General features: G+C 43.1%; 1 protein-coding gene across 1 annotated transcript; it reads left to right on the top strand.

Annotated features, from left to right (window-relative positions):
• The first annotated feature begins 19,375 nt into the window (after positions 1 to 19,375).
• LOC126194152 (chitinase-like protein Idgf4) lies at positions 19,376 to 70,860 on the top strand. The gene is made up of 7 exons (XM_049932743.1): positions 19,376 to 19,536; positions 47,655 to 47,893; positions 52,827 to 52,959; positions 55,953 to 56,125; positions 62,349 to 62,538; positions 70,114 to 70,564; positions 70,697 to 70,860. Coding segments are annotated over exons 1-7 (1,299 nt in total). The 5' UTR covers positions 19,376 to 19,424; the 3' UTR covers positions 70,698 to 70,860.
• The last annotated feature ends 1,229 nt before the right edge of the window (positions 70,861 to 72,089 follow it).

Raw genomic sequence — 72,089 nt, 5'->3', positions numbered from 1 at the left:
TATTTCTGTACTATCATCTGCCTTTTTTGCCTAATTTATCCTTCGTCTTAAAAAATTTTCATAGATGTTAGTGCGATAAAAATAAATGGTCTTTTAGAGGTTCTCGGCATATATTCTTTTTTCGCTGTCCAATTCGTGCAGAAGTTTCAACATCGTAAAGACTTTGCAAGTGTGCATTACTCACTGTGAAGGTTAACACATTTTACAAGCAGAGGCCTGTGTGCCACAGTTTCATGTGGCTCACGTGAACGTTGAGAATTCTACGTGCGAGTAACCGCGCCGTACATCTTTCGGTTGCTTCACCACGGAGGTTTGTAGGTCGCCATCCCGGCCTTGCGGAGTAAGGAGATCTTACGATCATCTCCCACCCATCACCCTTCCTCCTTCCGCCCATACACTAATGAAATTAATGGCGTCAGTATCGGTGTTGTAGGAAGACACAACCTTATCTTAACAACTGTAATTGCCAAGATTGATTGGAGGACATGGAGCATCACTAGCTCGAGTAAAACGAGACAGAAACGTAAAATATTCGAAAAGAAGGTATTTGATGGAGTGTAGCCTTCTATGGAAGTGAAACCTGGGAAATAAGGAGTCCAGATAATGTGAGAATAGAAGTTTTTGAAATATGGTGCTACAGAAGAATGCTAAAAATTAGACGTACAGTCGCGGAACGAATGAGGAGGTTGTTGTTGTTGTTGTTGTTGTTGTGGTCTTCAAAAAATGGTTAAAATGGCTCTGAGCACTATGGGACTTAACTTCTGAGGTCCCCTAGAACTTAGAACTACTTAAACCTAACTAACCTAAGGACATCACACACATCCATTCCCGAGGCAGGATTCGGACCTGTGACCATAGTGGTCGCGCGGTTCCAGACTGTAGTGCCTAGAACCGCTCGGCCACTCCGGCCGGCTGTGGTCTTCAGTCCAGAGACTGGTTTGATGCAGCTCTCCATGCTACTGTATCCTGTGCAAGCTTCTTCATCTCCCAGTACCTACTGCAACCTACATCCTTTTGAATCTGCTTAGTGTATTCGTCTCTTGGTCGCCCTCTACCATTTTCACCCTCCACGCTGCTCTCCAATACCAAATTGGTGATTCCTTGATGCCTCAGAACATGTCCTACCAACCGATCCCTTCTTCTAGTCAAGTTGTGCCAGAAACTCCTCTTCTCCCCAATTCTATTCAATACCTCCTCATTAGTTATGTGATCTACCCATCTAATCTTCAGCATTCTTCTGTAGCACCACATTTCGAAAGCTTCTATTCTCTTCTTGTCCAAACTATTTATCGTCCATGTTTCACTTCCATACATGGCCACACCCCATACAAATACTTTCAGAAACGACTTCCTTACACTTAAATCTATACTCGATGTTGACAAATTTCTCTTCTTCAGAAACGTTCTCCTTGCCATTGCCAGTCTACATTTTATATCCTCTCTACTTCGATCATCACCAGTTATTTTGCTCCCCAAATAGCAAAACTCATTTACTACTTTAACTGTCCAATTTCCTAATCTAATTCCCTCAGCATCACCCGAATTAATTCGACTACATTCCATTATCCTCGTTTTGCTTTTGTTGATGTTCATCTTATACCCTCCTTTCAAGAGATTGCCCATTCCGTTCAACTGCTCTTCCAAGTCCCTTGCTGTCTCTGACAGAATTACAATGTCATCAGCAAACCTTCAAGTTTTTATTTCTTTTCCGTGGATTTTAATAGCTAATCCGAATTTTTCTTTTACTTTCTTTACTGCTTGCTCAATATAAAGATTGAATAACATCGGGGAGAGGCAACAACCCTGTCTCACTCCCTTCCCAGCCACTGCTTCCCTTTCATGTCCCTCGACTCTTATAACTGCCATCTGGTTTCTGTAAAAATTGTAAATAGCCTTTTCCTCCCTGTATTTTACCCCTGCCACCTTCAGAATTTGAAAGAGAGTATTCCAGTCAACATTGTCAAAAGCTTTCTCTAAGTCTACAATACTAGAAACGTAGGTTTGCCTTTCCTTAATCTATCTTCTAAGATAAGTCGTAGGATCAGTATTGCCTCACGTGTTCCAATATTTTTACGGAATCCAAACTGATCTTCCCCGAGGTCGGCTTCTACCAGTTTTTTCATTCGCCTGTAAAGAATTCACGTTAGTATTTTGCAGCCTTGGCTTATTAAACGCCGGCCGGGGTAGCCGAGCGGTTCTAGGTGCTACAGTCTGGAACCGCGCGACCGCTACGGTTGCACGTTCGAATCCTGCGTCGGGCATGGATGTTTGTGATCTCCTTAGGTTAGTTAGGTTTAAGTAGTTCTAAGTTCTAGGGGACTGATGACCTCAGATGTTAAGTCCCATTGTGCTCAGTGCCATTTGAACCATTTTGAACTTATTAAACTGATAATTCCGTAATTTTCACATCTGTCAACACGTGCTATTTTTGGGATTGGTATTGTTATATTCTTCTTGAAGTCTGACGGTATTTCGCCTGTCCCATACATCTTGCTCACCGGTACTGAACAGAATTGAAGAGAAAAGAAATTTTTGCTACAACTTGACACGTCCTGAGACATCAAGAAATAATCAATCTAGCGTTGGAGGGATGTGTGGGGATGTAAAAATTGCGGAGGAGTACCAAAAGACTAATGCAGTAAGCAGGTTAAAATGGATGTAGATTGCAGCATTTATCCGCAGATGAAGAGGCTTGCACGGGATAGAGTAGCTGATAGGCACGAACGTGAGGAAGTTAAGTTGTACAAAGAGTGGTACCTTCAATAGAACTGGTGTGCAATATCACTAAGTTGCTGCTGTAATAGCAGTAAACTCACTGCTTGTCATTTTCTTATGAGTATGATATCAAATCTTACGTTAGTGACGAGATACCTGTGAAAGAAGTTAATCTGTTGACATTCCGCTTCGTGAAGAAAATCCGAAGACTTCATGTGACAGTGACGGTGTGATAAGTGACGCTGTGGAATTTTGTACGAATAATATTTGTACCCTGATGCTGATAAGGATGAATTAAAGAATTTTTTTTTACAGGAACTAATAAATAGAGGGCTGAGCGATCGCTAGAATATTTACTTAAATTTTATTGAAGCTGCCAAAGGTAGGAAACCTTGGTACTGTTTAGAGGAGGGCCACTCACAACGGTGGACCCGAATGTCTCAGTGATGTAAGAGGACGAGGTATGCGGAGCACTTTGACCCAATCATTGTTGATTGTAAGTGAGTCAGCGTGGCCAGATTGCTTGAGGATGTAAAGGCCTGCGTCAGGCCTTACTTGTCGCCAATGGCCCGAAATGTAATGGGACGTAAAAGCAACTTGTATGACTTGATAAGCATTTATTCTCAGCACGTGACGTACGCACTTCAAGTGGTTAAACGTATTCTTCCGCTGTCGTGTGTGCATGGTGCTGGTTATGTATGTACGCAATCTTTTGTAACCCGGGTTACTCTGTGTACTCGATATTCGTAACCCAGAAACGAATCCTCTGACGTAGGTTCGACACATTTACGATGGAGGAAAATATTACTTTCTCTCCATATATACATGACTTCGAATAAACTGTTGTAACGTTCTGCGAACAAAGGGTAAACGGCTTGTTTTGTTCGAGGATAGAAGGACTACCGGTAAATATTTCCAACGGTAAAACTTAGAGATGCGCGCTAACAGCAGATCTCGCTACAGTAGTCGGAAAGAACCAGCCCCTGCCTTGTTCCTACTGGTAGCCTGTTCTAATACCGGTAATGGATTCCCAAAGTCTGGCCAGCAAGTCGCCTTGCTGTCGACCTCTCCGCTCATAAAATGATGGTATGTGACACGGCTAATGATTCGTCCAACAGATGGTGATGTTAAACTAGGCTGACCCTTTTCGAGCTATTCGACTGGAATATCACGTGCTACAGCTATTCGACTGGAACAGTATGCGTTAGCTCTCCCGTTCTTTCATCACATATTCTTCACCAACGACACAAACACAACACTCGCTGTACAGTCAGTTATTATATTCACTCAAACGAGACACACTTGACAAACATCAGACGGCAACAGCTACAGTATTCCAGTAGGCCCCACTATCATCCATGAAAGTGGTTCACGGCATTCGTTTTGGAACTAATGATTTGACTGCTATATAAGTGTTTCGAGATTCACATAAAGAGCTTCTTGATACTAAGTCTGAAATATTTTAGTACGTAGTGGTCAGGTGAGATATCTAAGAACGTGTAAGCCCCGTGGGATTAGCCGAGTGGTCTGGGGCGCTGCAGTCGTGGACTGTTCGGCTGGTCCCGGCGGAGGTACGAGTCCTCCCTCGGGCATGGGTGTGTGTGTTTGTCCTTAGGATAATTTAGGTTAAGTAGTGTGTAAGCTTAGGGACTGATGACCTCAGCAGTCAAGTCCCATAAGGTTTCACACACATTTGAACATTTTTGAACAAGAACGTGTAAGAATAGAAGAGATGAGAGGGATAGCTCAATCCTTACAACACTAAACCCTTAGTGAGGTTGAGCAGTGTTCAGTTTTTCGACTGGTTCGCTTCTTTGGGGTCTGGGTTCGAAACAGACGGAGAGAGTGACTTTAAAAACTTATCTCCTACCCTTTCGCAATAAGGGAATTTCTCAGTTCCAAGTTAAAAAAACAAACAAATTTACTAAATTCATATAAAAAACTTGAAGTGCCTGTGTAACATGAACATGGAGAATTGCTAATCATGGCGTAGCAAAATCAGACAGTCTTCTTAAAAATTTCAGGTCATCAGAACTAACCAGCAGTTGAACTATATATGTAAATACATATGACGTGTACCCTAGCGCTGGTGTGTTGGTAGAGCCGGTCTCAGTAGCACGAGTTTTTAGCATTATATTGTTACTATTGTTTGGGTTTGGACCCTTAACATCATGGTTATTACTACCCTAAAGCATCATCATGATCGAATTCCCTTTAAAAATGATAAAAAAATGTTTTCATAAAATTCTTATTGGCTATACACTACGTCATATTGAAAATGATGACCGAACTTTCGGAGTTACTACAAAGTGCCTTTCCTCAGAATATGCATTAGGCTTACTAGACGAGCTATGAAACTTCAACTGTAATACACTGTCCACTCTCTTGCACCTATAATCCCTTAAAAGGAATGTAAAGGTATTGTGTCGAAGCGACAGTAACAGTCACACGAAGAAATATTAAAGTACAGCAATAAAACAAAAATATTAGAGACTGTGACTTATTCACCACTGATTTTAAAACTCGCAAACAGTCATCCACTTACCCTTACTCTTTCAGAAATTCACAATACTCAATAGGTAAAATATCAGAAGTGTGAAAGTGAAATAATAATATTTAAAGCATCCACTGATGTTTGCGTCTGGCTGATCAGCAATATTAAAAATTGTATATAACCATTCACTTTCATACTGGCTAAAGCTTATACCCTAACGTAATAACTTAGCGAAGAGTTCTGTTGCCTCACAAAATTTTGCATTATATACAAACAGAATAACGTAATAATATTCGTTACACTGATTTTTTCTTCAAACGGGTGAAAGAATTTCAAAACGTCAAGAATCTTTTCTAAAACAAACATAATTTTGATTTTTTTCACATTTCATCTTTCCTTTATAGTACATATCCGTCCATTCCGAACTGTTGCTGAAAATTCTGGAAGTTGTCTATAGAGTAGGTAGATATTTTTTAGCTCATAAGCGGATAGAAATGATAGTTGTTTTGGCTTTGTCAAGCTATGATAAAAAAATCAGCAAAAGCGATTTTAAGAAGTACATATTTTTGATACATCTCGCGTAATTTTGTGATGTAAAGCAGCAAATACATCACTTATATGTTATAACATCAGACAAGTTTGTTTCTGTTCGACTCACTTACCTAAAGAGCATTAACAATCTGCAACATCAAGGATTTCAGCGTTCCGTGTACTAACTAAACAGATGGTGGTTTCCATAGATACGTCCGTATTATTGCGTGTAGTCGGTGTGGGTGACACTGAAGCGCTGCCATTTTGGTTCATTCTTTTCTTTTAGTTCGAGGAAACGTGCTGCTTTACCGATGAAGAACACGTCTTGTAAGCGAAAGCACTTGTGGAACGAAGTGTCCCGAGGCAGCGATGAAATGTCAGAGGGCACTGATATCGGTTCTCAAAACAGCAGTAATCGCTCAAATATAAAGTGGTTAACGAGTTAACGACCTTCTATAGGCTATTGTCCGAATGGTAAATAGTGGCTGTAAGTATTTGATGAAACGCGAGCGCAGTGGGTGAGTTACATCCGAATTACGTGTGGCTAAGCTAGGTATTAAATACCTGCTAAGCAAACCTGAGGTCGTATATTCCTGTTGCAGAAAGTGGGTCTAGTGCAGCAGGGGATACAACCCGTCGGCTTTGAACAATGACGTCATTCCCTAGTCATAGATCGTAATGTCTTCACTTCGAGGCATAGATAATAAAGCAGTTCTGTGTTCTAATAAGCACTATCATTACAATAATTGAATGTTAATCTAAAAATTAACTTAATTGTTTGTTTTTTATTCGTCCGGTACTTAATATTTTTCGTAATGATATTGAGGTAATGTGGATTGTGTTTTTTGGCTTTTTTTAAAAAAAATCTCACGAGATAGAATAAACTGATCCTATTTTTTTCAGCAATCAATAAAAAAACTAAACTAAAACATAACAGCTTTTGCTGTTATCTTTCCATTTCGTTTTTTTACTGATTGCTTAATAAAGTAGGATCAGTTTATTCTATCTCGTGAGATTTTTTTTTAAGCCAAAAAACACTTATCAGCTACTGAAGGCAGCTACAACACTACGAAGAATCGCTTCTCGGCTTCTGACAAGATATTGCTTAATAAAGTAGGATCAGTTTATTCTATCTCGTGAGATTTTTTTTTAAAAAGCCAAAAAACACTATTGCTTAATAAAGTAGGATCAGTTTATTCTATCTCGTGAGATTTTTTTTTTAAAAAATAGCCAAAAAACGCTTATTACGTACTGAAGGGAGCTAGAACACTAAGAAGAATCGCTTCTCGGCTTTTGACAAGATATTGCTGAACAAAGTAGGATCAGTTTATTCTATCTCGTGAGATTTTTTTTTAAAGGCAAAAAACAGTTATTAGGTACTGAAGGAAGCTGCTTAATAAAGTAGGATCAGTTTATTCTATCTCGTGAGATTTTTTTTTTAAAGTCAAAAAACACTTATTACGTACTGAAGGGAGCTAGAACATTAAGAACAATCGCTTCTCGGCTTTTGACAAGATATTGCTTAATAAAGTAGGATCAGTTTATTCTATCTCGTGAGATTTTTTTTTAAAGTCAAAAAACACTTATGCTTTTGACAAGATCAATGTTTATCTCTCTCGCATTCCTTTGTTTCTCAACATTCTCCTCAGCTCTTTCATCTCTGTAATACATGCTCTCTGGCGACTTGTGACGTCATTGTTCAAAGCCGACGGGTTGTATCCCCTGCTGCACTAGTCCCCAGAAAGTTCGAGGTACCGTGAAATTCGTTTTTGGTTTCTGTGAATCTTAAAAAGTAGTTTAAAATCACATTTAACATATCGAACTAGAAATATTGTGTTCTTTTATGAACATTCAGTGTTTTCTTCTCTTTTTTAGGTGCAAGCGTCGCCATTCCCTGACCACGAAATGCCTTTTCTGGATCTACGACGGCTACTTAAACCTGAAAAATACAAAAATATGTTGCATTGCAGAAAGTAGTGGCGAGACAATATAATGAAGTTGCTAAACAGGTAATTGCTTCTGGCACTATTCCGTCTGGAACGATGTGAAATTATACCTCCCTCTAGACTATTATTTCTTAACTAATAGCAGCGAAAAATTATTGTTCCAAATATGGTTGTATCTGGAACAGTAAAATTTTAGCTGCTAGTTACATAATTAGAAGCCATGGCGGTCTAGGGGGCAGAGCAATAAATTCTTGCCCTGGAGGTCCAGGATTCAATCTCGGACAGGGTCACTGATTTTTCAACCTTCCAGTGCCTCCAGGGCGGCCTCAGTTCAACTCAGCCTGCTATCAGATGATTAGCGGTGACCTTTCTCGAGGGTAAAAGGCAGTCGGAGCGGTGGGCACGAGGTCCGCAGCCTCAGAGTGTCGCGGCAAAGAAAGCCTCTACTATAGTCACATAATTCGCTTCTAATTAACGGGATGCCTTTGGTATTATATACACTGGTGTCCAAAATTAGAGCTACAAACAAAGATTTTGCAGGGTTGCGTATATTTTACAACAAGACAGTACAAACGGGTGATAGTAAAGTAGGAACAATGTAAAGAATACACAAACTAAACAACTTCAAAGATAGACAAAAATGTTCTTAGTTTTTTTTCCAACTCAGCGGATTTGCACGTACATTCCGACAACTGGCTAATGTGCTCAGTATAAGGGGCAGCAATACAGGCATGACAATGACGGGGCGTGCTGTTATTGTCATCAATTCCATGTTGAGGCAATAACGCCCATTATTCCTCCAGACCTGCTCGTAAGTCTTGGAGAGTGGTTATTGGATGCTGACGGGATGCAACCCGTCTCCCTAGTGCATCCGAGAAACGCTCTATGGGATTAAAATCGGGAGAGCGAGTAGGACACGCCATGTGCGCAATATCTTCCGTTTCCTAGAAAACTTCAATCTCGTGTGGTCTCTGAGGTCGAGCATTATCGCCCATGAATACGAAGTCTGGGCCGACAGCACCTCGCAATAACCACACATGAGGTCCCAAGACTCCGTCACGATACCTGACGGCAGTTAAACCTTGCCGATTCACCCGTGTAATTTCATGAAGAGGTGTTCTCTTCTACGTGATTACTCTGCTATTCACAATAAAGTGCCTGGCAGAGGGTTCAATGAACCACCTTCAAGCTATCTCTCTACCGTTCCACTCTCGAACCGCACGTGGGTGAAACGAGCACTTAAATTTTTCTGTGCCATCCCTGATTTCTCTTATTTTATCGTAATGATAATTTCTTCCTATGTAGGTGGGTGCCAATAGAATGTTTTCGCAATCGGAGGAGAAAACTGGCGATTGAAATTTCATGAGAAGATCCCGTTGCAACGAAAAACGCCTTTGTTTTAATGATTGCCACTCCAGTTCACATATCACGTCTATGACACTATCTCCCTTATTTCACGATAATACAAAACGAGCTGCCCTTCTTTGTACTTTTTCGATGTCATCCGTTAGTCCCACCTGATGCGGATCCCACACCGCACAGCAATAATCCAGAATATGGTGGACTAGCGTGGTGTAAGCAGTTTCTTTAGTGGACCTGTTGCACCTGCTAAGTGTTCTACCAATGAATCGCAGTCTTTGGTTTGCTCTACCCACAATATTATCTATGTGATCGTTCCACTTTAGGTTATTTGTAACTGTAATCCATAAGTATTTAGTTGAATATACAGCCTTAAGATTTGTGTGACTTACCGCGTGTTCGAAGTTTAGCTGATTTCTTTTAGTACTCATGTGAATAACTTCACACTTTTCCTTATTCAGGGTCAATTACCACTTTTCGCACCATACAGATATCTTACCTAAATCATTTTGCAAGTCGTTTTGATCATCTGATGACTTTACAAGATGGTAAGTGACAGCATCATCTGCAAAAAATCTAAGACGACTACTCAGATTGTCTCCTATGTCGTTAATATACGTAGATCAGGAATAATAGAGGGCCTATAACACTTCCTTGAGGAACGCCGGATATTACTTCTGTTTTACTCGATGACTTTCCGTCTATTACTACGAACTGTGGCCTTTCTGACAGGAAATCACGAATCCAGTCGCACAACTGAGGCGATACTCCGTAGGCACGCAGTTTGGTTAGAAGACGCTTGTGAGGAACGGTGTCGAAAGCCTTCTGGAAATCTAAAAACATGGAATCAATTTGACATCCATTGTCGATAGCACTTATTACTTCGTGAGTATAAAGAGCTACTTGTGTTTCACAAGAACGATATTTTCTGAATCCGTGCTGACTATGTGTCAATAAATCGTTTTCTTCGAGGTATTTCATAATGTTCGAATACAGTATATGTTCCAAACCCCTAATGCAAATCGACGTTATTGATATAGGCCTGTGATTCAGCGGATTACTCCTACTTCCATTTTTGGGTATTGGTGTGACTTGAGCAATTTTCCAGTGGTGGTGGTGGTAGTTAGTGTTTAACGTCCCGTCGACAACGAGGTCATTAGAGACGGAGCGCAAGCTCGGGTTAGGGAAGGATTGGGAAGGAAATCGGCCGTGCCCTTTCAAAGGAACCATCCCGGCATTTGCCTGACACGATTTAGGGAAATCACGGAAAACCTAAATCAGGATGGCCGGAGACGGGATTGAACCGTCGTCCTCCCGAATGCGAGTCCAGTGTGCTAACCACTGCGCCAAATTTTCCAGTCTTTAGGTACAGATCTTTCTGTGAGCGAGTGGTTGTATATAATTGCTAAATATGGAGCTATTTTATCAGCATACTCTGAGAGGAACCTGACTGGTATACAATCTGGACTGGATGCCTTGCCTTTATTAAGTGATTTAAACTGCTTTATTACACGGAGGATATCTACTTCTATGTTTCTCATTTTGGCAGTTGTTCTTGATTGGAATTCAGGAATATTTACTTTGTCTTCTTTGGTGAAGAAGTTTCGGAAAACGGTGTTTAATAACTTTGCTTTAGTGGTGATGCCATCAGTGACTCCACCGTTGTTATCGCGCAGTGAAGGTATTGATTGCGTCTTGCCACTGGTGTGCTTTATGTATGACCAGAATCTCTTTCGGTTTTCTGCCAGATTTCGAGACAGAATTTCGTTGTGGAAATTATTAGAAGCATCTCGCAATGAAGTACGCGCCATATTTCGAACTTCTGTAAAACTTTGCCAATCTTGGGGATTTTGCGTCCTTTTATATTTGGCATGCTTTTTTAGTTGCCTTTGCAACAACGATCTGACCCGTTTTGTGTACCATGGGAGACCAGTACCATCATATTAATTTATGTGGTATGTATCTCTCAATTGCTGTCGATATTATCTCTCTGAAAACATTCCATAACTTTTCTACACTTACATGATCAGATAGGAAGGACTGAAGACTGTCTCTTAAAAAGGCGTTAAGAGCATTTTTATCAGCTTTTTCAAATAGGTGTTCGAGTGGTCAACGAAATCGCTGCCAACAACATTAGGGATCCTTCTCCATGTTGGTCTCTTTCCACAACGCTTGGGTCCTGAAATCGTTTTCCACATTCCCTCCAGATGCAAATCCGTTGACAATCACTTTCCAGACCAAATCAGAACACATCTGTGAAAAGAACATTGGCCCACTGTTCGACCATCCAGGTGGCATGTTGACGACTCCACTCTAGACATTCCCTTTGGTGAAGACGCGTCAGTGGTACACATACAGCAGGTCTCCGACAATAGAAGCCACTCTGCCGAAGCCTTCTGTACGCCATTTTCCTTGATACATGTCCAGTGGACGCTGCGAGGTCAGATGCCAGTTGCCGTGTAGTATGAAGGCGGCATCGTCATGTCCTAACAGCCAAATAACGGTCTTCTCTGTCTGATGCCAGGCGTGGTCGACCAAGCCCTGGTCTTCGGGATGCAGTTTTGGTCTCTATAACCGGTCGCCACATCCGAGAAACAACAGAATTATTCACATTAAGCCATCGGGCCACATCAGTTTGCGACTGACCTGCTTCCATTCTTTCTACAGCCCTCCACCGCAGAGAGTCTGGTAGGTGTCTTCTCCGTGAAATATTGCACCGTCTGTGACTGTATATACAGCGATTTTGAATGTGGGACTATCCGTCAAAAGCTACACAGTCTGATAGGTGTCCTAACGTCATCGCTGGCGTGGTTGTCCGTTGATCGGAAAGCCTTCATCCGTGCAGAACACGATTGACCGGACATCTGATGACAGTTTGTATGATTATATCTTGAATTAGACACAGTAAGGGAAAACAGCGATTTGGTGTTTTAATTTTGGACACAGGTGTATTATATTATACCTATGGCAACCGTAGAGAAAAACGTAAGAGACCATTTCATTGTGAAAAGTACCTATAGTGAAAGTTTGAGTTCAAATCAGTATAAAATCGATTTATTTTCATAATTAGCAATATCATTTATGTATGTTTCTTATTTGCGTGGAAATTGCGTGTAAAATGGACGTCGCAGGCAGAAAGAGCTTCCATGTTACGTAAAGAGGTTTCTGTCCTCCCCCGCATACTGACAGTGATTTTGGCCAAAGATGATGTAACTCTGTCAGTGCACCAGTGCTATATCTAAACAAGAAAAGATCAAGTAGCGATACTGTGTGATGCTTGTCGAATGGGACGTCTTAAGCGTCCTGCACGCGTTCACTACACATTTATTGACAACACTTGTTTTTCAGACCTTTAATGTATTGAAGTGACCCTCATATCAGCAATAACACTGTCATTTGACAATGCGATTTCACCAGTATAAGACGCCGAATACCGAAAAGAAAGAGTGTGCCGCAATTATATTAACTACAGCCAGAAAGAAACAACAGGAAACAACGAAAAAGAACAAATGGGCCCGAGAATGGACGGAAAAAAGGAGCGACTAGTTGCGTGTTAACTTATTGACTGAAATCACAACCACAGACCCTAAAGACCCCATAAACTATTTTCGGACGACTCCTGCATCATACGGCAAATTATTAATGTTGGTATGACATAAAAGAGAGAAACAAAATATGTTAATGAGAGAAAATGGAAATTTGTGGTAAGGACTATGGGACCAAACTGTTGAGGTCATCGGTTCCTAGGCTTACACACTAATTAAACTAACTTAAACTAACTTACGCTAAGGACAACATACACACGCATTCCCGAGGGAGGACTCGAAGCTCCGACGGAGGCAACCGTTGATGAGAGAGGCAGTCGCAGTCGATGAGAGATTAATAGGAAGTTTGAGGTTTCTGGCCACATTCAGGTCATTATAATGCTTGAAGCTTCGTGCTGTAAAATAAGCAAATACAATCGGCAAAACTGTTATGGAAACCTATGAGGCAATTGAGGGCCTGAGGGTATAATCGGTACATGTGTTCGCTGAAGCAAACTGAGTAAATGACTACCAAAGTTAAACGGCTGTTTAAAAATTATGTACATTACTATAGAAATATAGGTATCAGATAGATTATATAATGGTAAGACAGAGATTTAGGAACCAGGTTTTAAATTGTAAGACATTTCCAGGGGCAGATGTGGACTCTGACCACAATCTTTTGGTTATGAACTGTAGATTAAAACTGAAGAAACTGCAAAAAGGTGGCAATTTAAGGAGATGGGACCTGGATAAACTGAAAGAACCAGAGATTGTACAGAGTTTCAGGGAGAGCATAAGCGAACAACTGACAGGAATGGGGCAAAGAAATACAGTAGAAGAAGAATTGGTAGCTCTGAGGGATGAAATAGTGAAGGCAGCAGAGGATCAAATAGGTAAAAAGACGAGGGCTAGTAGAAACCCTTGGGTAACAGAAGAAATATTGAATTTAATTGATGAAAGGAGAAAATATAAAAATGCAGTAAATGAAGCAGGCAAAAAGGAATACAAACGTCTCAAAAATGATATTGACAGGAAGTGCAAAATGGCTAAGCAGGGATGGCTAGAGGACAAATGTAAGGATGTAGAGGCTTATCTCAGTAGGGGTAAGATAGATACTGCCTACAGGAAAATTAAAGAGACCTTTGGAGAAAGGAGAACCACTTGCATGAATATCAAGAGCTTTGATGGAAACCCAGTTCTAAGCAAAGAAGGGAAAGTAGAAAGGTGGAAGGAGTATATAGAGGGCCTATACAAGGGCGATGTACTTGAGGACAATATTATGGAAATGGAAGAGGATGAAGATGAAATGGGAGATACGATACTGGGTGAAGAGTTTGACAGAGCACTGAAAGACCTGAGTCGAAACAAGGCCCCCGGAGTAGACAACATTCCATTAGAACTACTGACAACCTTGGGAGAGCCAGTCCTGACAAAACTGTACCATCTGGTGAGCAAGATGTATGAGACAGGCGAAATACCCTCAGACTTCAAGAAGAATATAATAATCCCAAACCCAAAGAAAGAAGGTGCTGACAGATGTGAAAACTACCGAACAACCAGTTTAGTAAGTCACGGATGCAAAATACTAACGCGAATTCTCTACAGACGAATGGAAAAACTGGTAGAAGCCGACCTCAGGGAAGATCAGTTTGGATTCCGTAGAAATATTGGAACACGTGAGGCAATACTGACCCCACGACTTATCTTAGAAGAAAGATTAAGGAAAGGCAAACCTACGTTTCTAGCGTTTGTAGACTTAGAAAAAGCTTTTGACAATGTTGATTGGAACACTCTCTTTCAAATTCTGAAAATGGCAGGGATAAAATACAGAGAGCGAAAGGCTATTTACAATTTGTACAGAAAGCAGACGGCAGTTATAAGAGTCGAGGGGTATGAAAGGGAAGCAGTGGTTGGGAAGGGAGTGAGACAGGGTTGTAGGCTATCCCCCACGTTATTCAATCTGTATATTGAGCAAGCAATAAAGGAAACAAAAGAAAAGTTCGGAGTAGATATTAAAATCCATGGAGAAGAAATAAAAACTTTGAGGTTCGCCGATGACATTGTAATTCTGTCAGAGACAGCAAAGGACTTGGAAGAGCAGTTGAACGGAATGGACAGTGTCTTGAAAGGAGGGTATAAGATGAACATCAACAAAAGCAAAACGAGGATAATGGAATATAGTCGAATTAAGTCGGGTGATGCTGAGGGAATTAGATTAGGAAATGAGAAACTTAAAGTAGTAAATGAGTTTTGCTATTTGGGGAGCAAAATGACTGATGATGGTCGAAGTAGAGAGGATATAAAATGTAGACTGGCAATGGCAAGGAAAGCGTTTCTTAAGAAGAGAAATTTGTCAACATCGAGTATAGATTTAAGTGTCAGGAAGTCGTTTCTCAAAGTATTTGTATGGAGTGTAGCCAAGTATGGAAGTGAAACGTGGACGATAAATAGCTTAGACAAGAAGAGAATAGAAGCTTTCGAAATGTGGTGCTACAGAAGAATGCTGAAGATTAGATGGGTTGTTCACGTAACTAACGAGGAGGTATTGAACTGAATTGGGGAGAAGAGGAGCTTGTGGCACAACTTGACTAGAAGAAGGGATCGGTTGGTAGGGCATGTTCTGAGACATCGAGGGATCACCAGTTTAGTATTGGAAGGCAGCGTGGATGGTAAAAATCATAGAGGGAGACCAAGAGATGAATACACTAAACAGATTCAGAAGGATGTAGGTTGCAGTAGGTACTGGGAGATGAAGAAGCTTGCACAGGATAGAGTAGCATGGAGAGCTGCATCAAACCAGTCTCAGGACTAAAGACCACAACAACAACAACATTCTGAAGATTTTTGTTTTGGGTACAACACTCATGATACTTATTGCACATGCTCTTTATAAAACAAGAATATGTGCGTAATTAATGAAAAAGTAATGCAACACCTTGACAAACAATAGGTAACTAGCAAATGAACTAAAAATACCTAAACGAAAATATACTGATGTGGCTCCAATATGTGTGAGAGATTATTCGTTTGATTTTCTTTAATATCCTTAGAGCCAGTGCCTTAATATAGAAACTGAATCATTTACTTCTGTTGTATCTCCTGAAGAACATCGTTCCTGGGACATCACTGGTCATGCTGTCATTGCATTGTACATTTTTTTTTTTTCAGCCTGGCCTATCCACTTCTTTGACAACACCTCTTCTTTTTCCACTCCCTCTTCTTACATCCATGGTAACTGCAATCTGGAAATGGGATACATTGTTACAGAACCCACGATAAATTGAAGGGATGTAGTACTTTATTTCCTAAAGAACTTTATCCCTTGATGCAAAGCCAGCAGGAGAAATATTGATAAGCGGCCAGTATTTTGCGTCCTAAAATTCGCTTCGATAAACTGAATGGCTCTGAGCACATGGGACTTAACTGCTGAGGTCATCAGTCCCCTAGAACTTAGAACTACTTAAACCTAACTAACCTATGGACATCACACACATCCATGCCCGAGGCAGGATTCGAACCTGCGACCGGATAAACTGGTCACGTTCTAGTCTATTCTTGAACTGCGTTGTTAGAAGATGATATTCATTGCTGATTCTGATCCTACTAATATTAGGAACTTCGTTCTTTGCTATGGAATCCATCGCTTTAATTGAAAAAAGTTTTCTGTTTTCATTTCCACTACGAAAAACAATAGGCTGACATTCTTCACTGCGTGCATCCTGTCTTGGGGAACAAATGCAGTCCAGCCACTGGCATGAAGCCTAAACTTTACTATCACAGAGTGCGAAAATGTGCAAGAAATCGCTTGTACTTCTTTTATTTTCAAGAGATACAAACTTTAGCTTGACGAGTGTGGTTGGTTGGTTGATTCGGGGAGGGAACAAAGCAGAGAGATCAACGGTTCCATCGGATTAGGAAAGGATGGGGAAGGAATTCGCCCGAGCCCTTTCAAAGGAATCATCCCGGCATTTGCCTGAACCGACTTAGGGAAATCAAGGAAAACCTAAATCAGTATAGCCGGAAGTAGGTTTGAACCGTCGTCCTCCTGAATGTGAGTCCAGTGTGCTAACCACTGCATCATCTCGCTCGATTTGACAAATGTGCGCTTGTGAAATGTCACTTGTACTCTCTGCTCCTCACCTGCCCTGCGAACACAGAGTGAGGTAATTTACGTAAAACATTTTTTTTCCTGTTTGTTACAAATTAGTGAGAATGACATGCATTTTACAGACCTCTTAGTATTTATTACATATGTATGATGTATTTTTCGAAGTAGAATCGTTTTCCCACACTGATGTGTAGTTAAAAAAACGAATACTATGTTTTCAAATTAATGAAAAATGCAGTGACATAGAGAATCCTCCAGTGACCATCCTAAAGTTGTAAATAAGTTGGTATATAAAACTGTTTTGTATGTATGTTTAATAATTCTTTATAGGCAATTTTTTTTAATCGTCCACGTATTCTTTTGAATATTGGCTGCGCAGGAATTGTTTTCCTGTTGCAGTCGATAAATTCAATCATTATTTCTTTGTTCACCCGCCTCCATAACCGAGTGGTCAACGTGACAGACCGTCATGCAGGAGACCCGAGTTCGAGTCCCCGTACTGCAGCGATTTTTCCTTGGTGGAAGAACTGGACCGCGGCGCACTCAGCCTCGTGATACCAGTCGAGGAACTACTTGCGTGAGAAGTAGCAGTTCCAAGGTTGGGACGTCGACAATGGCCTAGAGTGCGATGTGCTGACTCGATGCCCCTCCATACCGCATCTGACGGTGAATGACTGAGAATGATACAGCGGTCGCTGGGCTGTAGCGTGGTCTTCAAGGCATTTTTTTTCTTTTATTTTTTTGTACGTTTTAGAAAGTAGAGCAGGGAACTGTGAATATCTCAAAATGGTTCAAATGGCTCTGAGCACTATAGGACTTAATATCTGAGTTCATCAGTCTCCTAGGACTTAGAACTACGTAAACCTGACTAACCTAAGGATATCACACACATCCATGCCCAAGGCAGGATTCGAACCTGCGACCGTAGTGGTCGCGCGGTTCCAGACTGCAGCCCCTAGAACCGCTTGGCCACACCGGCCGGCTGTGAATATCTATCGAAAGGAACAAAGACGACCTACAAACACAAACGGTGCACACTAACTCCGTGTGACCGGTTCATGAAGCTCTGACACCATTTAAAAGGAACATCCTGTCAAAACGTCAATTCTGGACTTCACAGGCTTTGTGCACATTGACAGTACTGATAATATCTTGAGAGATATCAGTACTGATGGTCAATATTTATGGTGCGAGTACACTAATTCTATTTGTGCGTCGTTGACTTTTCTACGTTTCGTAAAGTGCACAGTTCTAGATTTGTAATGATTTATAACAAGTTGTCGATCTTTTTACCAAAGTAAGATCTTATCAAGATATGACTGGATATTTCTGCAGCTATTTTCAGATATTTCTTCGTTAGAAATAACTGAACCATTTGCAGAAAGTCTGCAGGTCATTAATATACAATGAAATCGGGTAATGCTGCCGGAATTAGGTTAGGAAATGAGACACTGAAAGTAGTAAAGGAGTTTAGCTATTTGGGGAGCAAAATAACTGATGATGGTCGAAGTAGAGAGGATATAAAATGTAGACTGGCAACGGCAAGGAAAGCGTTTCTGAATAAGAGAAATTTGTTAACATCGAGTTAGATTTAAATGTCAGGATGTCGTTTCTGAAAGTATTTGTATGAAGTGTACTCATGTATGGAAGTGAAACGTGGACGATAAATAGCTTAGACAAGAAGAGAATAGAAGCTTTCGAAATCTGGTGCTTCAGAAGGATGCTGAAGATTAGATGGGTAGATCACATAACTAATGAGGAGGTATTGAGTAGAATTGGAGAGAAGAGAAATCTGTGGCACAACTTGAATAGAAGAAGGGATCGGTTGGTAGGGCATATTCTGAGGCATCAAGGGATCACCAATTTAGTAAAAATGGTTCAAATGGCTCTGAGCACTATGGGACTCAACTGCTGTGGTTATCAGTCCCCTAGAACTTAGAACTACTTAAACCTAACTAACCTAAGGACATCACACACATCCATGCCCGAGGCAGGATTCGAACCTGCGACCGTAGCAGTCCCACGGTTCCGGACTGCGCGCCTAGAACCGCGAGACCACCGCGGCCGGCACCAATTTAGTATTGGAGGGCAGCGTGGAGGGTAAAAATCATAGAGGGAGACCAAGGGATGAGTACACTAAACAGATTTAGAAGGATGTAGGTTGCAGTAAGTACTGGGAGATGAAGAAGCTTGCACAGGATAGAGAAGCATGGAGAGCTGCATCAAACCAGTCTCAGGACTGAAGACCACAACAACAACATGAACAACAAGGGTGATACTCACTTGCCTGAGGCACTCGTGAAGTTACTTGACATAATTACGCAATTTAAACGAAGACATTACACATAATGGTTGGACGCCTCATCTAAAACCACAGAACAAGCAGTCCATTTTCTTCGGACCCTGGTGTCTTTAGATGGCTGCTTGACTACAGGAACAGGTAGTCCACAAACAGGAGTTCATATTTCCTTTCGGAGAAGCAACAGGCTGTAAGCGGAGAGCTGCCAAAGAGAGCTTCGCAGAATCGTAGCCCACCTGCTGTCGGTTGACTCCCCACGTGAGTCCTTGGTCGCGCTGAGCCACTGCTGCGGATGATGTCATGCTCCCCCCCCCCTCCCCCCCCCCCACCCCACCACCTCGCGGCCACTGTGCTCTCCCCTCCGACCGCGACCAGCCCACGGCCGTTCCTCCGCGTAAAAGTCCGCGGGCTGGGCTGCTCTCGTCCAGTGTGACTGTTCCTCGCGATGCAGAGCTTCGCCAGGTTCCTGCTGTTGACGGCCTGCTGCTGGTCAGCGGCGTTGGCCGCGACCACCAAGGTCGTCTGCTACTTCAACACCAGCGCGCTCAAACGACCAGGTAACGACGCATACACTCGCGTGAGGTAGAGGAATTTGATCCCCAACGCAGCACATATTTTAACTGTTGTCTGGGACAATGGGCAACGCTGACTCAGAAATAAGTTAGATTAGTACGAATCCCTGGGTTCCAACCAAGATTGTGGAGGAGTTTCCTTTTGTTATCACATGAATACCAGGACTGAAACTCCCCTCCACAATATCCCCAATTGGGAACCCCTCTGTAGCACTTCCTAGTCTACTGTTACTACAATTCCAGTGCCATCAAGAGGCCAGGTAACGACAAGTACAGTCGTGCGTGATCGTGGAACTTGTACCTCAATGCAGCGTTATTTTGTAACTGTTGTCTGGCTCAATGGACAACGTTGCCCCAGAAATAGTGCAGTTCCAGCTCCTATGTTCCAGTCAATGTTTTCCGGAGGTTTCCTTTTGTTATCAGTACTGAAACTCTCTTCCCAAATATTCCCATTTGGGAACCCCTCTGTGGCACTCCCAGTCTACTGTTACAACAACACCAGTGGAGTGAAACGATCAGGTAACTACGTTTCGACCAGTGCGTGATCACGCAACTGATACCCCAAGGCAGCGGAAATTTTTACCTTTTGTCTGGGAGTATGGACAACGTCGTCCCTGAAAGAAAGCAGTTCCGTCACAGTGGTTGCAAGCAATATTTTTGAGAGGTTCCCTGTGCATTATTAGGTGAATACCAGAACTGAAAATCTCCTCACAAATATTCCCAATTGGGAGCCCCAGTGTGGCACTCCCAGAAATTATAAGAGAGGTATTTTCAAGAGAACAGTCGGACATGCAATTTGTCGCTAGTGATGGGTATAAAATAAGTTTAAAGACCACTTTCGCCATTGACAAACTGAAACAAATTATTTCAAAGGAAGCTATGTCAAATAATATAGAGCGACTTAATTACTCCCGCACCTCCAACAGATAATGAAGCAGGCGTAAGAATGTTATTTGCACAGGTCATTTCTATTTGCAAATTACTTACGTGTTTTTACAGGTATTAATAATATACAGTTATTAATATTAGTTTCATCGGCAGGGCTAAAATACACATTAATGCTTGTATTAATTAGACTGCACGAGTCGTCCTTACTCGAATGTCAGTGCTAAGCTCAGACATCCAGAAGAGAATATGGTGCACAGTTACTTTTGCCTTATGATTGGCTCTTCATCTTCGAAAACCTTTCATACCCGCCCCCAATAATCTAATGGAATCGTTGTCTACCTTTGCAGTTTCTCCCCTACAGTACTCTGTCGGACGACAGAAACGCATTAAACCGAGCGGTGTGTAACAGATTTTTTCGACGACTAAGATCTCGAGACCAGGAATGCTGTCTCCGTAAATGTTACTGCGGGGGAAAATCTTAAGTAAGGGTATATTAAGAATGTTGAAAATAGATATTATTGCTTTTCACAACCAAGCCAGAAAGAAGGTAGGAGCCACACCGCGAACACTGTCAGGTTCTCTTCCATTATTGCATGCGGCCAAGGCTGGACGTCTGGGAAAAGCATTACGCGCAATTGCTGTAATTTCACGGTTGATGTTATGGATCTTGCATAGACACAAGAAAATGCGTCGTTTCCTCTCTTACTTACATATACTGTCTCGTCAAAATAAACTGTTCCTCAGCGGGTGGATTTTTCCGTTGGCTGACTGTCGATAATGCTTCCTACATCACGATGCATAAAACAATGCCTGTGTCGTATGTTGCTACAATTAAAATGTAGTTTTACTTTTCATTGGTGGACATATCTCACAAATATCATGTAAACTCTTTCGGTCTCTGGAGTTGTTCTTGAAACATTTCATACACTTAGTTACTGAGTTTGTCAAATTACTACAGGTTGTTGTGGATGTCCATAAATTTTTAGAATCTCGTTAATGAAATGCTTGTTATTACAATGACTACCATCACGGTTAAGCATCTTTCACGCTATGCACTATAGTTTCTTTTTTAGTAGCTACTAACTTATTAGTGTTTTCCGCACTACTTTTGTTTCATACTAAACAACGAACGGGTTTCATAGCCGAGGGCGATGCGGTGCATGTCGAGCAAAGTATAATCGATAAATAACTACAACATTTAGGAGTTTAGCACTTAGGAACATTACTTCTTTTCAGATTTAAGTGGTTAGGTCTCGATGTGCGCCATTGTCTCCGAATCTTATTGGATCTGCCGACATACTGCTGTGCTGCGGCCCACAACATAAATACAGCGTATTACTTCTGTTTGCAGTCGTGCGTTCATCTGAAGGTATTTTCATGGAATACGGAAGTGAAAGGTGGACAGTAAATAGTTCAAATAAGAAGCGAATAAAAGCGTTTGAAATGTGGGACTACAGACGACGTTGAAAATTAGATGAATAGACACAATAACTAACTAGTAGATAATGAATCGAATTGGGGAGAAAAGAAGTTTATGGCATAACTTAACTAAACGAAAGGACCTATTAATAAGTCACCATCCTGAGGCATCAAAGATTCGTCAGTTTGGTAAGGAAAGAAGTGTGTGTCTTTGGAGGGGGGGGGGGGGAGGGGGGAGGTAAAATTTGTAGAGGAGAGAGACCATGGCTTGATGCAGTAATTAAGTTCAAATGGATATGGGTTGCAATTGTTATTCTTAAATGAAGAGGCTTGCATAGGATAGGCTAACGTTGGTAGCTGCATCAAACCAGCCTTTGGACTGAAGACCACAACAACACAGTAGCGCACTCTGATTCACACTGTGAGCGAGGGTATTGATGTTCTGTGATCCTCACAAGCTTCGTCTACTTTTTAGATTTCTTTGTAGCTCGTTCTCATTACTTGTGACTCACTACCGCACACACGTAAATTCAAAATCGAACTGGAAGGGGTTTAGTTCGCTTCCTGGACACCCTAGTTTAGGATTTTCTTTTTAATTTCGCTATATCATTTTATGCGAATGCAGGACTGTTTCGTTCAACAGGACCGGATTATTTGCACGAAATCATTGTCCAGTCAGAACTTGTACTCTGCCTTTAATGGCCTCCCATTCGACGGAACGTAAGCCCGCTTCTACCTTTATTCGCTGCCATTGAGGAAAGCTATAATGCAACGTGTTACAAAATTCAGTAGAAAGCTTCTTTAGTAGGTTTCTCCATAACGTTGTTTTTACTGTACGAATTACCAACCTCAGAATTCTCATTTTACGATCTCTGCTTGTGCTTGAAGTACCGGAAACAACACAATTTGAACCTTTTCTAGGATGTTAATGCGCAGATAGTTAAGCGTTCTATCACGTGCTCACTTTCTAGTACGTTCTTTGCGACACAATCATGAGAGTAAACAACAAATCTTATTCATTATATTTTCTCCAAGACGAATTACTTTTGATCGAACTCAGTACATGATCGTGAAACCAAATGAAACATATTTATGAAACATTTTTTACTGCTTCAATCACTTTTTACTAATACTTATTAGTAGGACAAGTTTCAGCAGCGTGCTGCCATGATCATGTGGTTTACAGTTACATGTACATTAACGTAAAACGTCATGAGACTGTATTCGATACAACATGATGAATTTAAGCTTAAACTAAATATGTATGAGTATCTCATAATAATTACTATAAATGAATATATTTGACAATGAACTCGCACTAGAAGGATACTTTCTAGGGATAATTATGTGTGAGTTCAGATGGTATTGTTAAGCCAAAATTATAATAAATGCCTTGAAATAAATGATAAAGAATTCTATAGTTTGTTCATGCAATATGTCGCACATGCTTATTCTCTTTTTGTAGTGAGAGGAATCTATGAATCAGATATTGCAAGAAAAATTGATGATACGCTGGTCTATAGCGCTGCCGAGACAATGGCTTCTCGCCCTCCCCCCTTATTGAGAAACTGCTCGTAAGAGCTTCACCTTGTGCGAGTGCGTTGACCTAACACAGACGTGCTAAATTCGCTGGCAACGCGTGCCTTTGCATCTACGTATATGCCTAGTCAGGCACTTCAGAGTGCCTGGCGCAAAAAACTTCGTAACGATATTAAACATTCCCTATCGTATTCCATTCACATATGGAAAAATGGTAAAATGTCTGTCTTTATGTACCGGTACGTACAGTTCGTTGAGCATTGCAGGAATCTGTCAGTTACTGCGGAAGTGGAGCCGAGGTCGATATTGACCTCGTAGAGAACTCTAATTCTGGACAAAGACTTCTTTTCTCCTGTCTGTCATTCTGGGGAAGTGGGTTGGCAAAGACTTAAGTCGAATCAGACGGAGTTGTTGAGAACTGTACATCATTTTCCGTACAATAAAACAAGGAGACTGACTACAGTAGAGTGGCAAACTATGATTTCTAAAAACTGTACCGGTTTCCAGAAAAATCGTTGGTAACTTACGTCAGCTTTCGTCAGATGTTTAATATTACATACCGGTAGATCACTAATATAAGGTTGATACGTATTGTAATTATCTAATGATTTTGTTCTTTACAACAATAAATCGCTGGTATAGCATAGTTCATTCCTTATGTGGTATGTTGTGTTCGTAAAGATACCTTGACTCGCCTTATCCGAAGAGACTTAGGGCCATTTTTGAACTAACTAACGTGGAGTATATAGTGGGAGAAAAGAGATTTATGTTCTTTTCCAATGATTCTATAATACTTGCAACTATTAATTTTTTTTTAAATTTTCGTGCAGTTGTACAATTTCGGCTTACACCACTTTTAAGTAGCTGAATACGTTTTTAGTTATGTGATCAAAAATGGTTCTGATCACTATGGGACTTAACATCTGAGGTCATCAGTCCCCTAGAATTTAGAACTACTTAAACCTAGCTAACCTAAGGACATCACACACACACACCCATGCCCGAGGCAGGATTCGAACCTGATACCGTAGCGGTCGCGCAGTTCCAGACTGTAGCGCCTAGGCCGGCCGCGGTGGTCTCGCGGTTCTAGGCGCGCAGTCCGGAACCGTGCGACTGCTACGGTCGCAGGTTCGAATCCTGCCTCGGGCATGGATGTGTGTGATGTCCTTAGGTTAGTTAGGTTTAAGTAGTTCTAAGTTCTAGGGGACTAATGGCCACAGCAGTTGAGTCCCATAGTGCTCAGAGCCATTTGAACCATTTTTTTGTAGCGCCTAGAACCGCTCGGCCACCTCGGCCGGCAGTTACGTGATCATAAAAATATTTAAGATGGGCCAGTACCGCAGAAATTGTTATGATCAGAGAGCTAACAAATATATTTACGTACTTGAGAATGGTCTAAGGCTGAAATAATACAAAGTTCGAAAACAACATAAAAATTAACACTTCATGGAAACATTTGAATGTTTCATAGCAACTGCGGACCCTTGCTCAGAGAAAATCATATTAGTTTGGACTTGACGGGAAGAGCCAAGCGAGGAGAAGTGTCTTAGGGAGAATAATATTGCAGAAAGACAATGGTTCTGTTATTTCGAAAATAGCAGTGGACAAGAAAAATTCGCCACTTCCAAGAGGACCATCAGTTTCTGAACAGCAGTATCTGAATGTTTTAAAGCTAATTGGATCAAGTCAGTCGGCATCAGTGTTGGTACGTATGGATAATTGTGACCAGACGATAACCCTGCAAAATTTACGCTCAGTGGATCTTACGTGAAAACTACAAAAATCAGAGTGTGAAAGTATGGTTGTCCTTAGTTATCTCGTTAGCGATAATCAACATTCATATCCAACGTACTTGCCATTGCCTTCATGTAAAGATGACAGCAAAAGCAAGTAAGTCCGAGCGCTATTCGAAACCTAATCCGCACGAAAGTTTGCTAACTACCCACAAGAAATAACGCTATGTGCAAGTGGGGCAAAGAAAGCGCCGAATACTACTGATTTCTAAAAAAAAAGATATAAATGCTGGCATTTATTGCGGATGACTCAAGTGCAACGCGATAAAAGAATGTTGAAGCTTGATTGCCGTATAATTCCAGCTTCATCTGTTCTTCAGATAATACACCCTCAGACTTCCACATCTCCCAATCTCTTCTCAGCAATCTTCAAGGAAACTAATTAAAACTGGTTCGATATATTTGAAGTTTTGTCTATGCGCACTTGTAGGTCAATTGTGATAGCAGTGTTGTTTAGACAAATTTATTCATATACAATGGAAGGGATTTCTTCAGACCTTCAACAAAGAAGCGCACCGAATAAAAATGATAAATTACAAGTTGTAAGAATACTAAAATAAGTTAAAGCGAGCATAGCATGTTTGAAATGACGAAGTGATGAGAGGAAATGGTCTACGCAGCCTGCAAAAAATAGTTGCTGAAAGGAGTCTGAAGCTTGGAAGACATGTACGCACGGAAGTATCTCCAAATCAGCACTGCTGTGCAAAACAGGGGTGGACGCAGAACTAGAACATGAGCTCGCAACACCTGAGAACGATCTTTTGCAAAAGGTCTTAACCGCATGGATATGAACTTGGAGGAAGCTGAAAACCTGGCAGCTGACAGAGTTCGCTGGAGGAAACTTGTTGCCCTATATAGTCCCTAGTACTGGAGGAACTAAGTCTAAATACCGTGCACTGCGTCAGCAGATATTATATACACTGTTTCCTGTTTTGTGCTATTCCTCAGTTTATTCCCAGCACTTGAGCGTTAGGTCTGTGACTAGAATCAGCTTAAGTGCAGATCTTAAGATAAGAAACTTTATCGCAAGTAACACGCTAGGCTCCCTTGGCCTACCAGTTGCGAGAGTATCGAGTTCGTTGCCTTCTCAAACCGGTTGCGTTAGAAAGCGCTGTATGATGACGCTCGCTCTTCGCTGCTGGCACAGAACTCTCACATACGCATAATTGCAGAGGTATTTCTGTAAGATCTGACGACTATGTGCCGCAAATACGATCTCAGCAACATACGTCACCCGTAACCAGATGTCGGTCCTAATTTGTAAAGACAGGTGCAGCCACAGTTCTGCCAACCAAACTGCACTGTGCCGCTACTGGAGTTTTCGGGATCTGTGAAAGGAAATGACATGACTGCCTCAAGAGTAATTACTTCATATTTCATTTCCAATTTACTGCCACTCGGACATCTCCTTTGGCGTCATTGCGAAAGAAACGATGCTGTACTTTACAGACAATATTCCCCACATTCTTCAAGGGATAGTCACGTTTTCCGAACTCGGAATCGATTTGTGACGAGTAAAAATCTTACTGCTTTGATCTCGATGCTTCTCGTTTATAAACAATCTATTACTCAGGTTCTTTAGTTTTTAAGTACACGGTAAATATAATAAGGCTATAAACGTGCATGATGTATCTGAAATGAAACTTCCGATACACAGATCACTTCTTGTTTCACCGCACTTGCATTGATAAACATTTATGAAAGTGATAGATTGGTCTACTTCCGCAATTTTTTCACGCAAATGGAATCACAAGAAAATGAGAACTAATATGTGATATTCCATGAGCCACTGAAATCGGCTGTGTGATGGTGTTTTGTTTCCAATATGAGTCTCCGAAGAGTCCAATGATTCTCAAAGGTCGCTTTGCAAAGAGAGGCCTTTTAGAATCGTTGAAATAAAAAAAAAATTACAGCTCCTGAAGACTGATTTCCTGCCTTAATTGGCAGAGGAACAAGACATACGTCACCTGTGAATACCGCCACTTTATTGTGAACACTCTTCATGAACGTATGTGCCTGTTTCTAGAGCATTTCTTCGTTAGTGTGACTTAGCGACCGACCAGCTTGTTTGGATGTAGTGTCAGCGGTTGCCAACGTTTATCTACGGTCGCGAACCACGATAACAGTTGAACTCTGACGCCGATGTTTAAAGGCAACGTGAAAAAATCGACGAATGAAGAACTCAAAAGCAAAATCGTTAGCTGATATGAGAAGAAATATGGAACTGCGAACAAATGAAAGCAACAGCACAAAAAGCATCACAACAGCGATGCAAAAGCAAGTTTGCGAAGATCAGTATATAAATAACGTTGGTAGTACCTCTATGTATCACATAGCAAAATATTTGCTAATTCTCGCTGATGTAGGTAATTTGTTTGAAACTTCGTGGTTTCGATTACGTTCGACAAAGACTAGAGGGTATTTACCTTTGCAGTTTGCAGAGATACATCATAGTTATTTTCTTTCCATTACACTGTACCTTGGATTCCTATAAGGATGGACAAACGTGCCGTTTACCTATTGCAGGGACAGATTGCTTTTTTATCTGAAACATGAGACACTAAATTTTAAATATAACTTATCTTATTAAAAGAACTTCACTGTAATTTACTGATACAACCCTTAACTCCCAGAGGGACAGCGAAGACAAGACAAGACAAGACTAATTACAGCGCACTCAGAGGTGTTAAAGCAGTCTGTCTTTCTGCACTCCATACGCGAATGGAATGAGAAGAAACCCAGAAAGGGAAGTACCCAAAGCCATGTACTTCAGTGATTTGCAGAGACACGAATAAGTGCAAAAGCGCGGCCTCTTGCGAAGTCACTCTCGGTCCCGGCGATTCTTCCTGCAGCAAGGTGTCGACACGTGCAAAAAAGGCCGGTGCTCAGAAGTTCCTGTGAGGTGTAAGGTGGGTTCTTGATGCCCCATAGATACCAAATTTTAACCACAAGCCTGCCAGACGACACCGTGGACGTAACACATGATAGGAAGGTCGTCATACCTCCCCTTACACACAGTCCACCCTTTCTCTTGACCCCTTTGCGACGGGGTCTGGGCAGTGACGTCCAGCACTGAAATAGCGCGGTTTTCTTACCGGTCGCCGAGGAAAAAATTTCGGACACTCCGCTTCACTGTTCTCAATCGACAAGTGAAGGTTTCTGGAGCTGAATAAAGTAACCCCTCCCCTGGGGCGTTCATTTTCACATGTTTCGCGGCGGAAAACGACAGTTTGCAGTGCAATGTGCAAAAGGGCGACATTCTTCACAGCCTTTGACACTGCAAACATCCCCCGGACCATTCATCCTTTCTCTAAGGACATCACGAGGCTGCACCTTACTGAACGTGATCCAACTCCTTTTAGTGTAGCGTGACCGCAATGCAACGAAATCGGAATGTGATCCATCCTTTTTGGCGTCCTTCAGTGCCATGTGCATGGGAGGGGAGGGGACGCGACATTGACACATGCGCGAATAAAACGGCAATGACTACTGCAGTTCGTCAAATTCATCAATTCCACCTGCATACCTTCACTGAGTAATTTAAAAATGTACCTGTATAGAGTCACCATTGACCGATTCCTAGGCACCTGCAAGCAGGCAACCCTCTTGACACCTCTCAGATACCGCGTGGCCCGAAGCAGGCACTAGAGCTGTAGGGTGTCGAAGGAGTTGTCTGCCCACAGGCAATCTAGTAACCAGTCAAGCGTTTTATCTGAACAGGTACATTTTTAAAGCGCTCAAGAAAGATGTGCAGGTGGCTCTGAGGGCCCGGCCAGTGTGGCCAAGCGGTTCTAGGCGCTTCAGTCCGGAACCGCGCTGCTGCTACGGTCGCAGGTTGGAATCCTGCCTCGGGCATTGATGTATGTGATGTCCTTAGGTTAGTTAGGTTTAAGTAGTTCTAAGTTCTGGGGGACTGATGACCTCAGATGTTAAGTTCCATAGTGCTTAGAGCCATTTGAAGCTCTGAGGGTGTTGCTGAACTGGGGGTGAGGGGGGGTGCGGGTCTTTGATGGATCCTTTGCTATTTTATTATGCACATTTCAATAAAGCAACCCTCTGGAATCACGCAATAGGAGGTTGCAAAAATGGAGGGACAAAAACCATAAACACTCTTTTCTGCTTTGGTTCATGTTCAGATTTCCTTGTATGGTTTTGAACGGTTCCTAGCGGTTCCAGCCTTTGTACCAGAGCAAAAATTGTGAGATTATTTTCAATGGAGTTCCAGCCCTGTCATTTCCTTAGAGAATGACCGAATCGTCTGGGGTGTATCACTAGCGTCAAAGGTTGTCTAGAACATCGTCCTGTTGCACAATGCTCTGTAAACTGTCGTTTTCAGCTGTGATATTTGTGATAGTTAACATGTCAAGGGAAGAGGTGATTTCATTCACATCCCTTAAGACACCTCCTGAGGCCTTGTCCTGACGATTCTCAGCAGCGGTGTGTTCGAAATGTTTTCTTCAGCCACCCATAACAAAACCGCATTATCTCAACCCAGGGTGTTGTGGATCTGACCTCTGTTGCAGAGGCATCAAATGAAGGGGTGAGATGTGAGTACGGTGAGATGTGATGGCCTGCCCCTAGGTGTGATACGTCCATTGTGTCGTCGGGAAGATTTCTGGTGAAACCTGATGCGAATGTGACGTCAGTAACCTACCTTACTCCTCACATGAACTTCTGAGACCTGTTTTTTTCTTTCTGTTTCTTCTTTTTTGCACGTCTCGACACCTTACTGTTGAAGCGTCGACGAAGGCTAGGTGGGTGCATTTTAATTGGTACATTGTTTGTCTATGTAACTTGGTGTGTTGTAATTCTATGAAGTCCGTTACCACTTTTGGGTCAATGTCTGGTGCAACGTATGATCATAACCAGTTTGTTCATGAAAGGAAGGAAGAGAGCAAGCAAGAAAGAAAGAAAGAATTGGCCATACCCTTTTTAAAAGAATCATCCTGGTATTTGCCTTCAGCGTTTAAAGGAAACCAGAGATTCTCAAGTCTGGATGTGCACTCCACCACCTCGAACGGTAAGTAAATTTTGGAAAGTGGGTAAACGAAAATTGCCACAAATATGTGTGAAATTGGACGTATTCAGTAGAAGAGACGTGTTTTACAGTACCGAAGCTGAACAAGTCCTCATATCACATAAGGTACACATTTTAAGAGTCCATGTTTACTAGATAATTTTTTCGTGTTTGTGTGCCATACTACGTCATCCCACAATATGCAAAGCAAAGAGGTTGCAGTAGATAGAGATGTGTTTCACAGTATCGAAGATGAAGAAGTACTCCTGTTTATTAAGGTATTCATTTTAGAGTCCATGTTTACTGGACTTTTTTGCTTCGAATGATCATTCCTGTCGTATCCCTGACCATTTCTTCTGGAATACCTTCCATGCATTGTGTATCTTTCTTGTTTGTTGTGCAGAGTAAAGATTACAGAGGTCCTCAATAGCCATTTTAGTAGTTAATACGCTGATGAGCCAAAAAATTAAGACCATCTACTGAAAAGCGTGTTCGTCCACTTCTGGAGCGCAGTTCAGCTGTAATTCTGCATGTCCTGGATTCTATAAGTACTTGGGAGGGTTGCAGAGGATTGTGCCACCAGTTTGCCACGCCCAGGCCATACACTTACCGTAATTTACGGACGAATGATTTGTGGGAGCAGAGCTGGCGCCAGATATCGTCCCAATTGGGTTTCATTGGATTCAGATGATCTGAATTTGACGGCCGATACATCAACGTGGGTTCAATATTATGCTTCAAACCCCTGCAGAACGATTCTGGCCTTGTGACACTGGCAGTTATCCTGCTGGAAGATGACATCGCTGTTGAGGAAGACATCAATCATAAGAGGTCTTTAATAATGTTCACATAGTCCACAGCTATCATGGTGCCTTCGATTACTTCAGCAGGTCCCATAGAACCCAATGTGAATGACCCCCCCCCCATAACATAATACCGCTCCCACTAGTCTGCGTCCATGGTGCGCTGCATTTTCCGAGCTTAAATGACGGCGATTCTAGACATGACCATCGATCTTTTCTAACAATAAACGGGTTTCATCCGACCAGGCGACACGATTCTGCTGACCCGTGGTCCAATCTCGATGAACTCGTGCCCACTGTAAACATAATTGACGACGTCGTTGGGCCAACGTGGGAACACTTCAGGGGTCCCCTGCTGCGGAAGGCCATGTTCAGCACTGTGCGCTGAACGTAGTGCTCCAAAACACTTGTCCCTGCGCCAGCACTGGACTCACCGTCACATCTCCCTCAGAACGCCGCCTATCCTGCATTAGAGAGCGGGCAAGCCTCCGATCCCTATGTTTTGTGAGGAGGTTTGGACGCCCAACTTCTAATCTCCGACTCGTGGTCTGAGCTTTCTTCAACCACTTTCGACAGATGCTCACGATACTGGCACACGAACAGCCGACCAGCTTCGCCGTTTCAGAGATGTTCGCTCCCAGGCACTGGGCCTCAACAATCTGGCTTTTGGTAAAGTCGCTTAAGTCGATGGACTTCGTCATTTGAGCTGCTTATCGTCGCTAGAATGATACCCCATTCGTCTCTGCTCCGCTCATATACTTCTCGTACCGTGCCACGTGCCCTCAGCGCGTTGGGCAGAGGTCACAATGTTTCGGCTCCTTGGCGTAAATTTTCTGGAGTCGAGATGCTCATAGCAGTGTCAACGTCGTTATAAATATTCCAGCCAGGGTAAACCAGAGAGACCGGCAGCATTACCTGAGGTCACTTGGCCGAGCGGTTCTAGGCGCTTCAGTCCGGAAACACGCGGCTGCTACGGTCACAGGTTCGATTCCTGTCTAGGGCATTGATGTGTGTGATGTCCTTAGGTTAGTCAGGTTTACGTAGATCTACGTCTAGGGGACTGATGACTTCAGACGTTAAGTCCAATAGTGCTTAGAGCCATTTGAACCATTTTGAGGTCGCTCAGTTACGGCGATGTTGTTAGGGGGATGTACGTATCGTAGTAGCATCGGAATTCTACACTTGTCATCGTTACATTCTATACTCACTTTTAGCAATACAGAATGCCGCTTGATAGAAAATCATTACAATCAACTACGAGTTTGCTGCGAAGATACTCATCTGATCACCATTCACGGGAGCAAGGAGGAAGAAAAAAACGTTCAAATGTGTGTGGAATCTTACGGGACTTAACTACTAAGGTCATCAGTCCCTAAGCTTACACACTACTTAAATTATCCTAAGGACAAACACTACACACCAATGCTCGATGGAGGACTCGAACCTCCGTGGGAACCAGCCGAAGGAGGAAGACGGTGGAAAACTATGTACACTTCAACGTTCTCTGCATTCAAATGCTCGTTCCAGTGCATAACAAATAAAGACTTTCTAATTATTACTTAAACAGTGTAACTAATATTCAGTACTGTAACAAAACTATGACTTTTCCCTATTGCTGTCAGGAAAACTCATTAAGGTAACCAATGATAGAAACATAATTTTCACAAGCTGCGACACTGTCGCGAAAAAACAGTGACCCGTATATGTAATCTGTTTCCTTTAATTTACGTCTATGGTCACAAACTAAAAAGTTTGTGACCATAGACGAAAATTATAGGAAACCGTAACAGAATTTGTCATTGCTTCTTAGACATCTCGACACAAAATTAAAATAACACCTTTCAGATAATGACACCTGTAAAAGTTTAGAGAGAGAAAAATGCTGCACTATAGTACATGAAAATTTCGACAGAAAGAGTTTTAGATCCACTTCAACAGACGAAAATGTAAGAATGTTTTGAAGAATGATATCTCACTCAAATAATACGACGGGAGCGAAAGAAAGGGTCACTTGTACTGATAGTTATATGACTATCACACAGAATCATTCAGAAATTCGGATGGGATATTATCACTGGTACTAATCAGTTCTATGTCTAGTCATGTTCAAGTATGTGAATGCAACAGATGTTTCAAAATGTCAGTCGCTGTTTTGCGCTCTTCGCAACCCTTCTCCAGCATGCCCATTTGTTTCTGCTTGTCTCTGATCATGTTCGATGTCTGCTGATCTGTTTACATATCGTCCAGGATTCTTCATATCCAAGAACCCATACGTCTGAGAAAGTTTCTGTGCCGTAGTTCGACTGTCAGTTTACTTTCTTTACGTTGAGTTGAGCTGCAGAGTTCGTAAATCGCTGTTGATGCGTTGTTGGATGACTGGTTGCATAGTGATTTCGTGAATTTTGAATCTCTCGTCAGTCGCGGAAATCTTAGGTTGTTTGCTTCAATTTGGGGGAGGGGGCCAGAAGCGAGGTCATCAGTCCGATCAAATTACCGAAGGATGGGGAAGGAAGTCGGCAGTGCCCTTTCAAAGGAACCATCCCGGCATTTGACGGAAGCGATTTAGGGAAATCACGCGAAACCTAAATCAGGATGGCTGGACGTGGCTTTTGAAGTGTCGTCTTCCTGAAAATGAGTCCAGTGCGCTAACCACTGCGCCACCTCGCTCGCTTACAGAAATCTTACTTCGGATATAAACTGGAAATAAGTGCGGAAATCTGTTTCCGATCGTTCGCTTAACAATGGTGCTGCACGAGATACGCTTTTCACCCCAGTAATAAAACAATGTTTCACTATATTGAAACAGGCGTTGCGGCGGCGCGGTTCCTTCCGTCCCTTTACGACGAACCTGCACATACTTGTGAACATTGTCTCAGCAGATCATCAGTAGGGAAGCCGAGCGAAATCTACTGTACTTCCACGAGAACCGGATTGCCATTAAAGTCACTAATCTACGTTTCAGGAGAAAGTTTTCACACGAAATAATGAAAGGTTGGAAATTTTGTCCTTAATTAATATATTCTGAAACTTAGGTGAACAAGTATCACTGCCAAGCCCGTGCTAGTCTTAACAGTCACTCACAATCCCTTTCCCTCACGTTAGCAAGTTTATGGTGTTGCATTTCCCGAAAACGTAATAGCTACAAAAATACGGATTGTTTTTGATTGAGAATGCTCGCCAAATATTAAGTCTGTCGGTACCTAATGCAGTCACAGTTTTTAGCCACCGACCTGCTCAATACGCCATGCGGCATTTATGTCTTTTCTCGTCACAAAATTAACTTAAAAATTCCGAAATTTCTACACACCCATCGGAATAATTATGCCGTCACTTTACAACACTTTTGATATATGAAACACTGCTAGATCCGGCAACTTATCATTTCCATCGGAACTACTACTACACACGTCCGAACTGGTTCATGGCTAGGTCCCGACTCCTCTCTAGAATACTATAAGTCTTCTCTACCAGCAGAGAAAGGCGCGCGAAGAATATTGCTTTACCATCGGTCAGTTCACTCAACAGCCAATAGCAAAACAACATTCTTTCGCGTCAGTCCTTGCTTTTCATCAATAACCAATCGTAAAATAGTAAACCTAACGACTGCACTTTTTCCCGACGCAATTATCTAATATGCTGAAGTTTTGTTCGTGCATAAAGTTATTTACTATTGTTATGTTTACCTGAATTACTTTTCCCTTTACCATAAACTTACTTTACAAATCTATTCTACAAAAATCCCCTTTGTCCACATCCATACTTCTTCAAAATGTTCCCACACTAAATCCCACTACATAACTCGTTAAACAATTATCTTCATATTAACCTTAAACCACACTCACGCATCATTCATATTGCTAAAACACATTTATAACATTTTTCATACTCAAAAAGACGTAATAACACTTTATGAAAATACTAGAACAGTTTATGAAAAAGATTCTATTACGTTAGTGCACTCTAGTGGGCACAATCGAAACTAAATCACAGTCCCCTATCCAATACTGTCCTCTATTGGCTGATACATAAACTACGTTCGCGTCCAGTCTCGTGTCACTATCTGTCACTATCCAGCTCTGAGACACATCTCCCAGTTAACCGCCTCCAAGGTAGGATCGGTATACGGCGCTACGCCTCAGCTTGATTAAAACCAAAGCTAATGATCATATCTGTAGATGCGAGGAAGGGGGGATTACTTCATTTCAAATAAAGAAGTAATAAATCTGCAGAGAAGTTTATTACATTCGTTGGAGCAACAGTTACAAGAACGACATGGGCAAGTCGTGCCACCAGCTGAAACCTCATGTTGTTAGTGTGGTTACCAGACAGCTGACGAGCGTGGAACAAACATTCTTTCCGTGACGCCGCCTTTGCAAGCTGCTGGCGCAGGATGACGTCAGCTGTGCGTCCTTCCTGTAAGTCAGCGGCTGACAGCAGCGGCTGCGTGAGAATGGAGAACAGTGTTGGCTCACTGGCTACTGGCTAGCGTTGCGCAACGCGGCGGCCAACGTCAACGGGGGACTCACCTGCTGTGAAGTGGCTGTCGGCACATCTGCTAACCAGTCCGCTTCAACAGATCGCAATAAAACACAGTTGTGCTAGTAGCTATTATCACAGGGTTGCTGTATACGTGATACTAAAATGAACGAAAGGACCGCTGATCTACACTACTGGCCATTAAAATTGCTACACCACGAAGATGACGTGCTACAGATGCGAAATTTAACCGACAGGAAGAAGATGCTGTGATATGCAAATGATTAGCTTTTCAGAGCATTCACACAGGGTTGGAGCCGCTGGCGACACCTACAACGTGCTCACATGAGGAAAGTTTCCACCCGATTTCTCATACACAAACAGCACTTGACCGGCGTTGCCTGGTGAAACGTTGTTGTGACGCCTCGTGTAAGGAGGAGAAATGCGTACCATCACGTTTCCGACTTTGATAAAGGTCTGATTGTAGCCTATCGCGATTGCGGTTTATCGTAACGCGACATTGCTGCTCGCGTTGGTCGAGATCCAATGACTGTTAGCAGAATATGTAATCGGTGGGTTCGGGAGGGTATTACGGAACGCCGTGCTGGATCCCAACGGCCTCAATCACTAGCAGTCGAGATGACAGGCATCTTATCCGCATGGCTGTAACGGATCGCGCAGCCACGTCTCGATCCCTGAGTCAATAGATGGGGACGTTTGCAAGACAACAGCCATCTGCACGAATAGTTCGACGACGTTTGCAGCAGCATGGACTATCAGCTCGGAGACCATGGCTGCGGTTACCCTTGACGCTGCATCACAGACAGGAGCGTCTGCGATGGTGTACTCAACGACGAACCTGGGTGCACGAATGGCAAAACGTCATTTTTTCGGATAAATCCAGGTTCTGTTTACAGCATCATGATGGTTGCATCCGTGTTTGGCGACCTCGCGGTGAACGCACATTGGAAGCGTATATTCTTCATCGCCATACTGGCGTATCACCCGGCGTGATGGTATGGGGTGCCATTGGTTACACGTCTCCGTCACCTTTTATTGGTATTGACGGCACTTTGAACATTGGACGTTACATTTCAGATGTGTTACGACCCGTGGGTCTACCCTTCATTAGATCCCTGCGAAACCCTACATTTCAGCAGGATAATGCACGACCGCATGTTGCAGGTCCTGCACGGGCCTTTCTGGATACAGAAAATGTTCGACTGCTGCCCTGGCCAGCACATTCTCCAGATCTCTCACCATCTGAAAACGTCTGGTCAATGGTGGCCGAGCAACTGGCTCGTCATAATACGCCAGTCACTGATCTTGATGAACTGTGGTATCGTGTTGAAGCTGCATGGGCAGTTGTACCTGTACACGCCATCCAAGCTGTGTTTGAGTCAATGGCGAGGCGTATCAAGGCCGTTATTACGGCCAGAGGTGGTTGTTCTGGGTACTGATTTCTCAGGATTTATGCACCCAAATTGCGTGAAAATGTAATCACATGTCAGTTCTAGTATAATGTATTTGTCCAATGAATACCCGTTTATCATCTGCATTTCTTCTTGGCGCAGCAATTTTAAAGGCCAGTAGTGTAGTATTCCATTGAAACAGCAAGAAGTCGAGACTTCTCACAATTCCTATAATGTGATTAGAATGTGGAAGTTAGTACAAATATTGCACTGTATTCCTTCGTTAACATAGTAGGACTGCGACACCAGGAATACAAACTTACTGTAACTGTTTTAGTATTTCGTCTGCTGAGCATTTCACTTTTAAGTCGAGTCTATCATTACGGAGGTGTGTAAGTACTGTATGAGCTAAGTATGCTGGACAAAAATTTGCTCACCCCCAGGAGACATCACGCTATCACTGCCTGCAGCCTTGATAACAGCCCCAGTGCGGCTAGGAAGAAAATCCACAAGTTCCTTTAGATACGTCGTACCCAGGTCATTAATGACCTGATCCCGTAGACCAGTGCTTCCCAACAGGTGGTCGAGCGGACCCGCAGAGGTCCACGAGCTATGCCAGAGGGGTCCGCAAGATACTATTAGAATAAAAAAAAATATATTAAATATATTTCGTATGATAACAGATTTTTGTTATGGCCGCTCAAAATTTTTTCAATAATGAATATGTCAATGTTTTTCCTAGTACCAAAAATAGAAAACGTATCAAAAGACTTTTAATTTGGATTTTTTGGGTACTTGATACTGTAATACGACAAGGTACCAATCATGTTCGATGAGGGGGTCCTCGAGAAAATTTTGTTGGGAACCCTTGCCGTAGACTGTAGAGCTGCGAAATTTCGGGAATACTGACTGCTACGTTTCACCCGCTGTTCTCAGAAATTTGCTGTCGGATTGTTGTTGTGGTCTTCAATCCGAAGATTGGTTTGATGCAGCTCTCCATGCTACTCTATCCTGTGCAAACCTCTTCTTCTCCGAATAACTAGTGCAATCTACCTCCTTTTGAAACTGGTTACTGCCAGGCACTTAAATGTGATTTGCCGAGTATCCATGTAGATATAGATGTATTCGTCTCATGGTCTCCCTCTACGATTTTTACCCCCCCCCCCCCCCCCCCACACTTCTCTCATATTAAACTGGCGATTTTTTGATGTCTCAAAACGAGGCCTATCAACCGATTCCTTCTTTTAATCAAGGTATGCCATAAATTTCTTTTCTCCCCAGTTCTATGTAGTACTTCCACATTGGTTACATGATGTACCGATTAAATCTTCAGTACTCTTCCATAGCCCTACATTTCATTCAATATGTGCACTACTTCCGCACAAGACTACGCACTAGACAAATATCGTCAAAAAAGATTTCCTAGCAGTTAAATCTATGTTCGATGTTAACAAATTTCTCTTCTTCTGAAGCATTTTCTTTCCCATTGCCAGCCTACATTTTATATCCTCTCTACTTCGAACATCATCAGTTGTTGTACGACCCAAATAGCAAAACTATCTACTACTTTAGTGTCTCGTTTCCTGACCTGATTCCCTCAGCACCATCTGATTTAATTCGAGCTGCGTTCCAGTACCCTTTCTTCCCATTCACTAAATTGTCCATTCCATCAGCTTCTCTTACAAGTCTGACTCTGTTCTGTGTCTGTCTCTGACAGAATTACAATGCCATCGGCAAACCTCAAAGTTTTATTTCTTCTCCCTGAATAATTCCTACGCCAAATTTTTCTTTGGTTTTCTTTATTGCCTGCTGAAGGTATGGACTCAATAACTCCCTTCTCAACTACTGCTTGTCTTTCATCCCCCTAGAATCCTATAAACGCCTTCTGGTATCGGTACAAGTTGTAAGTAGCTTTTCCCTCCCTTCAGCCTTCAGAATTCCAGTTTATATTGTCAATAGCTTTCTCTAAGCTTACAAATGTGGAATTAAAATCGGAAAATTTAACGGGCCTGTCGAGGAGCGATAAGATGCCCGAGTATTCGTCAAACCAGGACACCATGCGTGCAGCGATGTGAAGCTGGCTGTTGTCTACTTGGAAGACGGGAGTGTCCAGCGTATATTTATTTTAAAGATGCAGAGAAAAGGACAACAACTGATCACAAAGAATGTTGAAATAAATGTCCTGGTACATGCTGACAGTGAGTGGGCCCAAGTCATGATAGTAGGAATACGTCCAGAACAACACAGAACCACCTCCAGCCTTAGCTAACCCTCCGCACACTGCTGTTTAAACGCCTCATTGGGCCGTCTGTGTTCTCGACTTCCTCCATCATTTGAGGAGAGGTAAAATCGCAACTAGTCGAACGACACTACACACCTAGCTTTCCGGAAATATGGAACCTGCCTGTTGCCTTCATCCATGGTTCGCAGGATATCATGTGACAAGAGGGCAAGCCGAGTTTCACGCGAGCGATTATTCCCGTCTGAAGGTAATTTATTACATTGTAACTCAAATTATATTAAAGAATTCTGTAGCAAACGAATGATATTGGTCTGTAATTTTCTTCTACCCTCCTTATAATACAGCGCCCAGGCCTTCATAAGCCTGAAACACGTGTGCTATGCGTATGATCCTGTATAACTGTACTTCCCTCTCCAGACATCTTGAGACAGTAGCTCGGTAGATAATTCTTTTGACCAGCTGTGATTTTCAGCGTCACAAGTAAGTCGACGTGCAGTGCATCCGGTACCGCGGGCAGTACATTTCTTTGAATCAGAATCCAGCCATTTGTCATCAAAAGGTGAATTAGTATGCTTATATCTTGCAGTCACTGGCGTATCCCCTATTGTTTACTTTTCGTTATATTTATATTGGTTCGCGTATTACATATATTGCACCCAAATGTGTTTTTTTGAAAGGTCGAATCCTACAAGGGGAAATCCTGTCACATTAAAGTTTTCTGTTATGTTTTGTACGTTTTCAGAGCCTAACAATTCATGTACGTCGTAGACTGAGTTCAATTTGATCACAACCTAAGGTGAGGTAGTTACATGTAATGGCGCTGTATATAACAATTCTTTGTGAAAGGTAATTATCGAGGGTCATGTCAAGTCAGAAACGCAGTAACTGAGCGTAAACGTCCAAGAATTCACTATGAGCATAACCACAGCTTCCTTACAACTGTTTTCAACAGTACCGTGAATGAATGCAACAAGACACACAACACGTCCCGCTGACATTCGCACTGCTGTGCGTTTATTATTAGTACGACAGAGATACAAAGATAAACGGAAGTAAGAATTCAAACGGAATACAGTTACTCTGTGGTTTCGCTTGGCTCAGATAAACAGAGCGAACATTCTACACTAGTCCTGCGGAGTGGAGCGCTAGGAGTGACCAGCTCGGAGCCAAGGGGGCCAAGGTATTGTTTCCAGCTTGAGGTTGACGACCTTGGGAACATTTGTGACCGGCGCCAAGCCGCAGCTGCTGCCAACTGTGGTGAGAAATTGACGGTTCGTTGCATTGTCTGCATTTCCCGGTGTCCGCTTTGTTCACCTGTCATAATGGTGGAAGGTATAAAGATAGATAAAACGACAGAAAATGTCTCGCGCCGCTGGGTATCTAGTTTACGCAGTCGAGTTTACGATTAGGGACAGTGGCGGCGTTTGGCGCCGGCGCCGTCGGTGACAGCTGACCTCGCAAAAAGTTGTTCAAGTTGTTAAAATTTTTGCTATTTAGTTATCCGTCTTTATTTCCGTACGAGTGTAGTAGAATTTATCTAGGGTCGTCTTGCAACATTACGAAAGTCAAGTCCCTATTACACTATACACCTAAGGTGCACACCTATTTCAGCAGCGTCCCAGGCGTACGTGTTTGGAACTACAGACGAAGTCAAAACAGTGGTGATGCAGTGGTTAACAAGTCAGGCGGCAGACTTCTATGAGGAGGGTATTCAAAAACTGGTACAACGTTATGACAAGTGCCTCAACATTGACAGAAATTATGTAGAAAAGTAGATTAAGGTACAGGCTTTCATGTAAAAATACAATTATTGAGATATCTTAGCGCGTCTGTTTTTAATTTCAAAACGGTAATTACTTCAAAAACACGCCTCGTATGATGGACCTAGAAGTCTCTTAAGTGGACACCTGGACTTTATAGCCGTAAGATATGCTTCAGATTGTCCAGTGGTAATCAATATTATTCTTTCACATTCTTCGTTACACTTACGGGTAATAAAATTACTTGAATCAATAGGGAACAAATATTAGGCGTGTTTTTACTGTAAAGGATCTAGGCTTCTATCTCTGATGCTAGTACCGAGTTACAGGGGAGTGTCTTACTGTTTGACGTTCCTTCGTACATTTGGATGGAACTTAATACTAGCCAATGAGTTGTGATAACCGTAACGTATTAGCCGGATCTCGAATGTCTGCTTTCTGTTGGAGGAGGAGGAGGAGGAGGAGATTAGTGTTTAACGTCCCGTCGACAACGAGGTCATTAGAGACGGAGCGCAAGCTCGGGCGAGGGAAGGATGGGGAAGGAAATCGGCCGTGCCCTTTCAAAGGAACCATCCCGGCATTTGCCTGAAGCGATTTAGGGAAATCACGGAAAACCTAAATCAGGATGGCCGGAGACGGGATTGAACCGTCGTCCTCCCGAATGCGAGTCCAGTGTGCTAACCACTGCGCCACCTCGCTCGGTTGCTTTCTGTTGGCGGAGCTTCATGGAGCCATGGCCCTGATAATTATGGCTCAGTGTAAAAGAGTTGTAAAATTGTCTTGGGTAGTAGCGCAGTTGTATGAGTTTCGTCTGAGATTTCGTATTCCTAAAGAATTTCGCTACTGTGCAGGCCGGTGTTTTTCTGAAATGCCAGCGCATTGGAATAATAACAAATGTCTTAGTTCCCTGACTTCCAGATTGAAATTTTCAGATTTATTTTTATTACATCGCAAGAGTGTGGTCTATGAGTGTAAACTCGGCGTGTATGCCTGTTGGCAACGGCTAAGGTGCGCAGGATCCCGCTTTGCGGTGACTGCAAATTCATCAGGTCCCTCTGCCACAATGACCCACATTCCTGAATGCTGCAATTCCCCAAAATTAGTGTCCGCGTGGCCGGACAGGATTTAGAGTGACATTCGACATGAATACAGATTTACAGCCTTGCTCCCAGGTCACACGGCACTCGTTCTCTCTAGCAAGTAAGAAAAACGTACGTCACTGCGTGACCTCGCACTGAAGAACAGCAGTCGCGTCGCTGGTGAAGGGCAGCTTCAGAGAAGTAGGAGTTCTGAGAAGTGTAGCGCCTAATAGGTGGAGGCGGCTCCAGTGGGAGGCCGAGAGTGGCGCTTATTATTCCATATGAGAGGGGAACGGAATGCCTGGCCTGTGTAGCAGCTGAGGAAAACGAGGAGCAATTGTGAAAGGCAGCCAGCCTATCATGACGAGAACGTGTTGTTCTGTCGTTGCTGGTAGGAGGCGTGCAGGATACTTTGCAGGTGCACAATGCAGGTCGTGGAAAGATAAGCTAGAATGTCATTGCAGTTTGTACAGCCACTGCCGTTCCATTACATCAGCCTTACCCTAACTGCACAGTAGCTATATTGTCTGCTTCTGTAGTATTGTTAATTTTTCAGTGTATAGTGTGATTTAATACCCTCAAAACAATTACACAAGTCATGAGCCGCGTTAAGAAGCTGGAATAATTGCAGTTCCATCAATGAAATAGACTCACTTAACCGAGTTGACGAAACAATAAATAATATAAGCTACAACCCAATTCATGGGGCACTTAGAAAGAATGGACTCAAACAGGTTAACGCACAAAATCCATACATTTATAAAGAACAAAACTACAAGACCGAACTGGTACAAACAGACGGAAAAAGACCTGAGAGAATTAGGGTCTCCAAATCTACATGATATAAATGAAATCAGAAAAATCGCAAAGACACGGGGTTTTGAGAAAGAAGAGAGAAAAACTAACCGACATACATGATCTACGCAACGAAAGCTAGCCCATTCGTTGTTTATGAAGGAATACTGGGCAAAAAGGAAGGCCAACAAATGTTGATTACGCGTGGTCCTAAGTGATCCATCCGCGAAGAAGAAGAAGAAGAAGAATAAGCTACAAGTCACGAGTCACGTTAAGAAGCTGGAACAATTGCAGTTCCACCAACGAAAATATTGATGAAACACTAAATACTATAAGTTGTTGTTTCAATAGCTGTTACAATAAATCACAAGATCAAGACCTTTTTTTTATTATTTCCATTTTTGACGCTCATTTTCAGACATCATGTTTTATTGTTAAGGCATTTATAACTCATTACTCAGTATTAACTAAATAAAAGAAAGAGAAATTGACGAGTTTATTGTCCTATCGCCGACGGTTCTGCTAGAGACGGATGGCAAGGCCGAGCGAGGTAGCACACTGGTGAGCACACTGGACTCGCATTCGGGAGGACGATAGTTCGAATCCTTGTCGAGCCATCCTGAGATTTTCCATAATTTTTCTAAATCGCTCCAGCAATGCCGGGATGGTTCCTTTGAAAGCGCACCGTCGATTTCCTTGCCCTTCACACATTCCAAGCGTGTGCTCCGTCTCTTATGTCATCGATGTCGGCTGGACGTGAAAAAGTAGCCTTCCTTCCTTCCGTCAGACGGGAAAAGAAGTTAGCTGTGTCCGTTTCAAGCAACCATTTGTCTCAATCAGTTTAGGAAAACCATAAAAAATCAAAATCGGTATAGCCAAACAGGTATCTGAACCCAACTCGTGACGAACGTCTATTTTTTATCTGATGATTAGTGTACGCCGAAACAAGCAACGTAATTTGAATGAAAGAAGCTGAAGGTGCGATCTACGCGGGTATTGTATCGTCAGCAGGATGCTAATCAACGAAGACCTGATTACAGATGTTTCATCAATTAGTAGGCATTCGTGACCATCTCTTAAAGTGTGAGTCTTCGACGAAGCCTATCCTCTTTTTAAAGAGTTCTGGGATACAATTCTGTATGAGGCAATTGCAGCTTCTTTGAATATTTGCTCCCCTGTAAACTTGTCACGAATAGCTCCCGTTTGATTACTGGCGGAAGTGCAGCAGTCTGCAGTCTTTCTTTTTTCCATACCATGAACTTATTCTACGACTTCTAGTGTGGTGCCTTCATTCGGCTATGTTGACAGCGCTGCTGTGACCACATTTATTTCGTTAACAACATTAACGAACGATCTTCAGTGAGGTTTGAGAGTCTTCACCCAGTTCGGTTGCAATTTGTGCAAGTTTTCATCATTTCACATGAAAATATTTAATAACATCCAACTAGTATTTTTTTAACCGTCTCATACGCTCACTTGTTATTGGCCTTTCGGGGTGGCAATCAAAAACCATTGTATGCCCATCATATATTCAACAAAAGCATTATTGGAATGGTGCTTACCAACAGTGACTTGCTTCAACAAAATTTTCTATTATAAAAGTTTTCTTGGGTAATGAAATTACCCTCGTAATAATGCCTGAAGTTAGATATTTAAGATGTCTAGTAATTAAATGCAATTTACTTTCTTTTCGATGTTTTGTTGGGTCATACTTGGTCTGTATCTGTATATAGAAGGTGAACATTTTGGATCGGAAAGACCCTACCGTCGACAGTCGATCAGTGTGTGTATAGGAAAATCTACAGATGCACACCACTACGTACGTACACACACTAGCCGAGAAAAATTATTCTACTCTAGGTTAAACCCTTCAAAAGGAGTATATTTATACATTGGGCAGCAATAAGAACAGCTGGCCAGTGTCCATTGACACCCAACCCAAAGCAGCTCACCAAAACGTCTCTACAGTGTGTGTAGAAATATGTTTGTAGGTTGCTTAGTACATCCAATTTGGGTGTCACAAGCAAGCCATTTATTTTCACCAGGGCAGAAGGTCAGGTACTGAGTGTGAATATGTGGACGAAAAACGAATAGTCTACACTGAGAGGTCTAGCCCATTTAATGCACCGTTACGACCGTGCAGAAAACATCATGCAGCAAATTATGTTCTGTGTTTGTGGGGAGACTGTTAGATGTAGAGAAAATTACAACAAACACTCTGAATTCGGTATATACTGTCAGTTCCACAAGAAAGTGTACGCCGTTATCTGTATCAAAAAAAGACAGTGTTATAAATATACGTTTACATGAAAATAGATGTTGTTACTAATTGCACAATTACCTAGTAGCTAATCCAGTCGCTGCCATGATCGGTTACAGCTTGGAACATTTTTGGCACGCTTTTCACGAGATCTCTATATCGTCCTGGTTTTATACATCTGCTTCAAAGTATATACTGGCTCTCCTTTAAGTTTCATCTTAATATACGACCAAACATTTTCGATCGGATTTCCATCCGGAGACATTGCAGGCAAATCCATCGTGGACGTCCCATTGTCTTGTTTCCACGCTGCACAGAGACGGCTGCGATGTTTTGGATCATTATCCTCTTGAGGCACCCAGCTTGCCTCGTTCGAAACAAATACCTTCTTAACGGACCTCAGAAGGAATTTTTGATGTCCGCAGCTCGTGGTCGTGCGGTAGCGTTCTCGCTTCCCGCGCCCGGGTTCCCGGGTTCGATTCCCGGCGGGGTCAGGGATTTTCTCTGCCTCCTGATGACTGGGTGTTGTGTGATGTCCTTAGGTTAGTTAGGTTTAAGTAGTTCTAGGGGACTGATGACCATAGATGCTAAGTCCCATAGTGCTCAGAGCACATTTTGTCAGCACTCACCAATTTTGCAATCGTTTGAAACTGCAACCGATGAAACAAAACATTTAAATCTCACACTTTATGTACAAACACTGTGCAAAAGCGCACTGAGTACAGATTCGAGACCACTAACAGGGATGTCGCGGCGGACATTACATCTAAAATTGTGGCGTACACCTTCTTGTGGGATTGACTGTATTAAGGTACCAATTATTTACGTACATGTACTTATACCCGTAACAACATTATATATATGAAAAGGATAGACTGCTATTCATCATATTGCGGAGATGCTGAGTCACAGATAGGCGCAAGTCACACACACATGACCACAGCCCTGTGTGTGTGTGTGTGTGTGTGTGTGTGTGTGTGTGTGTTGTTGTTCCTATGTTTGTTCTGTTGACACGTTTATCACAAATACGTACTATGGATAAACTAATTACGTAATAAGACCTCTGAGGACCGACACCTCACGTGACTGGCCCAGTAGCAGAACTAAACTGATGAGATGTACACTCCTGGAAATTGAAATAAGAACACTGTGAATTCATTGTCCCAGGAAGGGGAAACTTTATTGACACATTCCTGGGGTCAGATACATCACATGATCACACTGACAGAACCACAGGCACATAGACACAGGCAACAGAGCATGCACAATGTCGGCACTAGTACAGTGTATATCCACCTTTCGCAGCAATTCAAGCTGCTATTCTCCCATGGAGACGATCGTAGAGATGCTGGATGTAGTCCTGTGGAACGGCTTGCCATGCCATTTCCACCTGGCGCCTCAGTTGGACCAGCGTTCGTGCTGGACGTGCAGACCGCGTGAGACGACGCTTCATCCAGTCCCAAACATGCTCAATGGGGGACAGATCCGGAGATCTTGCTGGCCAGGGTAGTTGACTTACACCTTCTAGAGCTCGTTGGGTGGCACGGGATACATGCGGACGTGCATTGTCCTGTTGGAACAGCAAGTTCCCTTGCCGGTCTAGGAATGGTAGAACGATGGGTTCGATGACGGTTTGGATGTACCGTGCACTATTCAGTGTCCCCTCGACGATCACCAGTGGTGTACGGCCAGTGTAGGAGATCGCTCCCCACACCATGATGCCGGGTGTTGGCCCTGTGTGCCTCGGTCGTATGCAGTCCTGATTGTGGCGCTCACCTGCACGGCGCCAAACACGCATACGACCATCATTGGCACCAAGGCAGAAGCGACTCTCATCGCTGAAGACGACACGTCTCCATTCGTCCCTCCATTCACGCCTGTCGCGACACCACTGGAGGCGGGCTGCACGATGTTGGGGCGTGAGCGGAAGACGGCCTAACGGTGTGCGGGACCGTAGCCCAGCTTCATGGAGACGGTTGCGAATGGTCCTCGCCGATACCCCAGGAGCAACAGTGTCCCTAATTTGCTGGGAAGTGGCGGTGCGGTCCCCTACGGCACTGCGTAGGATCCTACGGTCTTGGCGTGCATCCGTGCGTCGCTGCGGTCCGGTCCCAGGTCGACGAGCACGTACACCTTCCGCCGACCACTGGCGACAACATCGATGTACTGTGGAGACCTCACGCCCCACGTGTTGAGCAATTCGGCGGTACGTCCACCCGGCCTCCCGCATGCCCACTATACGCCCTCGCTCAAAGTCCGTCAACTGCACATACGGTTCACGTCCACGTTGTCGCGGCATGCTACCAGTGTTAAAGACTGCGATGGAGCTCCGTATGCCACGGCAAACTGGCTGACACTGACGGCGGCGGTGCACAAATGCTGCGCAGCTAGCGCCATTCGACGGCCAACACCGCGGTTCCTGGTGTGTCCGCTGTGCCGTGCGTGTGATCATTGCTTGTACAGCCCTCTCGCAGTGTCCGGAGCAAGTATGGTGGGTCTGACACACCGGTGTCAATGTGTTCTTTTTTCCATTTCCAGGAGTGTATAAACTGAAGTACGTCGCTCGTGTGTCAACTAGCGTGTATTCGGTGCGCTCATACGCAGGCGACGTCTGTTGCAGAGTCGAGCCGCATTCTGCTGTCGCAGATCGAGCCCAGCTTCTCGTACTGCACGCACCTGGTCGTGGGCTACGCCACCATCAACACGGAGACGTACAAGGCGGTGCCGCCGAGCGAAGACGAGCACACCACGTACACCAACATCGTGGCGCTCAAGAGGCGCTTCCCCAGCCTCAAGATCCTGCTGTCGATCGGCGGCGGCGCCGCGGACACCGACAGCAGGGAGAAGTTCTTCGAGCTGGTCAGTTGGCGCGCGGAGCGCTTTCACACATTGCTGCGTACAAGCATTAACAAAGCGTTACACTAAAAACCCTTGGTAACTATCAAACTTGTTTGTCATGTTCGATGCTTCATATCCACGACTGTGTCAAACAACCGCACACACGTACTGGCCAAGTTTGTCACATTTGACCTCACTTTTGAAGCAGCTGTCTCGCTGTGCATATCGTGTGGTAAATTATTTTGAGATTAGTGGAAATAGCTAGCAATAAGCCAAACCCGGGTTTGATATCCGGTCAGCCGGCCGGTGTGGCCGTGCGGTTCTAGGCGCTTCAGTCTGGAACCGCGTGACCGCTACGGTCGCAGGTTCGAATCCTGCCTCGGGCATGGATGTGTGTGATGTCCTTAGGTTAGTTAGGTTTAAGTGGTTCTAAGTTCTAGGGGACTGATGACCACAGATGTTAAGTCCCATAGTGCTCAGAGCCATTTGAACCATTTGATATCCGGTCAAGTCGAAGATTGTCTCCGCTCATGGACTGGGTATTTTATTATCCTAACTTTCGTATCGTCGTGATTGACATTCCATTAATGCGCTGACTGTGTGGGCACTTCCCGAAATCCAATAAATTCAAAAAAATACGAGGGTTCGAACTTTAATAGCGGAAACTATTTATTTAGAGCTCGTACAAAATAGATACGTGTTTCAAAGTTTTACTGACCTTCAAAGTAGTCACCAGCATTGTGTATAATCCGTTGCCAGCGATGTGGAAGTCGTAGGATACTCTTCGCAGTGCCAGTTGTGTTGACAGTTCGAGCGGCGCGGTCTATTGGTTCAAATGGCTCTGAGCACTATGGGACTTAACATCTATGGTCATCAGTCCCCTAGAACTTAGAACTACTTAAACCTAACCAACCTAAGGACATCACACAACACCCAGTCATCACGAGGCAGAGAAAATCCCTGACCCCGCCGGGAATCGAACACGGGAACCCGGGCGCGGGAACGCGGTCTATTGCCCGACGAATCTGCAGCAGTTCTGAAGCGAATGCCTTGAAGTGTTTCCTTCAGTTTAGAAATCGAGTTGAACTCACGAGGGCTTAAGTCAGGGGAGTGCAGTAGCTGGTGTAGCACTTAGCAGCCCCATCAGTCAAACAAATCAATAACAGCTTGCACTGTACGTGCTTGAGCATTGTCCTGCAAAATGATGGGCAGCACCTACAAAAAGTGTCATCACTTCTGTCTCTATGCTGTTCATTTTTGGAACACAAACTACCACCAGCTTTCTAAATCACCTTGAAGGTAAAATTGGAAAGATTCGAGCTGTCTGCCAACAACCATTCTTCCCACGCACCATTTGTAAGTGGTGCACGAAGTACTCTCCACCACCCATCATTGGGTGGCATGTGAAGTACAGATGTAGATGTACGTCGCGATGTTCTAACTGAGTATTACCATCAATTCAGCCCAAAAATCTACAGTGGCAAAGAATCAAATTTCTACTATTTTTCTCTATAATGTGGCAGTCTATACATGCTAACAAAAATCTAAACATACACTGCAAAAATTGGGTGGCATTAGAACATAAATGTGGCAACACAATTTAAAATCATAAGTTTCATTTCTTAACACTGAATATTTACGGTAAATGTACTTAACTTTCTTACTAATTGTATGCTTAGCATTTGAGTCCTATACCTAAAATGACTGAACGTTAATAACTGTGCTGTCACTTGGCAGCCCGTGATTTAGTCACTATGGCTGAAAGTAATTTGCAGGCATATGATGTTAACTGTTACCATTGCTCCCTTAAATAAAGACTCCCAAGTCGAAACATTAGTCACTGTAGAACTTTGTAACTGTCTGTAGAAGAGATGGGACTGTAGGAGTCTCAGAATGAGGCTGCCAAAACAGTGGTCCATAGTGTAATCTGTCACAGAGATGTGGCGCAACTAACGCGTGTCCCTGTTGGGCGAGTGATCTCAACCTGTGTCCGTATTCTGTGGAATCAAAGTAGTTCCCAATTGAGAGCCATCTCTGTGGCATGTGGCAACACTATCAGCGGATGGATATGATTTGCTGACGAACATTTTGCTGAAGCAGAAGATAGTCCCTTTCGGCGAGAGGCTGCTACTCCGAACTTAGGCGGCACATGGCAAGTGATGTGTGTGTGTGTGTGTGTGTGTGTGTGTGTGTGTGTGTGTGTGTGTGTGTGTGTGTGTGTGGTGGCAGAGTCTCGTGGTACTGCTGTGTACTTCTTGAGCTATGTACCAGCAATGTGTACGATATAGCGTCCTATCCATATGAGCTCTGTACAGATGGACATCCGAAAAAGCTAGAACAGGACAAGGGCAAGGAAGCGACGCAGAAGTAACCACCAGCAGCGTAAATGACTGTTGCAACATTGCAGATTATAACTGTTTTTGGTAGTATTTTTATAGATGGTGAGATGGTGTAAACTACAAGGCGAAACCTGCAAACAATAATCCATACAATGATCTGGTACAGAATATGACTGCCATAATTTGAATGTTCCTGTGGACTCCACACAGTTGAAATGACCTCTAAATATCAGACACAGCGCAGCAGTCGTCCATTGGGCCCATTGACTTTAATAGCACACGTGGGCGCTACCCGTCATTAAGTACTTGAGCATTCGCCTCTGGCCTTGCAAGTAACGACGTTGACAGACGATCCGCAACACAGGCAGGTCACTACATAACACCACATGGCTCTCATTGAGTCATGTGTCATTCTTTTGTTACTCTCGAGCACGACATAGCGCGAAGAGTTACCTCCCCTTTACTTTCTGCGCAAAACTTGTTTGTACCAACCTGAGTTAAGAGGCAGTGTAGTCGAGTGTAAACTCTACAAAATCCATAAAAAACACTAGTACTGCAATTGATTCTGGTATTATAAATGAGATTTCTTTGGTTGTTCCAAGTCATATTTACGTGAAAACGTTTAGTAAGTGATAAACGATCTTTATTTTTAACAGCTCCACCGACGACAGGCTACATTTCGTGGCAGACGAGCCACTAGTAAGTTTGTGCAAAGCACAGTACATGCTATATTATGAACAAAGCATACGCCATGAACAGAAACCACCTATATCTGTCAGTACAGGGAGGAATGATTGTCCAGGGAGATCAGACAGAGTGTTCTGTATGGTAATAACATTGTACTTCTCTGCCTTCTCTCAAGAGGATCGGACCCAAACCGTTCCGCGTAACTCGAATTGTGGTCCCTCTCATGTGTTTAACCCATCATTGCTTACCCACCGTTACGGTTTCTTCTAGCAAAGACCTACGTAAATGTACGCAGAAAATTGTCAAAAATAGGGTTCCTCAGTAGAAAAGCATATGCTCCGCTCCAGTTTGCGGTTACGAAAAGATGAAGGGTTAATTTTACAGAACACGCCATTAAGAAATGATGAGATACGCTTTAGAGCTCATCAATATTTTTTACTTTGAAATTTATGGAAAACGTAAAATTTAAGTCTCTCTCGGCGAATAAAATATTCAATCAACTCTCGGGATTGAAGCCTGGTGACTTCTTCGACAATCGCCGATAATTCGAAGGTACACAGCTTGTCATTTTCCTTAGCGCCACCACGCAACCAACGTCAGAATTCATCGATATTGAATATCAATTACGTACAAATGACGTTCTCTCTGTTCCTCTGTTTTCTGACCAAGGAGAGTGCAGCATTCCAAGCAGAATTTAAGCAAACAACTGCATCTGCATTACAAGGTTACTTGCTAACTTTAATCTCAACTCCTCGTTAATAGCACTGTCCCAGTAGATAGAAGTCCATTCTGCGTTGTTATATTCATTAGGATGACCGGTGGCAAAGCAATGTTTTACAATAGCCTATTAGCTCACTTGTTGTAATGGTGTGTGATACTTATGCAAGATTTGCTTTTATAAGCATTTTTATGATGATGATGATGTCCCACACACCGTAAAAGAGCGTAGGGGACGATGCGGGAGACCCGCACCTTATGAAGCAGCGATTTCATATTGGTCCATATTCATGTTCGCTATCTAAAAACGCGAACAATTTACACCTAGTAGTGTACGAAGTTGATTCTCTCGTGATGTAATTCACCAAAAGATAATAAAAATTTGTCTTGCAAAAGCCAGGAAAAAATATCACATAAATAAGCTAACTTTACACCTTTACGAAACCTTTTCAAATTTTTAATATTCTGACACACATGAGAGTCAATAAAAATCACCTTTCAAAAGACTACGATTTATACAACCACAATGTGATAGCTAAATAATTTACCTTTAGATTTGTTATTCTGTTCTAGTAACCGGAGTTGCGTTTTGTACTTAGAAAACTCCCCCCAGACATTAGGAATCCCTGAAAATTCGAAAGAAAATTAACCAGTCGTGCATATTTCGATATTCACAAGTCCCTGTCAGTAGCAACAGTTTTTACTCAGGGATACTTATTTCCTTCTTCATGCCGTCTACTGATGTTTTACTTTTTCTTAATTTGCAATCTACTTCGTTCTCGTTTTCTTTAAGGAGACGCTACAATCCTTCAGATCTATTTCTTTTTGTCACACTCATAATGTTTTCACTGGCCTCCATGTCACCAGATCTTTTCTCTTTGTGTGAGCTACTAAGTATCGTTCTTGGTACAGCGACTAAGGATCAGTGGCATATTGCGAGACCAAGCAACTGACCTCCATGCTTTCAACGTACCATGGATAGTGTCACAAAATAAACTTTCATAAAGGCTATAGAGTTGCTATTATTACTGAAAATAAAATACGAATCACTTAACGAAGGACTGTGAAAATAAAAGACTGAATGTAGGTTATAAATGCAAGTGCTACCTAAACTATAGAATCATAATTTATTTTACGTTACAATTGTTTTTTTAATGATGAGGACATGTAATAGAGTACGGTAGTGAGAAATATGTTGTCTTCTTTTACAGCTTGAAAGTGATGAACACCGAACGACTTTCGTAAGTTCGGCAAAGAGCCTACTGAAGCAACACGGATTTGATGGCATTGACATCGCCTGGGAGTTCCCCAAGAACAAAGCAAAGAAGGACCGCGGCACTCTTGGTGAGTGGCAAAAATTACAATATTCACACGTTGGCACAACAGATGCATGTAAAAATTTCTCAATTAGAAGGACTGTATGAAACTCCTGGAAATTAGCCTAGATGATAACGTTCCTTTAACACACAAAGCCATACATACCACAGTTAATGCACAGCAATTTACGTAAGAGAGATGCGCATGCGATACTTAATGAACAGTTTAAGTATTTAATCATAGGGTGCAGACCTTCACGAACTGTACTTGCGTAATTTTAAATATTAGTTTTCTGGGTATAAGGCCGTGGACCAGGGCACAGAATTATACCTCGGACTGCTGCCTTACCCCATAAAATAAATATTGGCAATTAGTTTAAGGATTTCTTACCCAAGAACTTTAATTTTTTATTCTATTTTAACATATACAGCAATCAGTCATTTTTATGTATTTTTATTTATTGCAATACACGTTTCGGGCTTTTACCCATCTTCAGTTGATGTAATACACATTTGAGCACTAAGTAAGTACATCGTTAAAACATCGACAGCAAACTGGATGTTGCAGCTGCTCTGTGTAGAATAACAATTTCGTTTAGCCGCTACACTTCGCGAGTTGTGTATTTACGATAAACTGCTCGTTAGGTGTACTTACGTTCTACTCTGATTGTTTTTATTCCGATTTTTGCTTTTAGAGGACTGGGAAAAAAAACAATTTCCCACTTGTATTTCACTTTTGTAAGATTGTCGAAAGCTGCATATCTTGTAGGCAAGAGTGTCCAACTTGATATTGTAAAGGCTTTGAACAAAGAATAAGTTAAAATTCCACTATTTTGGTACATCGTAATAAATTATCTTCAAATGAAACATATATTATAATTTAATGGAAAAAACATGTTGATGTTAAATCACAATTTGACTGAAAAACAAAAAATTGACAATAATATATGTAGACTTTTATAATTATGCAAAAGATATAATGTACATGGAAAAGTTGATATTATTGCAAAATTAAAGAAGGGAAGTCAATAAATGGTTGAAGAGAATGTTGGTGCTGATTTCTCTATGGAAGACTTTCCGATCGCCTGATTTTCGGAGTATTATTCAGATGTGGCATTAACTCAGTACAGTGAGGCATCGACAGACAGTGTAAACGCGGATAATTGTTAACACGGAAACAGATGTAGGAATTACTGACTCTAGTTTCTAACAGTTTACTTTGAAACGTATTTTCTACGAAAAACACATAAAATTTCTGGTACCTTTTTTTTCCTGTGTCACGAGCGAAACAATGACGAGATGAAGTCGCTGGGAGCATGCGTCACACTGTCCACAGGTAACCGGCCACTATTGAAGCGGTTGCTTCTCTACGAGAAGTTTCTCAGCTGCCACTCTCACTATCCTGTTCTTCATTTTCCATACAATCTTCTGAGTAAAACACCGCAGTGATTTAATTAGTCTCTAAGCAGGATGGTACAGAAACAAACAAACAAATGCAAAAAAGTCACATTCAAACATTAAAAATGCTTTTCTTTGAACAATCAAAGAATTTTGTTAAAGAAAGCATAGAAATTCAGATATTAAGATCAAGTCGTCCGTTAGTAAACTAATAAATGGAGAGACAGACGAAATTAGAATGCCCTCACACTATAAGAAGAAGCAATGACAGACTCGGAAATTGTTTTTGTGTCTTCAAAAAGGAAGGGGAAACCACAGCGTTAGATACACTTAAGTTGCACATGTGACCTGTAACAGGAAGACCTATTCATTGGCAAAAGATTCCGAATTATTTCTCCATCCGGATTTCCGGGAGGGGACTGTCAAGAAGGTGACCAAGACAAAAAGAATGAATAAGCAAAGGAAGAATAATATTATACGAGTCGGAGAGTGGAATGTCAGAAGTTTGAAGTCTTTTTCTCCTACTGTTCTTTCTGTCGAAGAAACAATGGCAGAAATAAAAGATGGGTTCAGGAATTGACTCAAATTAAGGGTAAAAAGATATCAGTGATAAGACTGCTGATGAAAGTGCTATACTCAAGGAAAGCGAAGGAGAATTACAGACACACAAATGGAATGAACAGTCTACTGAGCAGAAAACAAGAACTGAGAGTAAACGGATGAAAGACAAAAGTAATGAGAGCTAGCAGAGGTTAGTGAAAAATTTACCATACAAACTGGGGACCGCGAAGAAGGCGAAGTGGAGGAATTCTGTTACCTCGGAATCAAAATAACACATGACGGTCGATGCAAAGAGGGCATAAAAAACATACTAGCGCAGGCGAAGAGTGCATTCCTGGCCAAAAGAAGTCTGCTAGTATTAAACGATACCTTAATTTGAGAAAGAGAATTCTGAGGATGCACGTCTGCAGCACAGCATTGCATGATAGTGAATCACAGACTGTGAGGAAACAAGAAAATAAGAGAATTGGAAGCATTTAACGTGTGGTGCTATAGAAGGATGTTGAAAGTTAGGTGGGCCGATAAGATAAGAAATGAGGCAATTCCCCACTGAATCGGCGAGGAAAATAATATGAGGGATACATAAACAAGAAGGAGGAAACGGATATTTGTGGTAAGGACTATGGCACCAAACTGCTCAGGTCATCGGTCCCTAGGCTTACGCACTTCTTAATCTAAGTTGAACTAACTTAAGCTAAGGACAACACCCATGCCCGAGGGAGCACTCGAACCTCCGACGGGGGAGCCGCGCAAACCGTGACAATACGCCGAAGACCGCACGGCTACCCCGCGCGGCCAAGAAGAAGGGACATGATGATACGGCATGTGCTGAGACATCCATAGTACTGGAGGAAGCTGTAGAGGGAAAGAGAGATTCGAATACATCGAACAAATAACTCAGGAAGTAGGGTGCACGCAGTACTCTTAAATGAAGAGGTTGGGGCAAGGAAGGATTTCGTTGTGGGCTGCATTTAACCAGTTGTACCGTTGAGTAACCCTCCCGCTACAAAATATATATATATACTCTTGCCAGTATTTCTACACATGTTTTGTCGTTATCAGGCTCCATATGGCACGGGATCAAGAAGGTGGTCGGCGCGGCCCACAGCCACACGGACGAGAAAGCAGACGAGCACAAGAGCCAGTTCTCGGCCCTCATCCGCGAACTGAGGACGTCGCTGAGGAACGAAAATGCCCTCCTGACTCTCAGCGTCATCCCATACATCAACCAGTCGGTGAGTACTAGGCGCTTTCTTTTTAGATGCCATAATTAGGAATTTTGAATTATATTGTGTTTTTAACGGTCTCATTAGAGGGGAGATGCATCTACCCTGATACTTAAATCACGGACATCGGTCAAATTGTAAAAATGTTTCAAAATACTGAAACACGTGATAACACCCAAAGGAGTAGGTATTTTAGTATATTACTAAAAATACAGATTTTTTTATTTATATTATAAAGATAAGAATATAATAATTCCAATCCCAAAGAAAGCAGGTGTTGACAGATGTGAAAATTACCGAACTATCATTTTAATAAGTCACAGCTGCAAAATACTAACGCGAATTATTTACAGACGAATGGAAAAACTGATAGAAGCCGACCTCGGGGAAGATCAGTTTGGATTCCGTAGAAATGTTGGCAATACTGACCCTGTGATTTATCTTACAAGAAAGATTAAGGAAAGGCAAACCTACGTTTCTAGCATTTGTAGACTTAGACAAAGCTTTTACAATGTTGACTGGAATACTCTCTTTCAAATTCTAAAGGTGGCAGGGGTAAAATACAGCGAGCGAAAGGCTATTTACAATTTGTACAGAAACCAGATGGCAGTTATAAGAGTCGAGGGACATGAAAGGGAAGCACTGGTTGGGAAGGGAGTGAGACAGGGTTGTAGCCTCTCCCCGATGTTATTCAATCGTATATTGAGCAAGCAGTGAAGGAAACAAAAGAAAAGTTCGGAGTAGGTATTAAAATTCATGGAGAAGAAATAAAAACTTTGTGGTTCGCCGATGACATTGTAATTCTGTCAGAGACAGCAAAGGACTTGGAAGAGCAGTTGAACGGAATGGACAGTGTCTTGAAAGGAGGATATAAGATGAACATCAACAAAAGCAAAACGAGGATAATGGAATGTAGTCAAATTAAGTCGGGTGATGCTGAGGGAATTAGATTAGGAAATGAGACACTTAAAGTAGTAAAGGCGTTTTGCTATTTGGGGAGCAAAATAACTGATGATGGTCGAAGTAGAGGATATAAAGTGTAGACTGGCAACGGCAAGAAAAGCGTTTCTGAAGAAGAGAAATTTGTTAACATCAAGTATTGATTTAAGTGTCAGGAAGTAGTTTCTGAAAGTATTTGTATGGAGTGTAGACATGTATGGAAGTGAAACATGGACGATAAATAGTTTGGACAAGAAGAGACTAGAAGCTTTTGAAATGTGGTGCTACAGAAGAATGCTCAAGATTAGATGGGTAGATCACTTAACTAATGAGGCAGTATTGAATAGAATAGGGGAGAACAGAAGTTTGTGGCACAACTTGACTAGAAGAAGGGATCAGTTGGTAGGACATGCTCTGAGGCATCGAGCGATCACCAATTTAGTACTGGAGGGCAGAGTGGAGGGTAAAAATCGTAGAGGGAGACCAAGAGATGAATACACTAAGCAGATTCAGAAGGATGTAGGTTGCGGTAGGTACTGGGAGATGAAGAAGCTTGCACAGGATAGAGTAGCATGGAGAGCTGCATCAAACCAGTCTCAGGACTGAAGACCGCAACAACAACAAAAACAACAACATTATAAAGATGGGTTTTTCTTCGAAAGGTTACCGTAGTTTTGGAAAAAATAGTGAAATACGGCATGCTAATATTAGGAATGAACCTAACACACGTACAGAAAGTCCGTCATCACGTGCAGTTTCACTGCCGTTATGCGAGTTTACATGGCAAGAAGCAGTATCTCCTCCGTGCATTTCGCACTGTTCTTTATACACCTCTAAGAATCAGACTGTTAAGAGCACATTACGTCGCTCTGCTCCTACTTTCAGGAGCTTCCGAAAGTCGATAAAAAGTATTTTGTTTCTTGTAAAAGAACCACAATTGCTTTACCACTTATGTAAATGAAGAAATAGTAATCATATCTTAAGGCACCTCCTCTTTAATTAACTGTGACACGTGAAAACCATGTTTATGTATCGCGAACCGTTCAGAATCGCAGGTTCTTATAATATATTGCACCCACGAATACGTAAACATACGAATCACCAGCAAAACTTGAAATTAATGGCACATATAATGAACAGGGATGTCATTGAAGTATATGATTTGCAGATGGGTAAATCAAAAGCATTGTCGGCAACAAGCAACAAATGGTGGTGTCATCGTTAACTACGTACATTTAAATTGGTATTTATAATAACACTTCACTACGGTGATTCAAGGACGCATTTAAAGCACTTTGCAATCATGGCGTGCCATAATGCTTCGATTCGCCTCAGAATCTCATAGGTATTGCTGAGCCATTTCAATATTGATGATACACTATCTGATCAAAAGTATCCGGACTCCCCCCAAAAACATAAGTTTTTCATGTTAGGTGCATTGGACTGCCACCTGTTGCCGGGTATTCCATATCAGCGATCTCAGTAGTCTTTAGACTTCGTGAGGGAGCAGAATGGGGCGCTCTGCGAGAATTCACGGACTTCGAACTTGGACAGGTGATTGGGTGTCACTTGTGACATACGTCTGTACCCGAGATTTACACACTGCTAAACATTCCTAGGTCCACTGCTTCCGATGTGATAGTGAAGTAGAAACGTGAAGGGACACGAACAGCACAAAAGCGTACGGGCCGACCTCGTCTGTTGACTGACAGAGACCGCCGACAGTTGAAGAGGATCGTAATGTGTAATAGGCAGACCATCACACAGGAATTCCAAACTGCATCAGGATCCACTGCAAGTACTATGACGGTTATACGGGAGGTGAGAAAACTTGGATTTCTGGTAGAGCGGTTGCTCCTAAGCCACACATCACGCCAGTAAATGCCAAACGACGCCTCGCTTGGTGTAAGGAGCGTAAACATAGGACGACTGAACAGTGGGAAAATGTTGTGTGGAGTACGAATCACGGTACACGATGCGGCGATCCGATGGCAGGGTGTGGGTATGGCGTATGCCCGGGAACGTCATCTGCCAGCATGTGTAGTGCCAACAGTAAAACTCCGAAGCGGCGGTGTTATGGTGTGGTCGTGTTTTTCATGGAGGGGGCTTGTTGTTTTGCGTGTCACTATCACAGCACAGGTCTACATTGATGTTTTAAGCACTGTCTTACTTCCCACTGTTGAAGGGCAGTTCGGGGATGGCGATTGCGTTTTCAACACGATAGAGTACCTTTCCGTAATGCACGGCCTGTGGCTGAGTGGTTACACGACAATAACATCCCTGTAATGGACTGCCCTGCACAGAGTCCTGACCTGAATCGTACAGAGCAACTTTGTGATATTTTGGAACGCCGACTTCGTGCCAGGCCACCACTTACATTTTGCTTTTGCACAGGTCAGACTTTAAAATCCTCCAAAATGTATACACGTCGTCGTCAAAACTAAGCCTTTTCACTTTAGGAATACAATAACATCAGACGAGCGCGGAGCCCTGTGCAACGCGAAATGAAGTAAATTACTTGAATTGTATACAGTGTTAATCTCCTTCACCTTTTTGTATTCTTATATCTTTTGCGGTACGACTTGATAATGGTCCTGCCGAAATTGCAATTGTGAAATAAATAATTTGCACGGTCAACGACAAATATGATGTCCTGTAAAAAATCCCCACAAACAACATCAAAAGCTCTCATCGATGATGGTCCAAGCAGAACATGAGATCATCCCTGCACTCTCATGATCTATAACCAATTATGTAGAATAAATTTCTTTTATTTCACTTCTATGGCCACAAACTTTAGGTCCTCAGACTAAGAGTTTCTGTCAGCAATGACCATCTTCAGATCTGACGATGTGACTATTGCCCCAGTATATTAGGACATATTTTCTATAAAACATATTTGAAGATTGTCGTTGCTGACCGAAACCGGTAGTCTGAGGACTTACAGGTTTGTGACCATAGAGGAGAAATGAAAGAAATGTATTTTACATTTTCGGGTCGCTGTTCCATTCGCAATGTTGCAGCTTGTGAAACCAATTACGTTGGCCGACTGAGATTGACACAGAGCAGTCACTCACTTTTTGCACTCACCATACATTGTCTTGCAAGCAGCATTCCTCTGAAGCCAATAGATAGCAAGCAAGCGATAGTACTACTTTAGTACAACATTCGATAAACAAATCTAGAGAAAATTGGAAAAGGAAGCCAGGCTTTAGCACTAAGGTCGCGGGTTCGAATCCTGGTCGGACCATTGAATATTTCAGTCTGCCTTTAACCTAACCTTCACCCCTCAATGATGCCAGGGACGACACATCGTTCAGATTCCTCGTTAAACTGTGGGTCCCCGTCTCCTGGTAGTACCACTGGGGCAGGTTCTTTCTTCTTCTTTTAGTGTTCAACCCTGAGGTTGGTTTGCAGCAGAGCGCCATTCCTCTCTTCTGTCTGCCTTCCTCTTCATTTCCACATACGTGTTACATCCACCATCATTCATGATCTGTTGCTTGTATGATATCCTTCGTCGCCCCCGCCGATTCCTTCCCTAAGTAGCTCCTTTTGCTATTGTTCCAATGATATTGTTGTGTCTTATGATGTGCTCTACAAGTTTGTCTCTTCTTGTTTGGATGTGCCTCCACAGAGATCTGGTTTCCTGCACTCTCCTAAGCACATTTGTTGCTTAGTCTCTCCAGCTGATCTTCATCTCTCTCTTCTCTTCCCCTTGTCCAAGTGTCACATCCGTATAGGGCCACACTCCAAACGAAACCTTTCATGATACGTTTCCTTATTCTCAGACTGATGTTCTTGCTGGTAAGTTCCTTCTCAGATTAAATGAAAATTTGGCCTGTTGTATTCTGCTCACAATTTTTTTCCGGCTTCTACCATCCTTTGTGATTTTGCTTCCCAGGTAGGTAAATTCCTCTATCACTTCCACCTCCTCGCTTCCAATTCTCGTTCTCAGAGGTTCATATTCTGCTTCTGAGCTGCATACCATCACTTTAGTCTTTTTCTTCTTTATTCTCATTCCATACTGATTGCATAGAATCCTTTCCATTGTTCTGAGGACTTCATCTAGATCTTCTTTTGTCTCCGTGACTATAACAACATCATGTGCATAACGTAGCATGTCTATCTTCTGTCTACCAATTTTGATCCTCACCTCATTAGTTTCTCGAATTTGGTCTGTAGCTTCCTGGATGTAAGCACTGAATATAAGAGGACAGAGAGCACATCCTTGTCTTAACCCTTTTCCAATATTCGCTTCTTTTCTTGGTGACAGTTCCTAATCGCTTCCGCCACATTCTTGTAGAAACTGAGTATCACGCGGATGTCTTTGTACTTCATTCCACTGTTCCTCAGCACTCTGAACACCTCTTGCCAGATAACGTTATCAGATGCCTTTTCCAGGTCTTCAAAGGCAATATAAGTTGGTTTATTTTTCTGTAATTGCTTTTCGATAGGGAGTCTCAGCGCCAGAATCGCTTCTCTTGTTCCTAACCTCCTTCTGAAACCAAACTGATCTTCACTCAGCATATCCTCCACCTTCTCTTCAATTCACTTCAGAATTATTTTTACGAGAATTTTTGATGCATGTGAGATTAGGCTGAAAGTTCGGTACTGTTCACATTTTGTAGTTGCTGCCTCCTTTGGTACAGGAACAATGATGCATTCCTGGATGTCTGTCGGTATCTCTCATGTGTTGTAGATGGACCTAATAAGTTCAAGCAGCATCATTTTCATGCTGTCACCAGCATACTTTATTAGTTTTGCAAGGGTGTCATCAATACCCATTGCTTTGTTGTCCCGTAGTTCTTTTAGAGCTTTGTCAAATTCTTCTTGCAGAATGCCATTTCCCCCGTCATCTTGGTCTACTTGCTTTTCTCTTTATATTACTTCCCCGGAGCCGCGCGGAGTGACCGCGCGGTTTGAGGCGTCGTGTCACGGACTGCGCGGCCCCTCCCGCCGGACGTTCGAGTCCTTCCTCGGGCATGGCTGTGTGTGTTGTTCTTAACATAAGTTAGTTTAAGTAGTGTGTAAGTCTAGGGACCGATGACCTAAGCAGTTTGGTCCCCTAGGAATTCACACACATTTGAACATTTAAACTTCTTCGGAAAGCGGTGTTCCGGCGTACAACTCCTCAAAGTATTCCAGGTTAGGGACACGCAAGTCGCTGAAGTGGCGTCCAATCGAAAGATATGCACCAAGCTGTTGAGCCACACGGAACTATCTTTAGGAATGATGCACTCTGCAGTTGCAGTGTTTCACCGTTTACCTAACGCTGAGATCGCTGGTGTTGCAGCTGTACTACGACCCGACGGCGCTGAACCAGCAGATCGACCAGCTGCACGTGCTGGCCTTCGACTACCGCAACCCGGAGCGTGACCCCAAGGAGGCCGACTACCCTGCGCCGCTCTACCCAGCCGGGCAGAGGGACTCTGACCTCTCGGTCGACGGAAACATCCGCTGGTTCCTCGAGAACTCATTCCCAGGTCAGTACGCCCGCTGCTGCTGCTCCGGATCGGAAGCGAACAAGATCTTACTATACACTTTTTATTCAGTTCATATTACTACCGACGTACTGTCCAAGAGCGACCAACACAGAAAACAAAAAATGCTTTAGTCTGTAGTCCCACGTTTATTTTGTCCAATGGCTACAGGTTCCCGTACCAAGTACGATCATCAGGCCATCCTACGATCAAAAACCCAAAGTATGTAATTAAAATATTCTATAAGAAACAGTTTCAATTTTTTTCTCTGATAGCTAACTTCTATATACACTCCTGGAAATTGAAATAAGAACACCGTGAATTCATTGTCCCAGGAAGGGGAAACTTTATTGACACATTCCTGGGGTCAGATACATCACATGATCACACTGACAGAACCACAGGCACATAGACACAGGCAACAGAGCATGCACAATGTCGGCACTAGTACAGTGTATATCCACCTTTCGCAGCAATGCAGGCTGCTATTCTCCCATGGAGACGATCGTAGAGATGCTGGATGTAGTCCTGTGGAACGGCTTGCCATGCCATTTCCACCTGGCGCCTCAGTTGGACCAGCGTTCGTGCTGGACGTGCAGACCGCGTGAGACGACGCTTCATCCAGTCCCAAACATGCTCAATGGGGGACAGATCCGGAGATCTTGCTGGCCAGGGTAGTTGACTTACACCTTCTAGAGCACGTTGGGTGGCACGGGATACATGCGGACGTGCATTGTCCTGTTGGAACAGCAAGTTCCCTTGCCGGTCTAGGAATGGTAGAACGATGGGTTCGATGACGGTTTGGATGTACCGTGCACTATTCAGTGTCCCCTCGACGATCACCAGTGGTGTACGGCCAGTGTAGGAGATCGCTCCCCACACCATGATGCCGGGTGTTGGCCCTGTGTGCCTCGGTCGTATGCAGTCCTGATTGTGGCGCTCACCTGCACGGCGCCAAACACGCATACGACCATCATTGGCACCAAGGCAGAAGCGACTCTCATCGCTGAAGACGACACGACTCCATCGTCCCTCCATTCACGCCTGTCGCGACACCACTGGAGGCGGGCTGCACGATGTTGGGGTGTGAGCGGAAGACGGCCTAACGGTGTGCGGGACCGTAGCCCAGCTTCATGGAGACGGTTGCGAATGGTCCTCGCCGATACCCCAGGAGCAACAGTGTCCCTAATTTGCTGGGAAGTGGCGGTGCGGTCCCCTACGGCACTGCGTAGGATCCTACGGTCTTGGCGTGCATCCGTGCGTCGCTGCGGTCCGGTCCCAGGTCGACGGGCACGTGCACCTTCCGTCGACCACTGGCGACAACATCGATGTACTGTGGAGACCTCACGCCCCACGTGTTGAGCAATTCGGCGGTACGTCCACCCGGCCTCCCGCATGCCCACTATACGCCCTCGCTCAAAGTCCGTCAACTGCACATACGGTTCACGTCCACGCTGTCGCGGCATGCTACCAGTGTTAAAGACTGCGATGGAGCTCCGTATGCCACGGCAAACTGGCTGACACTGACGGCGGCGGTGCACAAATGCTGCGCAGCTAGCGCCATTCGACGGCCAACACCGCGGCTCCTGGTGTGTCCGCTGTGCCGTGCGTGTGATCATTGCTTGTACAGCCCTCTCGCAGTGTCCGGAGCAAGTATGGTGGGTCTGACACACCGGTGTCAATGTGTTCTTTTTTCCATTTCCAGGAGTGTATATTATAAAAATGGATATATGTATGCGTTTTCCACATCTTCTCCTAAACCAATGGGTCAAATTCGATCAAACCTGGTACACATACCACTTACTGTCTGGGAAGAATTACTGCCGGCCGATGGTGCCCAAGCGGTTCTAGGCGCTTCAGTCTGGAACCGCGCACCCGCTACGGTCGCAGGTTCGAATCCTGCCTCGGGCATGGATGTGTGTGATGTCCTTAGGTTAGTTAGGTTTATGTAGTTCTAAGTTCTAGGGGACTGATGACCTCAGATGTTAAGTCCCATAGTGCTCAGAGCCATTTGAACCATTTGAAGAACTGTTGAGGAAATAAGAACCATCTCCCATTGACGTGGGGTGGTTCAAATGGCTCTGAGCACTATGGGACTTAACTTCGGAGGTCATCAGTCCCCTAGAACTTAGAACTACTTAAACCTAACTAACCTAAGGACAACACACACATACATGCCCGAGGCAGGATTCGAACCTGCGACCGTAGCGGTCGCACGGTTCCAGACTGTAGCGCCTAGAACCGCCCGGTGACTTGGTGTGGATATAAACGAAGTGACATAGGAGCTGGACATAGAGAACCGCAAGAGGAGACTTACAAAGAGACGGGGTAAAATGTGGGCAGAGAGGGAGAGGAAGAGATAGAGAAAGAGAGGGGGAGGAGGAGATGGCCAGAGAGAGGGGGAGGAGAGGATGTATAGAGAGAGGTGGACGAAGAGATGTGTGAAATATATGTGATGTGTGGCGTACGTGTATGCGGGCGAAGCCGTGATAAAAATCTAGTATGGTATAATTTTCAGTGAGAAGAAACAGTCTAGGTTGCAAATAACGACAGAAGCTGTTTTTCGTCATTTTGAGGCATCTTCAGAATTTATTTGGGAGTTTCAGGTAATGGATTAGCCATAAGTAGCCAAAACTGTGACATGCACCTTCGGCGGAGCTTGCATATATGTTGCTGTGTACTCACGAGTACTTCAAATTGTGTTGCGGTATTTACGTTTCAAGATTATAATTGTGGCTCTATCATATCGTTGTTGTATGCCACCGTAAAAGGAGCATACCAAAATTTTTGCTACTTATGACCAATGCCTTACCCCCAGTTCCCAAATAAACTATGAAGATGTCTCGAAAAGGCAAAACGCGTAAATAAAGCTTCTCATATCATTTGCAGCCTAGACTATTTTTTCTTGAGACTGCTGCACCATATCCATGGAGTGGTGTAAAGGGCAGCCTTAAAATATAGCCAGCCCCTTAGCCCTGGCACGAAGTCTTCAAGCTCGCTTACCCGAGTAGGTGAACCATATACTAAAAGTAAAGGTCTATGCCGTGCATTAAAGACGCAAATGCGGTCAGAAGTGTAAAGTCCCCGCCTATGTAAAGAGGTTTTTATTTCTTAAACAAGTGTCACAATGCAAAAGATATCTTAAAATAGAAGTAAACATCACATAAAAGTAGGGAATGTGAAAAGATTAAAAAAAAAAACAGAGTGGAACAGTCTCCCATGCAACAAAATATTAAAGGCAGAGTATTATTCCCGAGCTGACCATCTTCGCGCCGCATTTCCAGTTTACTGTTTATCTCTGCAGTGTCCGTGTGTTCGGCGGCGCGGCATCACGTTTCCTGCACACCGTATCGCAGTTCACTAAAGCCCCACGGCCGTGATGACGGTTCGTCAAATGCAACTTGTAGTTGTAAGACGCTACACCGATGGGTCTCTGTATTAGGAAAAGACCACAACACTAACCCATGCAACTATGTATGTTGTTAATTTAGTAACATTCCGACATTAAAATCCAATGCTTATGTCCCTATCTCGATGGTACTGTGTAGCTGTTATCGATGAGAACAGACTACGTCCAAAATTTCCTCGTGCACCTGCAACTTAAAACAGTACGTCGAGTGCATTTACACATCATGGTAGTTGAAAAATCAGCCCTTATCATCTTACCTCTGCGTATCAGGGGTAAGGAGCTCCCTGCAGCTTAAGGTTGCACTTTATACCATATGTTAGTTATCACAGAGCATTTTATGATTGTAGGCGGGCCTGATGATGGTGTTTGGTACCGTGTCCGATAGTCATTAGACAAAGTAAAAGTACAAAATAATTTTTGTGTGCTAGTTGTTTGGAATTAATGGATGGAAGATCCCGAGAGATTGTTCTGCAGCCTACTTACAAAGGATTTCTTACCTCGCATACAATGCAAGCTTGCCTTTGCGAATTTTGAGTGTGGCACCTTTGCGAATTGTGAGTGTGGCATCCTAAATGTAACTATCCAGTGTATGAGACTGTAATTAGCGGGGTTGCGATGTGTAGTGTCCTGTTTGACGAGAGAGAGAGAGAGAGAGAGAGAGAGAGAGAGAGAGAGAGAGAGACAGAAAAAGAAGAGGTTGAAATCCGATACCGACATTCTTGTTGAATAACACTAAGGGGGCTGCTGAGCCTAACGATGTATTATGTGGACTGATCACCGTCAGCTGTGTCTCATGCCCTCACTACACGAGATACTGCGGAAATGTTTGGCCTCTAACGTAAGACGTTGGCTCAAAGTGTAGTTATCATTAACTGTACCGCGTCTATCTTTCTAAGTCTTACAAGGAAAACATTGGCGATTAAAATTTCTTCCACCACCAGTATCCGAGTCAGCTGCCTCCGAGTCGATCGCCACTGCACTGGCGAGCGGATGCGGAAGTGGAGACGATAATCTGAGACAGTATTCTCCGAGAAGAAACGCATCAGTCTGTTATACTCATCGATTCAGTACGGCAGCTTCTTCTGAGGAATCAGTGGTCATAAAAGTTACTCTGTGTTCGCTTGTGATTACTTACACGCGGCGTTGGATAACTCATTTCTAGCAACTTGTCTTTCAGTCATGTAACATTCCATAATCTGAATATCTGGAAAGTCATTATTTTCCACTAAAGAAGATAACAAAGCTGCTACAATTACTGCACGGAAAGCCATCGAGAAAGGTATCCCAACGTCTTATGGAACCGAAAATCGACCTAGTGGAACAGCTGGACTTTGGCAGCGTCCTAGGAAAGTCAGCTACTATTACAGACTGACGGATCGAAATTGTTTTTATGAAAAGCGTAACACTTCACTCAGAATTTATGCCTTCACATAAAAAAATGCGACATTGCACTTTGGGATGCCGCAACAGTTTACTCTTTGTTGATTCGATTTTAGGTTACCTGTAGTTGCATTTTTGTAAGCTTCATTTGTTTACTAGTGTCACAATTAGTTTTTTTAAATAGAAATTTTATATTACCCAGCACGCAGTAATCATTGGCCCCTAGCGTGATGGCGCTCGAACTAGAGGAAGATCGTCGTAATTCTGATATTTCATCATCAATACTTATCCGGCAAGAGCAGGGAAACAACTACTACCTGCAGTTACCGATCCCTACCCTTTGAATCAGTATTATGTGCTAACTCCTTCGCGCAGCAGTTCTTCATGTTCCTTCTGGTGTTGCGAGCGTCCAACTCCTACCTGCTGTACGATTATAAGCATTGCGAGCGCTCAACTCCTACCTCCTGTACGATTAACGATGGAAGATTGGGCGGATGTGCCCTGTGCTAGGGACATCTCTCTTGGACTCAGCTAATTGAGCAAATCTTCGGAAAAAGGGAAATCTCAAGAAACTAACATTGAAGTTCAGTAATTATAAGGGGCAGTCATAGAAAAAGAGACAGATAAAAAAGGAAGCAAACTATTTATTTATTATTACAAAAGTAATCGACATAGCTGTTAATACATTTATTGCATTGTGAGACAAGACGGCCAACGACTTTATGGAAAAATGTTTGCGGTATCCTATGGAACCGCGTTTGTATCCAGGCGCGCACCTCTTCATCCGAAACAATTCGACGGCCACGAATGTCTTTCTTCAGGGCCTAAAAAACGTGGAAATCGGATGGGAAGAGATCAGCACTGTATGGAGGATGTGTAAGGGCTTCCCACCTAAACTTCTCCAACGTAATCGAAACAACCTCGGCAACATGTGGGCGGGCATTATCCTCCAACATAATGATGCCGTCTGTCAATATTTCTGGGCGTTTGGCCTTTATGGCGCGTTCTGCGTTAGTTATGGCTCCCTCTTCGAGAAAGTTATTGAGCAACGAACCCTAGCAGTCACAGTCCATCATGACTTCTCCGGAGCTGGCATGCCTGTTGTTTCGGCTAGCTGCAGAAGTTTCGGTGGGAAATCCTGACGCATCCTCCATACAGTCCCGATTTCTCCCCATACGGTTTCCATATTTTTGAAGCCAAGAAGAGAATATCCGTGGCCGTCGGTTTGCTTCGGATGAAGGGGTGCAGCCCTGGATACAGTCATGGTTCCGTAGACAACCGCAAACGTTTTTCCATGAAAGCACTGACCGTCTAGTCTCCCAGAGGGACAAACGTATTAACAATTGTCGCGATAATTTATGAAATAATAAACAGTTTACTTACTTGTTTCCATCTTTGTCATTTTCATTAGGACGTCCCATATAAGTATGCTCTGTCTTTGATTATAAGCAACCGAATAAGAAATTCTTAGATGGGGAAGAGGAACAGCACAAAAAAATAGTTTCATACGAAGGATATAGTACTGCCAGTGGTTAACTGTGGTGAGGTGAGACGCGAAAAAGCGAACCTCTACATCACTGTTTGGAAATCGACGGTCACAGATTCCGTGCACCTAAGACTGGAGTCAAGGTAATAGCTTATTACAAAAATATAAAAAAAATATAAAAAGTTAGGTTTTACAGGCTTGCATATTTCTTCTTCACCTCACCATGAGGCGGGAAACTTTGGGACATGTAAAACTTTGAGGATAGCTGCTAAGGTTCAGTGACCGTGTCAGGATTATATTAGAACAAATAAGCCCTCGGCCACAAATATTAAGTCAAAATTGACTAGTTTAGACGCTACTATGAGCGTCGTCTTCAGAATTAAACTAACTGCTCTAAAACAAGTGTGTACTGACTGGAAAGAGATGCAGTACATTACAAGTCACATTCTAAAAAATCTAAGCCGGAAAGGCGACGTCACGAAAAGTTGAAATAAGATAAGATGGCGAGCCGTGACAAATTTCACAGAGCATTACGGAGCTGCCTGCCGCGGTGGCCGAGCGGTTCTATGCGCTTCCGTCCGGAACCGCGCGACTGCTACGGTCGGAGGTTCGAATCCTGCCTCGAGCATGGATGTGTGTGATGTCCTTAGGTTAGTTAGGTTTAAGTAGTTCTAAGTTCTAGGGGACTGATGACCTCAGATGTTAAGTCCCATAGTGCTCAGAACCATTTGAACCATTACGGAGCTGTCTAAAGTGTTGTCGTGTCCTTTTGTGTGTCACCGCGAGTGATGATTCCTTGGGTTTCTTGGTATAAATAATAATAACAATTGTCGCCTGTGCGGCGTTGGTGGAGACAGGAGCTGACTGTTACTTCCTCTTTGCCAGAGTGGGGACCCCTACTTGAATTCTTTTGCTCAGCGTCCCAGCTATACCAGACTAATGGTTTATGAGTTCACTCGAGCGGAAGCTAGCAACACAGTGCTTACAGCAAGCCTCGTCTAACTGTGTCACTGGAAACCTCTTCGCGACTAACAGAGGTTCATAGTTTAAGGTAGCGGCTATTCTCACCCGCACCGCCAAGGCCTGTAAACCCTGTAGTTCATGGGATTGAAGTGGGTGGGACCCGCAGTAAGAGCTTTTGTGTTTCTACTGTTTGTTCATCCGTATCAATTTTCCCTTCTCTCAGTTTCTCTCATATTAACACTGCCAGCTGTAGGCGCAGATCAAGACAATATGTTGTGCAGCAAGATGAAGTAATACGAAGAAAAACATTTTAAAGTGTCTCGTTTTCTTTTGCGTACAGCTAGCAAGCTGGTGCTCGGCATCCCGACGTTCGCCCGCACGTGGAAGCTGACGGAGGACAGCAAGGTGTCCGGCGCGCCGCCCATAGAGACGGACGGCCCCGGCGACCAGGACGCGATCGTGCAGACGCCGGGCCTGCTGGCCTACCAATCGGTGTGCACCCTGCTGCCCAACCCCTCCAACAAGGACAAGCCGACGACGCTGCGCCGCGTCAACGACCCCTCCAACCGCCTCGGCTCCTACGGCTTCCGGCTGCCCTCCGGAGACGTCAACGGCCTGTGGGTGGGCTTCGAGGACCCGGACGTCGCCGCCTACAAGGCCCAGTACGCCAAGACCAAGAGTCTGGCCGGCATCGCCTTCTCCGACCTCACCCTGGACGATTACAACGGCATCTGCACTGGCGAGAAGTTCCCCATTGTTCGGGCTGGAACGCTGAAACTTCGTTCACCGTAGTTCGTAACAATTTCAGTATTCTCGCAACAAACACACATTTACATCCGTATTTTAAAATAATGTACTGATATGCTCTCATCAAATACGTTTCAAACAGAGCCAGTAATATTTTTTATTTTCTTGCTCCACAGAGCACTCTACATCGAACGTGCTTTTCGAGCTCGTGGCACAAAACCAGATTTTATAATCACAGTGGAAGAATTACAATGAATACGAAATTCACATTTTAACAGTGAGGTCTATGACTGTGCTACACAAAGCGATAGAAATAAAGATCTTCTTTCCAAACATAAAACCTTGTATTTTTCTTTTACGTAACAGTTACTACCAGATCGTCCAGGTTCACACCTATACGAGACGCACGGTTTTCGACATACCACTCTTATTGTTCTCCACTAAGTTTCTTTACAGCCAGTTTTCTATCTGCAATAGTTTTTACATGTGTTGGAGTACAGTTTCTACCTCTTGTTATCAATCATTCGGTATAAAAACTCTCGCAACACAACATTGCTTATACAGGATCACTCATAATTACCTCAAGGGTTTCAGAAGACAACTGTGCAAGGACTACAAGACATAGAGAAAACTAACACTTATCAGTGGATAGAGCATCTCTGCATATTTTTAACTCACGTTACTGGTGTCCGATATAGGCACAATCTGTGATGCGACGAACATCAATATGTGCGTGCAAAGGAGTGGCAGCTGCTCAGTTTGGAAATCTGGTCATTGTGTTGCCTATCTACAGGCACAAACACAATTTGTCTTCATATTTCGACATGTCTTCGCCCCAGTGCAACTAAGCTACTGCGCGTATTACGGATTGAAACTGGGACATATGCTCTTTCCAATCATATGCGTCATTTTCCTGTAAGTCTTCTAGTTTTTGTGCAGCCATCTTCTGAAACCACTGAGGTGCTTATGAAGAACAAAGTATATACTCAGCAAGACACCGAATATACCAAAGAAAACCAATAAGAGTAAACAGATGTTCAGCATAATGCTAATTCTGCTGGATTAAGGTAGTCAAATAGAATTGGATTTCAAGACAGTGAAATCTGAAACACACATCTGCTGTTCTACTACACAGAGTATCTCAGCGGAACGAAGGAGAATAATATAATTCACACTGAGCCCAGGAAGACACGTGGAAGTGAAAGCAAGAGATGCCATATGTATGGTTTGCTCATCATTGAAAGGAACAGTAGCTGATCGATGATCAACTGAGTTAACTGAAAGTATTAGTGCCGTCTGCAAGACTAAAATAAAGGATTACTAATTTAAGGAGATTTACAAGTACAGTTCTTAAACGAATCTGATAGGAGCAGTAATCTGCTCTTTGACTGAAATGGTGAATGTCTGCTCTGAGTGAACTTTCCGGAGGCTTTATTTGGCATAAGGTTTGTTCATTACAAGCCAGCAGTGGAACAGACACACTTGATAAAAATTTACTGTTCCCTCTTTATTACATAAAGAAAATTTTGCTACGTGGCCTTCAAATTTCGGCCATCGAGAAGTGCAGTT

Source organism: Schistocerca nitens, chromosome 1 (genome assembly GCF_023898315.1).
Source record: "Schistocerca nitens isolate TAMUIC-IGC-003100 chromosome 1, iqSchNite1.1, whole genome shotgun sequence".
Lineage (NCBI taxonomy): Eukaryota > Metazoa > Arthropoda > Insecta > Orthoptera > Acrididae > Schistocerca > Schistocerca nitens.
This window is presented reverse-complemented; position numbering and strand designations above follow the sequence as displayed.

Excerpts from the sequence above, each read along its gene's own strand:
- LOC126194152 (XM_049932743.1), top strand. The coding sequence starts at position 19,425 with ATGCAGAGCTTCGCCAGGTTCCTGCTGTTGACGGCCTGCTGCTGGTCA. Across the intron at positions 47,894-52,826 it reads GGGAGAAGTTCTTCGAGCTG|CTTGAAAGTGATGAACACCG; the intron begins GTCAGTTGGCGC and ends CTTCTTTTACAG. Across the intron at positions 56,126-62,348 it reads TCCCATACATCAACCAGTCG|CTGTACTACGACCCGACGGC; the intron begins GTGAGTACTAGG and ends CTGGTGTTGCAG.